At 36.1% G+C, this 72,089-nt stretch overlaps 5 protein-coding genes and 1 long non-coding RNA gene across 13 annotated transcripts; 3 read left to right on the top strand and 3 right to left on the bottom strand.

Moving 5' to 3' along the window:
- Positions 1-11,484: 11,484 nt before the first annotated feature.
- LOC131013557 (uncharacterized) lies at positions 11,485-14,551 on the bottom strand. Of its 2 annotated transcripts, XR_009097728.1 has the most exons (3): positions 13,799-14,551; positions 11,930-12,184; positions 11,485-11,824 (listed from the first exon to the last, which is right to left on the bottom strand). XR_009097728.1 is itself a non-coding variant. In XM_057941680.1 (2 exons), the coding sequence occupies exon 1, from the start codon at positions 14,372-14,374 to the stop codon at positions 13,802-13,804; it is 573 nt and encodes a 190-aa protein (XP_057797663.1). In that variant the 5' UTR covers positions 14,375-14,551; the 3' UTR covers positions 11,485-11,824; positions 13,799-13,801. The 2 variants fall into 2 exon arrangements, 1 of the variants encoding a protein (XP_057797663.1); XM_057941680.1 differs by lacking the exon at positions 11,930-12,184.
- A 475-nt stretch (positions 14,552-15,026) lies between these two features.
- Positions 15,027-17,170, top strand: LOC131013556 (GDSL esterase/lipase At5g45670-like). The gene is made up of 5 exons (XM_057941679.1): positions 15,027-15,400; positions 15,808-15,932; positions 16,024-16,269; positions 16,357-16,612; positions 16,683-17,170. The coding sequence occupies exons 1-5, from the start codon at positions 15,160-15,162 to the stop codon at positions 16,904-16,906; spliced, it is 1,092 nt and encodes a 363-aa protein (XP_057797662.1). The 5' UTR covers positions 15,027-15,159; the 3' UTR covers positions 16,907-17,170.
- A 12,502-nt stretch (positions 17,171-29,672) lies between these two features.
- LOC131008499 (uncharacterized) lies at positions 29,673-31,073 on the top strand. The gene is made up of 2 exons (XM_057935372.1): positions 29,673-30,099; positions 31,018-31,073. Exons 1-2 carry the CDS (start codon positions 29,673-29,675, stop codon positions 31,071-31,073), a joined length of 483 nt encoding a protein of 160 aa, XP_057791355.1.
- Positions 31,074-34,374: 3,301 nt separating this feature from the next.
- LOC131013554 (uncharacterized) lies at positions 34,375-35,301 on the bottom strand. The gene is made up of 2 exons (XR_009097727.1): positions 35,093-35,301; positions 34,375-35,017 (listed from the first exon to the last, which is right to left on the bottom strand). It is a non-coding gene; the product is annotated as an uncharacterized LOC131013554 (long non-coding RNA).
- A 6,742-nt stretch (positions 35,302-42,043) lies between these two features.
- LOC131013553 (GDSL esterase/lipase At1g29670-like) lies at positions 42,044-49,049 on the top strand. Of its 2 annotated transcripts, none has more exons than XM_057941677.1 (5): positions 42,044-42,361; positions 42,487-42,611; positions 44,667-44,912; positions 47,864-48,095; positions 48,690-49,049. In XM_057941677.1, exons 1-5 carry the CDS (start codon positions 42,133-42,135, stop codon positions 48,908-48,910), a joined length of 1,053 nt encoding a protein of 350 aa, XP_057797660.1. In that variant the 5' UTR covers positions 42,044-42,132; the 3' UTR covers positions 48,911-49,049. The 2 variants fall into 2 exon arrangements, with proteins under 2 accessions (XP_057797660.1, XP_057797661.1); XM_057941678.1 differs by having other exon boundaries at positions 42,050-42,361; positions 48,676-48,827.
- An 816-nt stretch (positions 49,050-49,865) lies between these two features.
- LOC131013552 (floral homeotic protein AGAMOUS) lies at positions 49,866-58,331 on the bottom strand. Of its 6 annotated transcripts, none has more exons than XM_057941676.1 (9): positions 58,169-58,331; positions 57,740-57,975; positions 54,213-54,294; positions 53,384-53,445; positions 53,206-53,305; positions 53,016-53,057; positions 52,666-52,710; positions 52,455-52,600; positions 49,866-50,060 (listed from the first exon to the last, which is right to left on the bottom strand). In XM_057941676.1, exons 2-9 carry the CDS (start codon positions 57,967-57,969, stop codon positions 50,057-50,059), a joined length of 711 nt encoding a protein of 236 aa, XP_057797659.1. In that variant the 5' UTR covers positions 57,970-57,975; positions 58,169-58,331; the 3' UTR covers positions 49,866-50,056. The 6 variants fall into 6 exon arrangements, with proteins under 6 accessions (XP_057797659.1, XP_057797654.1, XP_057797656.1 ...); XM_057941671.1 differs by having other exon boundaries at positions 52,428-52,600; positions 58,169-58,328; XM_057941673.1 differs by having other exon boundaries at positions 52,428-52,600; positions 52,666-52,707; positions 58,169-58,328.
- Positions 58,332-72,089: the final 13,758 nt, after the last annotated feature.

Raw genomic sequence — 72,089 nt, 5'->3', positions numbered from 1 at the left:
TTAATGGTGAAGTCATGTATAAAATAAAAAATAAGAAGATTAGGTCAAATTTTTTAGGGATACAGGGAGTACACGAATAAACAACACTATTTAGAGTATAGTAATTAAAAATAATAATAGAATCTTAAAAAAATGATATATGTGAATTTAAAGACCTTGTGTTGATGTTCATTCAAGACATTCAAAAAATGATATATGTGGATTGGCAGGTAATTAAGTAAAAGGAAATTAAAAATAAAATTAAAATTAAAATAGATGAAATATGATTTGGTCCACCTCTACAAAAATGAGACTAAGGTGGCCTCCTTCTATTCTCTAAATTCTACCAATGAGAGAGACACTTGTCTCTATTATATTGATTCAGAGATTTTGTTTAGATAAATATATAAAATTACCATATCTTTTATATAAAATATTTTAAAAGATTAAAAAAAATATCAAAATTTATATATTTTTTCATCTTTATAAATAGATCACCCTTACTATATTTCAACACACCTTCAAATTCTCTTCTTTTTTCTTCTCTATATATAACATCTATTTACTCACTTCGTCCCTCAAAAGTTTGCCCCAAGAGAAGTAGCACGGATTTTAATAAAAGCTGGTAAAAAAAGTTGTTTGATGGTGAGGTCATGTACAAAAATAGTATATAGAGTTATAATTATAAAATTATTGTAGGGTCATGTACAAAAATAAAATATACAGAGATTGGGGCAATTTTTTGGGGAACACCCCAAAAAGGAAGTTGGGACAATGTTTTTGGGGACGAAATGAGTAATAAATTAATAATTCTATTACGTGCTCAGATAATTTTACATAATTATCATTTTCCCGCCAATTCTAAAGCGAATATGATTATTAATTTTAAATTTGAATATAAAAATATTTTCTCCATAATAAGTATTTAACTTTCCAATAAAGTTAATATTATGAGTAATAATAGATGTAAAATTACAATGTATATTACTAATTAACATTAACTTATATATTGGTTTGAAAATGCTACACAACTAGAAATTGGCACATGTCCAAACACACATATATTCTCGCAACAGACAACGTAAGTATGCACGAGAATAATGTAACACAGAATTAACAGAAGCTATAAAGAATAATTTGCCAAGAATGATTACCTAATTCGATGATAAAACATCTACGTCTGCGGGCCACGCCTAGGAAAAATGATCCACTATCTGAAATTAAGATACAGATGAACTTACAATAAGACTCAATCATACTTAGCTACTATATCTTCTCAAAACTTCTCTAATGGTGGATAATTGGAAGCAAGACGACAACTAACTTCCTAGTTGTCAACACAATTTGTTCACCACCTAATCCATCACAAATAATTCACCGATTGCTTTGTGAAAGAAAACAAATCACGAACACACAAACACAATCACTTACAAGAACACAAAGAAACGATTTCACAAGAGCACATGTAAACACAATGTATGATCTGGCAACTCCACGTAAAATGCTCTATCAACTCAAAAGAATATCGAAACAACAATTGTTAATCGATCTTCTCTTCACTTTGTATAGATGTTGCTTTGCAGAAGTCCAGCTCGATAAGAACTCTTTCACGATAATAATAGTTAAATCCTCTGATGATTATCCTTTACAAATAAAGAGTCCAATGATCCGTTGATGATCATATTCGTAGGATTAGATAACCTGTTGAAATATATCCGCTGAGTAATTCCACTTGAATAAGGAGTCGTGTGCTTATCCATAAGTTTATCACTTCGGCATGAGATTTATCACCTCATGTACCAAATGCCACAATTACAGTCTACGTAATGAAAAACAACAAAGAGTATTCATACTCTAACAAACTTTTCCTTTCTCATTTATGTCGACAAAATAAAATATTGTTAAGCTCGTGAATAACCAGGAGTAAAAATTAAAAATAACTCCCTTAAAATATGCAACTCCCCCTTAGTATAATATGGTCTTCCCCTAAAAACCAACAACAACCGTAACAAGAGTAGCAGCGGAACAATAAAGTTGAGACCATCATAATCCAAAACAAGTACTAAGGAGTTCATAACTAACAGCAGCAGCTAAGTAACATAATCAACAAGCTAAACAAAAGAAGAACCGCTTGGATAAGCAAAAGATCTAATTAATCACACTTCTCCCTCTCTTTGTCAAAATAAATGACGAAGGGGTCAAATGGAGCAAGAAGCGGAATCCCCATCACCAACATTAACATTATCTTCGGCATCCTTACCAACATCAAGGTCGTCATCATCATCATTCACTGCATCAGCTATTGTACTAGCCTGGTCTGGATTAGTATGACGCAAGTCATATAGAAACACTTTAAGGGCAGCGCAATGCATGAGGACTGAACCTTGAGGACACATTCTTTAGGATTAATTTGGACCACCCACAAGCTTTTTAATAGAGGTCCAATATGCAATATCGTCAGTATCATCAAGTGTACCAAGCATCTAGGTAGTATCAGTAGGAACGAAATACATGATTTGCAAGAAATCCCCAATGGTGCGATTCAGTTGAAGAAAAACCATATATTGAGCCCATGAATAAAAGTGGGCTGAACACGTAGGAGCCCAATCAAATTTGCATTTTTACTAAAGCCAGATAAGGCAAAGATCACCTTGCCTTATTTACGAAAATATGATGTGATTGCTTATTGCTTACCAAATGAATTAGGGTTGCATCAGCTATGCATGGAAACAAATCCCATAAACCCTAGTTGAGCCTATTTGCATGGGCCAAGCCCATGAGCCCTGGTGACTGCTATATATATGCTTTGCCCGCAGACAATAAGAGGACTTTTGACACTCTCAACACTCAATAGTCCTAGATCTGAATTTTGACGTCCATGTCCTTTAGCTTAGCTTTATGTATTAGTTGTAGTTTATTTTATGAGTATTTTGGAAGGAAGAAACAAGCCCTACGAACACTTTTGATTTTGGTATGTTTTTATTTGCTCTGCCCAAAGTTGGTGTTGGGCAGATGATACTATTCGTTTATACCTTTAATCCGTCAATCAAGTATGTTATTTTCTTTCATTGTATTTGCCTTTATTTATTTTGTTATGTCTAGATTGAGTTAAGCATGAGCATGAAAACTTGTGATGTCTAATCTGGGCATAGTCACTGTGTGTGTGTGTGTTCCCAAAGCACTAGGTCAGAATCTAAATACAATCTGGGCAAACCTGAAGGTGTTAACCGGCCGGTAGCATTTTGGGCAAAACTAGGTTACAAGTAATAATCGAATTAAAGTGTTGAGTGTCTCTCACTCTGAATAGTACGACGGGTGTGGCTGAGTGGTGTATGCACTTTGAGCATACTTATAGCCAAGTGGGTCTATCTCTCTTAATGTTGTCTGGGCAAAACGTCTATTGAAGTGTCTTCATAGATGGTTGGTCAGATTAGATAGTGTGCATAGAGTGTCTCTTGCATTACTTTACACGTAAGGATAAATTGTTGTTGTTTCGGCGACATGAAGCTTCAATCTCAGTATCAAAATCTTCTAGAGGTAGACTCTGAGATCGTATGTTCATACACTACCTGACAAACACCAGAACTAAAATCATAACCAAAAGAAAAATAAAAGAACAAAAAAATTAAATACTCCCTCCGTCCCATTATTGAAGACACACTTTCCTTATTGGGTTGTCCCAATAATAAAGACACATTCTATTTTTGGAAAAAATTAAGGTATATTACATTTAATTAATCCTACCCTAATTACACTATAAAACTTGAAACCCTAAACTATCTAACCCATTATCTCCCAAACCCACCGCCCCATTTCTGGAACACACCCAAATCCGCCGCCCATCTCCTTCCCCTTCTCGGTGAAGTCGCCGCCGGCGAGCCAAGGCCACCGCCGAACACCGTCGCCCCTCCGTCCACTCCCTCACAACAAGAAGACTCCCCCAGAAATTCCGCCGACAACAGCGGCGCCCTTCCTAGGCCACCTAGATCTACTGAACCACCAAAAATTCCAGCGACAACAGCGGCGCCCTTCCCACGCCCTCCCTTACGCTGCCGACGAACACACCAACAGCTTGCGCCGCCGGCTCTCCTCTCTCTTCAACCAGATCCACCGCCGCGGCTCCGTCCTCTCTCTCTCCGATGGCAGCAGCCATCGCACAACCACCACCGCCCTGAGCCCTAGCCCTACATCCTGCCGGCTCAACCACCGACACCTTGCCCGATTCATCGCCTCGCGTCTCCTTGCCTGAAATCCAACCTCTTCCCCAAATTGAAGGTTTGGGTTTAGGTTTTTAAGAAGTTTTGGCTTCTGAAAATTCTTGAAATCTTGTTTGAAATTTAAAATTTTGATATTGAAGTATTTTCTCTTTCAATTTGGTTTCAGTCTTTCAATTTTGTATATGGTCACACTTACCATTAATTTCCATCTGCAAATTGACAGGACTCCATAATCATAAAACCTCCCAAGAAAGCACCAGCCTCATTACAAGCTCCACCATCGCCACTGTCTGCAGTCGGCGAATTAGAGAGAAGAAAAGAGAGCAAAGCGTTGAGAGAGAAATTGCATAATATAGTCAACATTAAACTCTTTGGTCCACACATTTAAAATCTACATTAAACTCTCTAATCTATCCCTCCTTAATCTCCGTGCCCAAATGAAGTGTGTCTTCATTATTGGGACGGAGGGAGTAACAAAAATAAAATCCAAATTAGTATCTAACAGTTCAGAAATAATATGAAAAGTAAAAAAAATCAATCCCCAACAACAGCGCCAAACTTTTTCGCTTATTTTTACACGCTGCAAGTGCACAGGTGCAATTGAGTATAACATCAAATAAGAACGTATTCCACGAGATTGATTCATAATTATTACTATGCTAATTTATTATCTTCTATTTGGATGACAGAAAATAAAGGTTGTTTTAAACAATTTAAAAATAAATGAAAGAAGAAATAATTCACACAAGCAGATAGAGAGAAAACTATGAAGAATAAATATCCCAGGGCTATGGAATCAGACAAATTTAATTCAATAATCAATGACAAGTTCTTCCTAAAACAATCTCAAAATTAGTTTATATCCACTCTCATGGCACACGAACCGTGAGATTACATGCAAGGCTATCGTCTCCGAATCGCTCTTAAAAGATTACTAGCCACACATAAAATAAATCATTCAACAATAAAACCCGTAAAGTTGTGATGAATATTCAATTCTTATTTTCAATCTTCAAGTCTTTTGTCTCTTCAAGTTCTCCAAGTAAAAAATAAGCAAAGGTCATTTCAACATGTTTCTAGGGAGTATTTATATGCCTTAGGTCTCAAAATATAGGCTAAAACCATCTAGGATCGAAAAATAGATGGAAAACTAAAAAAAGAGCAAAAAAGGAGCAAACATGCGGCTGAGTACGCGGCCGCGCACCATACCCACGTTCATCATCGAATTTCCCGTGGTCAGGGCCGCAGGGTGCTGACAGCTTTGCGTAGCATTTTTTTTTACCGTTTCCCCTCGTCTGAGGTTTGATTTTCTATCTGTTTACTCTCACGAAGTTTTATCGAGATGAACTTCAACTATCATGAGATCATTTTGCCAAAATAAGCTTCAATATTCCTGAAAATTCACTCAAACAACAAGAAAGTAACAAGTTCTTGTCAATAAACCAATATATGTTCAAATAAACTAATGAACACACAAAACCCTCACAACTAAATATCAAATATGACACACCAAAAAGTAAAAATGCATGTTTATTAAGAACTAAATCTTTTTGCTGCAATAAGAAAGAGGAAAAGGGATAGAGGGTCCCCGTGTTTAATTCCTCTTTGAAGGTTGAATTCGTCTGATGAACTTCCGTTGACTAGAGCTGACATAGAGGCAGATGAGAGACAACTTCTAATCTGTTTTCACCATTTTTAATTGAAGTTCATACCATGCATCATTCCACCCAAATATTCCTAGAAGACTGAATCATATGCTTTTTCAATATTCACTTTGAATATTAACCCTTCCAACTTTTCTCGTTTTAAAAGTCAATTAATTTATTAAGTATCAAAATGTTGTCCAAAGTTTGTTATTGCCCACAAACGCATTTTGATTTTCAGATTTAAGGGTGTTTGGCTAAGCTTTAAAGAGCTTATAAGCTCTTGGAGCTTATAAGATGTTTTTCAAGAGCTTATAAAATGTAGTTTTTTAAGAGTTTATAAGTTGTCAAAGTGTTTGGATGATTGAACTTATAAGTTAGAGAGAATTTTTAGTTAGTCAGAGAAAATATTTGTTAGAGAAAGAAAATCGAAGAAAACTGAAATTGGAATGATATATGAAAATAAAAAATCATAATTGAGTTATTTTTGTAAAATGAGTGTTGCTTATAAGATAATGAAAAAATAAGTTGAGGTAGATGAACTTATTTTTTGGATAGCTTATAAATTCTTAGAGCTTATTTTTACATTTAATAAATTCTTATAAGCATCTAAACAACTTATAAATTATTTTAAAGAACTTATAAGCTCAACCAAACGCCCTCGTACTCCAACTCACCACCCTTCCCAGTCGATTTGCCAAAATTTTCGTCAAGGTCTTGTAAATCCAACCAATTAGGAATATTATTTTACCAAGTCAATTGATTCATTAACTAAAATATTATTTTATTATGTACTATTAATATTGCCAGTGTCTGTTCATTCAGGAAAAAAGCCCAAAACTTAATAATTGGCCTGCGATTTATAATCTACCAATGGGAATTCGCAGAGTTTTCCACATGAATTACACTTTTTACGCTTTAATTCTTGATGACTTTGTCCAAACATTAATTTCAACCGTTTGCTAACTACCATTGTTAAATACGCAGCCACTCAATTTCAAGAATTCTGCACAGCCATAAATCGATTCAAATTACAAGACCTTTTGATTGTCGGACATTGCTAGTTGACCTTTTTTCTTTTCTTTTTTTCTTTTTTTTAGGAAGAAATAGCTAGTTGACTTGATTTACTTTAATTGCGAACTTTAGTTTGAACGCAGAAAATAAATACGCGCGTCCATTTGCGTCCATTAATTATACTAGTATCTATATTAATGACTAATTTTTCACGAATTTCTAAATTGTTACCGTTAATCTTTAAAATTTATTTTGTTCCATAATTCCAATATGCAGTTTTCTTTATGTTTTTTCCTATTCTTTTCATCTTTTCTTGCTTTCTTTGAATAAATAATGTAATTCGATTAATGGTAAAATATTCAATATGTATATTAGATTAAAAATTATAACAAAAGCTTTGATTTGTTAGGTGTCATGTGGAAAAAGAATTTAAGATTAAAAATTTATATATACAGGTTAAAAGTTTTATACAAAATCATTCTCTCTCTTCTACCTCTAATTCTTTTTCTTTCTTATTACCTCTTATTATGTAAGAAATTGAAATCTTTTTCTTTTTGATAAATTAATAGTATTAAATAAAAAAATTTAAAAGTCGCGCCACAAGGGACTCGAACCCAAGACCTTTGGCCTTAGGCATTAACCCCTTACCACCACTTTAGCCTTATTAGGCATTAACCCCTTTGTTTTATGTTGTTTGCTTTTATTTTTTTTTAATTTATAATATGTAATTTGAATTTATTATATGGATAAAAAAAATTCTCTAATATACGACAACATAATGTTTTTCACCATTTATTTGATATTTATATTCCAAATGTATGAGTATTATATATAAGTACACTAATAATATTGATTGTTAAAATGGCACAAAATTTTTCAAAATTAATACTCCCTCCGTCCATGAAAGAACTTCCTAGGAGGGAGTGACACGGGTTTTAAGAAAAAATATTGTTGAGTGTATTGAGAGTGGATAAAAGGTAGTTGAGTGTATTGAGAGTGGTGAAAATGTGTTATAATTAATATTGAGAGTTGTGAAAAGTGAAAAGTAAGATGATTATAAGTGGTGGGGTATAGTCCAAAAATAGGTAGGAACTGTCTCAAAAAGGAAAGTTAGGAAGTTCTTTCGTGGACGGAGGGAGTATATATTATGATGTTTCCTATTGTACATCTTTTATGATAGGTAGACGTAATGTCACATGCCTCAACTTTTATTATTCCCTCCGTCCCATTACAAATGTCCCACTTTTCATAATGGGATGTTTCATTAAAAATGTCTCATTCTTTTTTTGGCAATATATTCTCTTTTTATATTTAATATTTAAACAATTTCCATCAATCCACTTTATCTACTTTCTACACATTTTCTTAATATTCGTGTCAAAAAACGATGAGATATTTGTAATGGGACGGAGGGAGTATTTTTTAGCAAAAGAGAGACGACAAAATTATTCATAAGTACTTTTTTTCATTCATTGATATATTAAATAAAGGCAAGATGACAAACTACTGATAAACGGAAGAACGAAATTATGTACTCCCTCCGTCCACTAATTCAAGGCCTACTTGCCTTTTTAGTCCGTCCACCAACTCAAGGCCTATTTATTTTTAGTAACTTTTTATTCATTTTTTAATTGGTGGGTCCCAATAAACAATATACTTATTCTCCACTCAACTAATAAACAATACACTTTATGAGTCCCTTTCTCCACTCAACTAATAAAAATACACTTTTTCTTAAAACTCGTGTTTTGCCTCCTAGGCCTTGAATTAGCGGACAGAGGGAGTAATATTGAAGCTTATTTAGGTTGACAAACTTTGTAATGTAATCAAAATAATATTGATCAATATAAATATAACACATGCATGCATAAAAAATAATAATGATAATATGTGACGCCCGGGGACGAAGTGCGGAGTGATCGCCGGTGCAAAAAGAGGCACAGACAATGAGCGGTTTCGATTAAGACTTCCAAGCAGAGGGGCGCAGAGATGAACCGAAACACACCCGAGCGAGAGGGATTCTGAGAATATGCAGGTATGAGACTGCATATTCGAGGAGAGCTTAAATGATTTGATAGGTGCTACTCATATGAACAAGGTGCATCTTATTTTCTGGTGCCCACATGGAAGAAACTCCAAGGTTAAGCGTGTTTGGCTTGGAGCAATTCTAGGATAGATGACCCCCTAGGAAGTTTCTCAGGGAGCGTGTGAGTGAGGACAAAACACGCTAGAAAAGACTCGTGTTGGTCTGTGGAGACAACCGTCAAGTCTGGAGCCGGGCTGTTACATAATATAATGCTATAAAGCAATATATATTTTTATAATGCATTAAAGATACTATTTCTTGATTATTACAAATGAATAATTTAACTTCTTACTCCTGCAGTCCCAAAAAGTTTGCCCCAATCTACTTACTTTCTATTTTTGTACATGGTCACACCATCAACTAACAACCCTTTAAATACTATTTTAGCACATTACCCCACCATCAAGTAACAGTTTCCATCTCTTTATTAAAATATGTGTCATTTCTTTTGGGACAAATTTTTGAGGGACAGAGGAAATAATTAATATTTTATACAACTTGCAAGTAAACAATTACTAATAACATCAAGTAACAGTTTCCATCTTTTTTTTTTTTGATCATGAAAGAAAATTTCATTAAGCATGAAGCTGGTACCAGAAGTACCTAAAAGTTAATACAAGAAGAAAGAGAAAAAATCGGAGAGCACCAAGTCTCGAAACTACAGTCCACCACAAACAAATTGTAAGATTTAATCCAGCTCCAAAGTCTTCCTTTCGCTTCCAAAACCAGATTTTTCACCTCCCAAACCTTTCCATCAAATCTACTCTCATTCCTTTTCTTCCAGATAAGCCAAACAGTACACATCCATAAGGCCTTGAGAATTTTATTGCTTCTCTTACATCTTCCCAGATGGCTGAACATCAAGAAATGCTGCACCACTCCTTTTGGTCTTGCCGTGCTGATGCCAATGCATTTTTGAATAGCATACCAGTCCCAGATCAGTTCAGATTTCCCACATGTAAGGAAGAGATGGTCATTTGTCTCCTCTCAAAATACAGGAGTTGCACCAAGCTTCTTCGACCGAAAGATCAACGTGTCTCTTGAAAAGATTGCAACAAGTAACAGTTTCCATCTTATAGAACTTGCAAGTAAACAATTACTAATAATTAATTAATTATTATATATAATTTAATTTTAATTATTTTTTACTATTTTATGTAATTGTAACGACTCCCATGTTTCGTAGGGCGATAATGTTACTAGTTATATATGAAGGGTGATTCTATTCATAGCCCCCATTTTACTCCTTGCAGCCCCTTTTAAAAATATTAATAATAATTAAATAAAATTTTACTATTTTACCCTATATTGTATAACCCCCCAAATTAATGGAGTACATCCTCGACGACAGCGGGTGTGTGAAGGCGGCGCAGAAGCAAGCGGTGAGAAACGTGGCCATGGAGGCAGTGTCGGAGATTCTATGTGACACGCTCAGACCAATCACGAACCCGCCGCCGCTAATAGACGTGATCTTAACGGAGAGGAGCGGATTCATTGCTCCGTCGGCTTGGTAGGATGGCCGTAGGAGGAGATCGTTGAGGTGATTGGCTTTCCCGATGATGTCGGCGAGTCCGTCGTCGGGGGCTTCTGCTTCGACGAACTCTGCGCCCTAGTCGCTGCAATCGATGGACTGATCCTTCTTGATGTATCTGCCGGCGAGAACGTAGAATTGGGGTAGGATTTTACGAGAGATTCTTGTGATGCAGAAGCAGGGGTACTGTATATGAAAACTTGGAAATCAATCACCCACTCCACCAATTTCTATTGTTCAAACTTATTGTGATGATTTCCAAGTCTGATGAATTAGGACGTGATATTTTCTCCATATAAGAATAAGATTTATAATTGAATCTTTTACCTTTTTTCTATTTGAAACTGTTTGAATATTTCTAGATAATCTCAAAATCAATTCCAGTTTAATGTGTGAGCAGATGAAATCAGGTCAAATATAACGGGGGCTATAAAATTTAGAATTTTAATGTAATTTGGAGTTTTTATAATATAGGGTAAAATAGTAAATTTTTAATTAATTATTATTAATATTTTAAAAAAGATGGCTATAAGGAGTAAAATGGGGGTTATGAATAGAATCACCCATATATGAAATGGTACTACGTGTTACATCAAGCTTATTAATTCTTCTTTCGGAAATTATAATCGAACAGGCCCACATATACATAAACCTTTGTTGGGCTTTATAGTTTATGCATACAACACGTGTAATTTACTCGTTTTCCTTGTACTCCCTCCGTCCCCCCAGTCTTGACGCGTTTGACTTCGGCACGGGAATTAAGGAATTGTAGATTAGTGTGTTAAGTGTGTAGGTAATAAAGTAGAAAAGTGATTAGATAATTAGACTTGTTTTTTTAATTCCTTTTTAATTTCTTTTTCAAAATTATTTTTAATTAGCTGAATATAATTTAAATTAAATTTACGTTTTTATTTATTTACTGTTTTTTTTTTTTTTTTTTTTTACCATTTCGGCAAACATAATTAAAAAAAAGCAAAAAACAGTCAAAATGATGATTCATCCGACACAAGTGGATATGCATATCAAAAACTTCATTTCATTAAAGTGAAAGTCTGCCAACATACATAATTTCCGCTCCAAAGCTAAAAATTTTGAACTTCCCACCAAAAATTAAAATCCTATTCTATAAATAAGAATCGGACAGCAAGTACCCTTCAAAGTGGAGCTTCAACAATTTCAGTTTCAAACGAGGCAAAAATGGTGGTGATCAAGGATCTATCCACCCCAAAAAGAAATGAAATTGTGCAATATCTTCTTGAAGGAAGTGTGAATGGGAAGCCCCTTCGTGGAAAGAAGCATCAAGCCATCGAGAAATTCTCGATCTCCCGTTCAACTGTTTACCGGCTATGGGAAGCTGCAAAAAAAAACAAAGACAAAATGGTGGAGTGATTCATCTTCAAAGTGGAAAGCTAAATTTTAAAAAGAAAAAGGTGTTGATTCTTGACACTAATCTACTTACCAGTATACAGTTATCAAAGAGAGGCAGTATACGAACTTTAGCAAAGGGTTTAGGACAAAGCAAGAGTACAGTGGGCAGATGGGTGCGCACTGGAGCAATTCGAACTCACACATCAGCCATAAAACCCAACTTAACAGCCCCCAACAAGCTGTTAAGGTTGAGGTTTGCCCTTGGAGCTTTAGAGCTTGATAGAATCCTTGACGTATTCAGATTTCGCAATATGCACAACACCGTGCATATTGACGAAAAATGGTTCTACATCACACAAGGCAGCAAACGATTTTACATGGCTCCAGAAGAAGTAGACCCACACAGAACATGTAGGAGCAAGAATTTCATTAAAAAAATCATGTTCATCTGCGCCGTATCAAGACCACTAATTTCAGCAACTGGATTGGTGCTGTTTAATGGAAGAATTGGTATTTTTCCATTTATAGAGCACGTACCAGCAAAAAGAAAAAGCAGAAACAGAGAAGCGGGAACTTTAGAGACCAAACCCATCGATTCAATCACAAGAGAAGTCATGAGGAGATGTTTCATCGACAAGGTAGCTTCATGTTATTGATAACATGAATTTATTGTTTTTAGAGGTCTCAGAATGAGTATTCCTCATCATCATAGACTAAGTACCCCTCGTACCAAGTGTTGATCTGTTCTTAATCAGTTTTTAATGCATATTGAAGTGTGTATCTGTTCTAGATTCAGTTTTGTGCACTAAAGGCAGAGTGTATCTGTTCTTAATCAATTCTCTGCATTTATTACACATAAATGCATCACATAATGATTATATATGTTCACATAATTGCCTTAATTTCAGCTTGTGCCAGCCATCATGGATATATGGCCAGCGGGTGCAAGTAAAGACATATACATCCAACAATACAATGCTAGACCGCACATCAATGACAATGATGAAGAATTCAGGGCCGCTGCAACGAAAAATGGGTTCAATATCAGGATAGTACAGCAGCCACCAAATTCCCCTGACTGTAATGTTAATGATTTAGGGTGGTTTAGGGCCATTCAATCATTACAAGTGGAGACATCAGCTAACACAGTGGATGAACTTATTCATGCAGTTATCAACTCTTTCAACAAGCTTGAAGCTAACACATTGAATAATGTTTTTCTAAGTTTACAGGGATGCATGATTGAAATCATGAAGATAAGAGGGCAAAACTCCTATAAAATCCCACATATGGGAAAAGGAGCATTGATTAGAGCAGATCAACTACCCAAGAATTTGGAGGTACCTATGGAATTGGTGATTCAATGCCTTGATTACCTTAAAGAAGCTGGATGCAACGAAGAGATGGTTGAAATAATGGCCATTCTAGGTTTGTAAACAAGTTTTAGGGAGAAAATGATAGTCTTTTTGTAAAGTCCAGTGACTCACTTCAGTTTTTTGTGGAAAATGAGTCTTTTTTGTAAAGTGCAGTGACTCAGTTCAGTTTTAGGGATGAAATTAGTCTTTTTGTAAAGTCCACTGACTCATTTCAAATTTAGGGGTGAAATGAGTCTTTTTGTAAAGTACAGTGATCATATCAATTCACAAGCACAAGTTGTATGTAAATTAGATTATGCTTTCAATTATGCATTCATGTTTACCCAAACACAAGCAAACAATACCAACAGAGCAGATATGGAACAACTATCAGCCATAAAACCAATTTCCAAACAGAAGCAAAACCCAGCACAGTGGGTTATCAACAACAATCAGCAATACCAACAGAGCAGATACCAAAGAGAATATTATCATCATCAATCAGCAATACCAACACAAGCAATACGAACACCACAGCCACCAAAATAAAGGATATTAGAGGCAGATATTGAAAGATCTCACCAAAATTGACCATCAGAAATTACCCATCAATCAGCAATACCAACAGAATACAAACCCTCCTCCTTCATCTGCCGCTCAGCCTCTTCGACGGCCGCATCCCAGGTCTCACCTTCCTTCGGGAAAGGAAAGTAAGGATCCACCAAGTCTTCCTCATTTTCCATCGAAGACATATCATCGTCGGATTCCCAATCAAAATCGGCGCTCCAGCCATAAGATCCACCACGAATCCAGTAAGGATCGGTGGAAGATTTACTGAGAGATCCACCGGCAGATTTACAGAGATCTCTGCCATCGACGAGCCGTCCGCCGCCGGCGAGCCCTCCGCTCTCGTCGGTCATCGCGGTGGGGGGGCGGCGGAGACGGCCATATCTCGGGTGATTAGTGGAGATCGAAGAGGGATACGGCGAAAACATACAGATCGGAGTTTCTTCGGTCTTGGAGGTGGGGATCGGAGTTTCTTTCGACTTTGAGGTGGAGATCGGAGAGGGATTACGAGGTGGAGGTCGGAGATTCTTAAGGATTAAATCAACGGGAGGGCGATTTAAGGGCCGACGAGGATTCACCCAACCATTCTCATCCGAAGGCGGCATGGATTCCATGGGCGGCCGTCGTCGACGGTGGCGGCTGAAGTTAGTCGGAGGTTTGAGGCAATTGAAGGTGGTGATTTGCTGAGAGAGAGAGAGAGAGAGAGGCGGAATACTAGGGTTTGAGGCAAGGATCTCAAAATGAGGACAGAGGAGAAATGAGGCTTCCAACTATTGCCTTTTTTTTTACACGCGTTTATTAGAATAACTTAAGCACAATTAAGACCCCTAATTTTTTCCTAATTATTACCCAAAAAGGAAACGTGTCAAGACTCGTGGGACGGCCCAAAAAGAAAAACGTGTCAAGACTCGTGGGACGGAGGGAGTATATTGGTGCATAATACGTAGTTTTCTATCTAAGTATTTTCTTAACTACAATGTTTATAAAGTTATAGAGCTAAAAACATAGTACTAATAAAGTTAAGATGAGTAACGAGTTAATTTATAGGTTCATAATTATAACTAGTCTCAAATACAACAAAAAGCCAAAATACACCAAATATCTATAATAAATATTCACTGATTTAAAACTTGAATGGGATGGGCGGAAGTCGTAGCCTCGGCAGAAAATCAGATGCGCGTGCAATCAATGCACCGAATCGAACCAACTGCATTTCCAAATGCACAACAGCGTAAATCCAGCCACTCCTCACTTTCCAATCCTGCTTGCTCAAAATCTCTATATAAGTAGCTACTTTCTTCATGCCTTAAAACACTCACACCTTCTAAATCAACATTGTCTTTCATTTCTCATAATTTTTTGCACTTCCATTCTTACTACATTTTGGTACGCAAATTGAATGGAGTCCAGTGGAGTTAGGAGATGGGCAGCGGCGTGGGCCGTGGCGGCGATGGTGCTGGCCGTGGCAGCGGAGCCCCAAGTTCCATGCCTCTTTATATTTGGTGATTCATTGGTGGATAATGGCAACAACAACAACATTCAGTCATTGGCTAAGGCTAATTACTTGCCTTACGGAATCGATTTTCCCAACGGCCCAACCGGCCGGTTTTCCAATGGCAAAACCACGGTCGATGTTGTGGGTAAGCTCCTTCTATCTCTTTCTCTATGTCCAACTTTTTCTTTTTCTTTTTTTGATCTCGATGATATCCAAAGATATGTCACAATTTCCTTTTTCGTTCGTCCATAAAAAATATGTCACATTTATTTTTAGTTGTAGGGTCCACACAACTTTATTCACATTTAAAATGAGACTTTTACTCCACTACCAACTTTACTCACATTTTATTAAAACTCGTGCCGAAAGTAAAGTGACATATTTTTGGTGAACGGAGAGAGTATTAGTATATGATGCTTGTATTTAATTTATAGTAGCGTAATCATTAGAGATTAGTCATTTGACCCGACCTAACGTTTAACTCATACGTTAAAAACAGATTTTACATTTTATCTAAACTAATTAAGGATGACTTATTTTTTGTTACTACAGCTGAATTACTAGGCTTTGATGACTACATTCCGCCGTACGCCGCCGCCCGCGGCCAACAAATACTCCGGGGAGTGAACTACGCGTCGGCTGCAGCCGGGATTCGATCAGAAACTGGCCGGCAATTGGTACTCGTCTGCTTAATATTATAGAAAAACATCATTTAATTGTTTCTTTCAAACCATCTAACCATTAATTGTGATTAAATGTTGTGAATAGGGTGGAAGAATTGATTTCACTGGACAAGTCAACAACTACCGGAACACCGTGCAACAGGTGGTGAACATTCTGGGCGACCAAGCCTCCGCCGCGAATTATCTGAGCAAATGCATATATTCCGTCGGATTGGGCAGCAACGACTACCTAAACAACTACTTCATGCCCCTCTACTACTCCACCAGCCAGCGCTACTCGCCGCAGCAATACGCCGACGTTTTGATCCAACAGTATACCCAACAGTTGACGGTAGGGCCGCCATTTGCTGATTCTGCTCGAAATAGCCTAATTTGATTAATTTTGTAGTTTTTGATTGCTTACCTTTTTTTGACGTAGAACCTCTACAACTACGGGGCGAGGAAGTTCGTACTGATCGGGATCGGGCAGATCGGGTGCAGCCCGAACGCGCTGGCGCAGAACAGCGCCGACGGATCGACGTGCGTGAAGCGGATCAACGACGCCAACCAGATATTCAACACCAAGCTCAGGGGATTGGTCGACACGCTCAATCGGAACACACCCGCGGCCAAGTTCATCTACATCGACGCATACGGAATCTTCCAGGATCTCATCCAGAGCCCATCCAGTTTCGGTAATTCCTCAATATTATTTATAACTTGAAATAAGACCTAGCTCTGACATCAATTTATAAATTGGTGCAGGTTTCCGCGTGACAAACAGGGGGTGTTGCGGGGTTGGGAGGAACAACGGGCAGATCACATGCCTGCCGGGGCAGACTCCGTGCAGTAACAGAAACGAGTATGTGTTTTGGGATGCATTCCACCCTACGGAGGCAGCGAATACGATCGTCGGGAGACGTTCGTATAGTGCTCAGAAGGCATCTGATGCATATCCCTTCGATATTCGTCGCTTGGCGCAGCTATGAAAATGTGGAGGAAATGAAGATCAAAGATCTACTCATATTTTGATAATACGTGTGCTTTTTCTGTTTGTTTTTTTTTTTTTTGTCTTCTTCTTTGGGTTGTGTTTTTGAGTTGCGATTTCTTCTGCACTAGAGAGTGTTTTCGTGGTTGTGTTTTGGTATTTTCTTGAAACGATTGTGCTGATTATTATGTTATAGTTTTTGTGTAACTGTTTATTAAGATGGAATTAATGGGAAAAAAAATTAACCATCATCTAAATTAGTACTGCTTCTTTTCTTATTGTGTTTTAGATTTTTATTTGTGTTGGGCCTTTTGTTCAAACGTAATGGGTCGGATGGCCCGGTCGGATGGCTCCTATGTTCCACAACTTTTTTGTAGTCCCTTATTAAATTTAAGTAGTACACCCAATCGTGCTATGCACGGTGAGTATCCAAACTAAACGATATGTTTAAATAAATATAAATATTCAACATAATCAAAACATAAAAAAAATGCTAAATATATTTAATAAATAAATAATAATAATAAACATCAATTACTCAATAAAAATTCAAATTTGAAAACATAAATTTTCAATTTTATATAAAGTATAATGGTAATTATAGTTATTAAAGAATTAAAAATTATTTGATAAAATTAGCAGTACTTATTATTATTAATATTATTATTATTATTACTCCCTCCGTTCCACTATAAGTGGTTCAAAACTTTTCGGCATGAGAATTAAGGAGAAGGTGTAAATGTGTTAAAAGTGGTAGGATCCACACTTTTTTCAAGGGTTAACCTTTGTCATTTATGGAAATAGGCCATTTATAATGGGACGGCCCAAAATGGAATACATGTCACTTTTAGTGGGACGGAGGGAGTATTATACGTACAAATAAATAAATCATTCCATACACAAACATAAATGAAAAAATATTTTCGAAATTATATTTTTAATATATATAATTAATTATTCATCTAAAAAGTTATATTAAAATTAATACAAAAAATTTATTTTAAAAAAGCGACATATAATGAACCAATATATTTTCCTTCACCTTTGTTACATTCTAAATTATTAAAATTAAAAAACATGTAAAACAGAAAACATGATACCTACTTATTTCTCTTTAAATACACAAAAATAAAAATAAATACATGAGTATATTTAAATTTTAAAAATATTGTTTTAAAAAATTTAAAGTAACATAGCTTATTTATTCTATTTTTTAATTTTAAAAGGTTCTAAAAAAATCTATGAAATCATAGCAAAAAAAAAAAGATATAATTATATCTATGAAATCTTACTTAAACATGTTATGATGAGAATAAGGCTTGTATTAAAGGAAAAGTAAAAGAGTACAGAAACATCCAAGAAAGCGCAGAAGAGAGCAAACAAAAGACCGAGCCTCATTAAAACCTTCTAAGAATAAGAGACCTTAGAAGGAAAAAGAGTACTCGTGAAAGACACACATCCGGTTCAGGAGCGGGAAGAGACAACTTCAGGAGTTCCGGCCTAACCATCACCCCTAAGAAGCTCGGCTCAAGAAAACCGGAAGAAGAAGAACCAAGAAAGAAAACAGGAGACCAACAACAAAAGAAAACCAACAAAAAAAAACCCAACCCAACCAAAGCCCAAGGGAACCAACGAACCTGCTTATATAACCATGCGGATATGACTATGCGTCGACATATCCCTTGCAACCGCAATCCGAATCTCCTCAATCGCAAAAGGCCACCAGCCTTCCTGCCGATCATCATTGGCCATAATATCTGCCGGTTGATTACCCTCACGGTAAATATGCGAGACCATCAAAGAAAAATCCCGAAGCAGGCGAAGAGTATGCTGCCAAAACGCCCTAAATCTCCAAGGAACATTACTCGAGCGAGAGTACAAAAGGTGAACCACATACATAGAGTCAGCCTCAACCCACAGATGCCGCCAGCCTCGGGTATGAGCAATGTGAATAGCATAGATCACAGCCAACAACTCCGCCTCGAAAGCAAAGCCGTTGCCGCCTTTAAAATGAAAACAACCTCGGACATGAGACCACTTGTCTCGAAAAACCCCACCCGCAGCAATAACTCCAGGAGCTCCCGCCGCCGAGCCATCTGTATTAACTTTTATCCATTGACCAACGGGAGGCCACCAGTGAACCTCCACCATACAGGGGGGAGGAGCAGCACGGCTCGTTACCCCAACCGCACGAGTGATCGAATAGTCAGCCCAAGAATTAGAAATATTAACCAACTTCCGGAAAACCCCATCAATCTCCATAAAGTAAGCCTTGACAAAGGCCAAAACCGCACGTCTATCAAAGCACAAATCCTCAAAAATAAGCGCATTGCGTCCCGACCAGATACGCCACATCAGAGTGATAATTCCCGCCTTCCAAAAAGAACCAATTTGGGAACTCCAAGAGAGATTCCAAGCCAGAACCAAGAAGGAATGAATATCCATACACTCCAAGAGATTCTCTTTACTAAACCAACCTAAAAAATCAGTCCAAAGAGGTCGAACACACGAGCACTCCCAAAGCACATGCGAAATCGTCTCACTATCTTGGAGACACAAAGAACAAGCATTGGGCGCAATTAAACCTTGCCGGATCAGAACATCAATAGTAGGCAAGCGCCCATGGAGGACACGCCAACAGAGAATAGATCGCCTCATCGGAATAAAGTCCTCCCAGATCCATTTGCCCCAGCTAACAGCAGGAAAACGATGGCAAATATTAGAAAAAGCCAAAGAGGCCGAAACCTCACCCTTAACCGACCGTTTCCAATATCTCGTATCCCTCTGGCCGCCCATCGGAATACGCAGAATATCATCCACAATATCAGGAAAACGAGAAACAAAGGATGTCGTGAAATGCCAAACACCATCATAAAAATAATCACTAACCGAGAAGCTCAGAAAATCATGCATATATATCGGAATTTTAAGTTTATCCACAAGCTTGTACCCAAGCCAATCATCCCGCCAAAAGTAAGTATGCTCACCACGGTCAATACAAACATAAGAATCATCCACCAACTGATTGACTTCTTCTTTCATCTCAATCCAAACAGAAGAGTTCGACACCGAATCCTTTGCAACCCCAAAATTGTTTAGATATCTCGATCTCAGAATGGAATGCGCCCAAACAGTTCCCTGAATTAACTTCCAAGCAAGCTTCATCAAATAAGATTTGTTCATTAACGTAAAAGATCTAATGCCGAGGCCGCCTTCTTTCAAGGGGGAGCAAACTCTACCCCAACTAACAGCACAGCTGGGCCGTTTATCAATATTTCCCGACCAAACGAAATTACGACATTTCCTGTCAAGGGAGTGCAGTAACGATTTTGGCCATTTGTAAACCATCATGGAGTGAACAATCGAACTCTGAATAACCGACTTGACTAAACAAAGCCTCCCAGCCATAGAAAGATGACGACCTTTCCATCGAGCAAACTTCTGGACAATCCTATCATGAATTGCCTGAAAGAACGAAGCTCTCGGACGCCCAACGAAAATCGGAACTCCCAAATAATTGAAAGGAAGGTTCCCGGTAGTGAAACTGAGCTCGCGATGGATAGCACTTTTCCTGTCATTGAGAACTCCCGAACCAAAGTAAATGCAAGACTTCTCCAGACTACACTGTTGACCCGATAGAGAGTCATAGTAAGAAAAGATCTGATGAATTTTTCTAGCATTCCGAACCGTAGCTTTACAAAAGATCATAACGTCATCCGCATAGAACAAGTGAGTAGGGAATTGAAAAGTTCGACTATAGCGCATAGGTTCAAGATGCCCAGAATCAACGCAGCTACAAAAAAGCCGACTCAAGATATCCTCCGCAATTCCAAAGAGAATCGGAGAAAGGGGATCTCCCTGACGCACTCCGCGAGAACAAGCAAAATATCCCCGCAGCTGACCATTATAGAGAATAGAAAGCCTCGCCGAGCTGAAAATAATAGAAATCCAATAAATGAATTTCTCATGATAGTGATTAGCTCGCAAAACTTGCAAGATAAAATCCCATCGAATAGTATCAAATGCTTTTCGGATGTCTACTTTACAAGCCATATTACGTCCCCTGTCCGTGCGTTTCATACAGTTGAAACCTTCCGAGCTGAGCATGATGCAATCATGAATATTACGCCCGCTAATAAAGCCGAATTGATTGTCAGAAACATGAGACGCAGCCACCACGCCAAGACGAGAGGCAAGAATCTTCGAGATAATCTTGAATAAGAAATTCGAAAGGACAATCGGGCGAAGATCAGCAACGGTGTCGACTGAATCCTTCTTGGGAATCAAAATCATCGTACTGGAATTACACCCAGAAGGTAAATAAGAATGGCGAAAGAAATTCTGAACAGCTGCAATGACATTCACTTTAATCACATCCCAGCAACTTTGAAAGAATTTACCAGAGAAACCATCAGGGCCAGGAGCACTTGAAGCATCCATACTAAAAACCGCCGCCGCAATTTCACTCTCATCGGGTATACTCACCAACCGCGCATTCTGATCATCAGACACCCCCGACTCAAACAGCGCATCAATCTCTAACTGATCTCCAGAAGGTCTACCATCATCAGCGAAAAGAGACGTAAAGTGGTCAATAATATGATTCTCAATAATAGTGGCATCATAAGTCTCTCTACCATCAATCTTGAGTCGAGTGAAAGGCGCATTCCGTTTCTTGAACTTGGTCAAACGGTGAAAAAACTCAGTATTCCTGTCACCATCCCGTAGCCAGTTCGCACGGCTTTTTTGCTGAAGCAAACAGTTCTTATGTGTCAACGATACATTTAGCTTTGCCTGAAGACTAACCTCCTCATCAAAGAGATCGTTCGTGTATCCAGAAACTGAAATCTTCTCCTGAGTAGTCTCAAGCTGTTTCATGAGAGAAGAAATGGAGGAATCCACATTGCCAAAAACCTCTTTATTCCAAACCCAATCTCCTTACGAAGCCTTTTCAATTTCAACATAACACATAAAATCGGGCAGCGTGTGCTGACAGTCTTCCTCCAAGACGTCGCCACCATCTCCTGAAAGGTCGGATGCAAGGTCCACATATTAAGAAAACGGAAAGGCCTACGACCAGTAGAGTTTGTCAATTTGCATTGCAACACCAAAGGGGAGTGATCCGAAGTGAGGCGAGGCAGGACAGCAGTAACCAACGACGACCATAGATCAGCAAAACCCTGCGAAAACAAAACACGATCTAAAACAGATTCCACATGGTGTGGTAAAAACCTACGTCCCGACCAAGTGAAATGAAGCCCCTCCGTAGGGGATTCAATAAAGCCAGAGTCATCAATAAAATCACAAAACTCCTCACAAGAACCTCTATGTGGCGAAGCTAAACTCAGACGCTCATGAGCACCTTTCACCGCATTAAAATCGCCCATGAAAATCATTTTTCCAGAAACGAAACGAAGAAGATCATGCCAGAGATCACGACGGTCATTTTGGTCATTCGAACCATGAATAAAAGCAATACGAAAATCATAACTATGCCACAGGCAGTCCACCACAACCACCTGATCAGAAGAGAACAAAACATTAGTAACAACAGAAGAGTGAACAAAAACCCAAATATTCGAACAGCGAGGAGACCGGCAGTTTTGATGCACCGGGACAAGATTCAACGAATGCCAGTAACTCTGTCTAACTTTCCGAAACGCCCGTTTCGGTTCAAGAATGCCCAACACCACCGGGCTAAAAGAATTACAATGCTCCTTCAGCAGACGTTTGGATTCATCCGTCAAACCACGGACATTCCATGCAATAATATTCATCAGAATTGATTTATGTTAGCGGAGGAAGCTCCGCTTCTTTCAACCTCTTCCGCCCAGCTCTCTTTGGCGACGCTCTCCATGACTAGAGCACTGTCTTTATTACTTTTATCAATCACAAAAGTACGCGACGTATCCCCCGTGTTACGAAGTCTACTTTTAATGCTTGTGTCCGCTGGCCTGTTGGCTGTGTTCTCCGCTGCCCTAGCAGCTTGCTCCTGTTTAGATGGTCTTCCTCGTCGCTTAGCAGGAGCAACTGTTTCTGGCATGGGCGCTTTAGCTATCGCCAAAATCTGCTCAAGTCTTTGAGCTTTCAAAGCATTATTAACAGCAATATCATCCGTTGTGGAAACGTACTTCCCACTGCTGTCACAGTTCACTTCTTCATCCTCATCCGAAACCTCCTCCGAGATATGGCCATCATGGATCGCAGAAATGTTGACTGGCTGATCAAACATCGAGTTTTTACAAGGTTTTAGACACGCGGCCAACCTATCAGGGCCGTAGTGTTCAGCAGAATTGGAATCATCCAAAGATTTACCCCTAGAAAGAGGTACCCGCCGCTGCTGCTCCTGTTCTTCAAGCAACTCAGCGCATTCGTTATCCAACAGGGCAAAACTGTTGTTCGACGCCGAAACCGGCAAGCTTAACTGTTTCTGGTGATCATTTTTCTGAAGTGAGTAACATCCCGGGTCCGAACGAGCTGGGGAAACCTGTATGCCTTCGCGTATCGAGCCCACCTCAACCGGCCTATCTCCCTTGGCTGTCTCCTGCTCATGTTCTCTCTCGTCTCTTGCATCACCAGAGATAGGTTGCCACTGTTTCCCATTTTTAACCAAAGGCTGTTGACTTCTATCTTGAACATCCTCTTCCACAACCTTCTTAACGGAAATTTTCCGACACTTTTCGGTGGGATGTCCTGTAAGTTTACATTTTGAGCAATAGAAAGGTAAATTCTCATACGTGAATTCAACATAGAACGAAAAAGTATCGTTATCAATTAAGAGGGTAGTAGGAAAGGATTTGGACATATCTAACTCAATAAGAAGGCGCGCGAACTGCCCAAAATCACGACGAGCCGAGGCTCCGTCAATTTTAATAGGATGACCAATGTACCGCCCAATCCCGGCTAGAATCTCAGGATGCCAATACTCAATTGGCAAATAATGTATCCTCACCCATACATTCGCCATGGAAGAATGCTCTTTAAATGGATCAAAGTGTTTGGACCATTCTCGAAGACGTACATGACCACAAGATAATTCCCAGACCGGCTTGGCTTTAGCACGAGTTTTGTCTTCAGGAGTCCGGAAAGCCATCGTATAATACCATTTCCCAAGAGGAATAAGTTGCCACTCAGATTCTAATTTCCAAATTTTGTGAAGTTCTGCCTTGAGAAGCAATGCAGGTTGAGGTTTGTCTCCTTTACGAAGGAAAAGACGACCAATAATAGCATGAGAGAATTCCTTACTGACTTCTTGCGCATATAGGTGTTGTGGAACTTTTAAGGAGAACTGCTCTCCCTCCTTTGTGGGACGTAATGAGTGAAACCGATGAGCAGCTAGGTCGGGACGTCTCGGTGGCCTGTTCATCGTGATATCAGCATACGATTTGGAGTTGGGCATGTAATCAGCCCCCACATCCGAATCATTAGGGTTTGAGATAGCTGTGGCGTTGGGTATAGCAACTTCTCGTTCCTCCACAAAAGCAGAATCTGCTCCGTTACCGCCAGCCGAGCTCGCACCAGTCTTTGTGTAGTCATTCATCGGGGAATTATTGCAGGCAAAATTGTTCGAAACTATTGGGAGATTCAGACCTCCCGGAGAAGTCATGTGGAATCAAAAAACTCCTGCAGCAGGTGCCCGAAAAAGCAAACAGACAGCAGCTAAACAAGGGAGCAAAAATTCGGTCTTTGCTGCTTTTTGTCAAACAGCTGGTGTGCTGTTTTTGGAACCTGGTTTGTGGAGGTTGGAGACGCGACGCAGACACCAGCCACCAGATCGTTACACCAGAAACGCTGTCGGATCCGGCCACCAGATTTTGGCCACCAGAAACGCAGCCACCGCCTGTGGGTTGACTGCTGCAGAGGAGACGCCGGTCGCCGGGCTTGGTGACAGAGCCGGCGCCGCGCAGACACACAGGGTCTGAAGAGTTGACGCCGGTCGCTGGGACGGTGGGGAGAGGCGGCGCCACGCAGAAGAGCACCTGTGACTCTTAACAATCGCTCTCTCTCTCTAAAGTCTACGATCTGTCCACCTCGCCACTACGGCGCCGCGCAGACACAGAGGGACGCCGGTCGCCGGGAGCCGGCGCCGCGCAGACGCAGATCACCTGCGATTCACTCTCCGTCAATCACTCTTTTTCTCTCTCTCTAAACTCTCGTCATCTCGCCTCTTAAACATGTTATGCGCAAGAAAGAATAAGATAAAATCGAAAAACAAAAGAAAAGTAAAGAAAATAAAATAAAATCTAAATGATAAAAATAAATAAAGTATATAACGAAAATAAAATAGAATTAATCAAATGAAATAAGATCATTTAAGAAAAATAAGTAGAGTGATGAGAGAGAAAAAATATAGTTTAAAACTTTAAATTTCAATATCTTTATTATCTTAAATATATTTTATACCTATTATATATCAAATTAAAGGTAAATTAAAGGTAATCTCGTGATCTTTAATTTGATATACATATTGAGTATTTTATCATTACTCAAATTGCATGATTTTCAAAAAGAGAGAAAAAAAAGAAAGAAAGAAGAAGTTTAGTTTGAAAAAACAAAAACTACTCTTCACGAAAATATGTAGTAGAAATAAGATTAAATGTAGTTAATAACTGAAATTTTAAAAATAATTGTAAATTTAAATTATGGCGGGAAAAAGTAGCCGTTGAACTCCTCTTTTATATTATATATAGATGGGTGTTTGGCTAAGCTTATTTTAAAAAGCTTGTAAGCTCTAATATTTTATAAGATGTTTGAAGAGTTTATAAAATGTGTTTTTTCTTAAGAGTTTATAAGTTGTTCAAGTGTTCGGATAATTGATTTTATAAGTTAGAGATATATTTTTTTTGCTACATAAATAAAATATTTTTTTAAGGCAGAAAATCGAAAGAAATGAACTTGAAATGGTATATGATGAAAATAAATTATAGATGAAAAATATTTGTAAAATGATTGTTTTGTTGCATGTAAGATTAAAAAAAATAAATTGGGATAGAGGAAGTTATTTTTGGGAAGCTTATTTTTTAGAGCATATGAGCTGTTTAGGAGCTTCTTTTGCCAAACACTTTGAAAGAGCTTAGAAGCTCTTAAACAGCTTATAAGTTGTTTTGAAGAGCTTATAAGCACAGACAAACACCCTCTTAGAGAAGATTTTTAAAATATCTATTTTATTATACTCCCTCCGTCCATAAAAACATGAATAGTATGGGATGACATGAGTCCTAAAAAATCTTGTAAAGTGTAGTGTGAGTGAAGAAAGAGTCTCACATTGATTGTGATGTTTAGTGGAAGAATTATTACTATAAATGGGGTATGCATATTTTTATGGGAATGACGAAAAGATAAAATTATGCATGTTTAATGTTTTTATGGGACGAAAGGAGTAGTAAAAATAAAATTTGTCCACTAAAACAAAAACAAAAAATAATTATATTTATCATTTATTTTTTACACAAAAAACTTAAAAATTATTTACTAATTTTTCAATTGTGAATTCGAGATTTTTAGCTATAATTCACAACCAATAATATTTCTAGCTGTGAAATCGAGTTTTAAAACTCGAATTCACGACTAACACTAATTTTAATTGTGAATTCAAGGTTTAAAACTCGAATTCACAACCAACACTAGCTATTCAGTTGTGACTTCAAGTTTTAAATTTAAGTTTTAAAACTTGAATTCACAACTAGCAATAGCGTTAATTGTGAATTCAAGTTTTAAAACTCAAATTCACAACTAGCAATAGCGTTAATTGTGAATTCAAGTTTTAAAACTCAAATTCACAACTAGCAAAAGTATTGGTTGTGAATTCAAGAATATTAACAATATAAACTCACCTACAAAATAATTGACGACATACAATTTCAAATATATGATTAAATCCACAATAATTTCTCTACAAATTTTATTTCGCTCAACGATATATTTGATTAATTCCACAATAATTTATTACTCCCTCCGTCCCAATATTGTTGGCCACATTTTATTTTTGATTTGTCCCACTATTGTTGGTCACTTTCTAAAAATGGCAAAGTTTACTTTAATTAAGTCCAATTAATTAATTTAATTAAAGTTTCTAACTAAACCTAAATCCTCTTAAATAAACACACACACAAACACACACACACACACTCAGCCCCCCTCCCCCTACCACCACTGCCCCTCCCCAGTACGACCGCGTCACCGGCGTCGAGCTCCTCCGCGGCAGCGCCATCCCTCATTTCGCGGCGGCACCATCCCTCATTCCGCGGCGGCACCATCCTTCAAGGCATCTCCTAGAGGTTCGAAGCGATTTGGGGGTTCGAAGCTTCTCTCCCTCTCAATGTCTGTCAATGTTTCTCTCTCTCTCTCTAGGCGATTTGGGGGTTCGAAGCTCGCTGCCCATTTGGGCTCGCCTATGCGCCGATTTGGGGGCTAGGGCTCCCCTGTGCGCAGATTTGGGCTCGCCTGTGCGCCAATTTGGGGGCTAAGCTAGGGCTCACCTATGCGTTGATTTGGGTGCTAGGGCTAGGGCTCGCTTGTGCGCCGATTTGGGTGAGGGGCGAGGGGCAAACGCCGGCGCCGGCGCCGGCACCGACACCGACGCCGGCATCAGTAGCAGCTTCGATTTGGTTTTTGATTTCCGGCGACTGTAGCTTTGATTTGGTTTTTGATTTTTTGGTTTCTTGGTGACAGACGAACTCGCATAGCAAGAAAATTTGGGGCGATTGTCGCCGGCGCTGGCGCCACCGCCGGCGTCGACGTCGGCCGGAAAATGGAGAAGAAGACAGATTTAGGTTCAAGAAAGACTTAATTAACTCTTTAATTTTGATGGACCACATTTAATTAACACATAATAATTCCCCTTCTTAATCTCCGTGCAGAAAAGAATGTGGCCAACAATATTGGGACGGAGGGAGTAACAAATTCATTTCATTAATCATTGAAAGTCCGGGCTGGCCTACTATGAGGGGATTATTTCATTTTGTTCGTCAGATTTTCTGTAAGGTTCAATTTATCTACAACTAAAAATTGACTTGAAAGCCTACATGGTTGATCAAGCGGTAATGGGTTAATGCCTAAAGTCAAAGGTCTTGCGTTCAAATCTTCTATGACGTGACCTTTAAATTTATTTATTTAATATTGCTAATTTATAAGAAAACAATCGACTTGAAAATATCGGTGGGGCTGCCATTGAAAGCCTGCTGCCATTATTGCTCTCCAACAAAACAACTGAGAACCTCTCCCTATTGCTAGGCCTCCAGGCTCCACTTATTGCACGACATGCGCTCTCCTCCTCATTTTTCTACCGCTTCTTCATTTCGTTAATCATTGAAAGTTTGGGCTGGTCTACTACGAGGGGATTATTTCATTTTGTTCGTCAGATTTTCTGTAAGGTTCAATTATCTACAACTAAAAATCGACTTGAAAGCCTACATGGTTGATCAAACGGTAAGGGGTTAATGCCTAAAGTCAAAGGTCTTGTGTTCGAATTCCCTATGGTGCGACCTTTAAATTTATTTATTTAATATTGCTACTTTATAAAAAAAAAAAAAAAAACAATTGACTTGAAAATGTCATTGGGGCTGCCATTGAAAACCTGCTGCCATTATTGCTCTCCAACAAAACAACTGAGAACCTCTCACTATTGCTATGCCTCCAGGCTCCACTTATTGCACGACATGCGCTCGCCTCCTCATTTTCCTACCGCTTCTTCACCGACGACGACGTCTTGCTGCTTTGTCGACTCTTCTAGGAATTCAGCGGCATCATAAAGTGTGTGTGATCGCTAGCTCTTCTCTTCGTGTAGTTGCTCGCGCAGAGTTGATCTGAAACCCATCATTCCCTGTGAGAATTCCTCCGCCTCGTTCCCCTCTTCAATCTACTGAAACAAAATCAAAAAATCGAATGCCCTAATTGTAGTTCATGGTAGTTTCAGATTTAGGGGAGCAGTTCACGTCAGTTTCAGAAATTGATATCACCGTTAGTTCCAGATTAATCGCCGAAGATAGGCACCGTCATCAACAACGACCGATTGTTGCCATCATCTGTTACCTCTTTCACTCTCTCGGTAAAGAAGAAGAAGAATCACTGCACCAGACATGGGAGAAGAGAAATTGGAGGAAAATTTTTGGCGTTCATCCCAACGGCAGCGGCGAAGCTATAGATGGTAAAGAAGAGAGATGGGGGAGGTAGAGAGAGAGAGAGAGAGAGAGAAGAAAGAAAGAAAGAAAATAAATTGTATTAAAAAAATGAACATTATACTAAAAAAATGAAATTAAATATTTAAAAATAATCATGAATTCTAATTGGACCTGAAATAATAAAAATAATACTCCCGCACGGCCCAAAGTATTTGAAATAGTGTATAATAAACTCTAATTATTATTTATGTATTTGTATAGTGTATAATTTCTTTGTAGTGCCTTTTTCTACATTAGTTATGCCATTTAATTTTTAGAAGAAGTTTTTGTTGGCTAACATTAATTCCCGCACGGCCCAAAGTCTTCCAAAAGTAGGCTTAGGGTGGGAACCAATGGCATCTATTTTCTACATAACAAGTTGAGGTTCCAATTTCTCACCAATACAAACATGAGTCAAAGTATCTTGATCCTTAACGAGTCTGTAGACTTCTTAAAAAGAGAACGGTCATGTAGCATATTATTCAAGTTGATTTTTTTAAAAAATTATATGATTTGATTTTACGGGAATTCATTAACGAGATGATGGAAGGAATGAGATTATGCTGAAAATGGAGATCTTGGGTCAAGGCTTGTTTATCCTCTGCTATTATGTCTAATCTTGTTAATGGTAGTCGTTTAGGTGAGTCCCCCTTCCAAAGAGGTAACAGACAGGGTGGCCCTTTATCTCCTTTCCTCTTTCTCATTGATTTTCAAGGGTTTAATTGTCTTATGAATAAGGCGATCTCTCTTAATCTCTTCGAGAGAGTCGCCATTGGACATGACAAAGTGCTGGTTAACCATTTGCAATTTGCAGATGACACAGTGATAATTAGCGAAGCCTCAATTACTAATGTTATGCTAATCAAAGGCATCCTTAGGCTTTTTGAAATCTCTTATAGCCTCCGAGTGAATTTCTCTAAGAGTTATATCCATGGTAATATTGGTAACCCAAAGCTTGCAGGTCTAGCTGAAATTATTGGGTGTAAAATTGGAAGCTACTACAACAAAAATGCTGATAGAAATCGGTTAAAAACCGGTATCTATCTACTAAATTGACCGGTTTCGTAGGTACCGGTGTTATAGGTGTCTTAAAAAACGTTAATAGAAACCGGTTAAAAACCGATTTCGTAAGTACTTATGACACCGGTTTCTATTAGCGCGACTTCTTAGCGGTGTCTTTTGCGGTAATAGACACCGCTATAAGTGGACGCTGATAGACACCGGTTATAAACCGGTTTCGTAGATAGATTATAAACCGGTTTATAATCGGTTTCTATTAGCACAATAATTAATAGTTTTTATGATCACTTATAGAAACCAGTTTATAACCGGTTTCGTAGCTAAATTAAAGGAAAAAAAATATTATTTAAATACATTTTGTAGGCCCTATACAAACAGTTTTTTAAATAAAATTATATATAACTAATAACAACAAATATCGAATTACACAATCAATTATCACCAATGTACGTTACAATCATCTCCAATGTCTCGCACCAAATTTCAACTATCAATGTAACAAAAGAAAGACTAATATCAAGTTTCTAGGAAGAAATAATCTAATATCAACTTTCAAAATCAAATGTTCTTGAAGCCTCAATTTTTCAATAACTAAATATGGTCTTCTTTCCTCTTTGCATCCAAGTTAGCTTTGATCATATTACCTGCAAAACTCAATTCAATAACATTCTCATACATACTTTTGCTTTGAAGATAACAATATCACATTTTATCTCAACAACACCACCCACCATTCAAGTCCACAAATACCAATATATCAAGTTTATTTATTTTCTACTCAATACTCAATCCAATACAATCTCATATATACTTTTGCTTTCAAGATAATAACATCATCTTTGAACTCTCAACAACACACACCATTCATCTTTAGTTGACATCTGATATGTTCTTCTTTTCCACATGATCTAAGTTGACTGATCATTGAATTCAGTTAATATCACTGAAATTGTTGATGTTCATCTAATAGATTATCTCTTCTGTGCCTAAGATAGATCTTCAGTTATTGAAGTTCCCCCTCAACTGTTGCGGTTGATATGACATCAGTTGGATTTTCTGTAATCTTTTCTCTTTAGATTCCTGGTCTTATCCTTCAAGAAAGAAGCGCTTTGGATACCCAGTCATTGATTGGGTCCTTGATTGTTATCTGAAGTTTCCTCAGGATCTTGAATCTGTTTCACCATTCGTTGAGGTGAATTTTCTCTGTTGTTGACTGGTCTTCCAACTGAAGATGAGGCTTCTTCAGTCGGTACAAATGTTTCTCTTGGCTCAGCTTCTGTCTTCGTATATATCTCATTCTCTTCAAAGTTAGGCCATGCATAAACAGTAGTTCTTATGTTGTCAGCATTGTGTCCCCCTTGACATAACGGAGTAGCATCTGACTGATAACCTCTTGATTGAACTAGTTGAGTCATAGACTGATGTTGTCTATTCTGCGACTGATGAGATCCAGATACATTATCTTTGGATGTTTCTGGTAAGTTACTATCGGAATTATCAATTGTATCCTCGACCAGAACTCATTTTCCCTTATCTTCTTCAGTTGATTTTCCTTCATCACTTTCCTCTGGTGATGGAGACAGGAAAGCGTTCATTAGAGTGTCGTTTTCTATCCAGAACTCAACCCACTGTCATTTCTTCATTTTTGCTCTTGACAATAAGGTTTCATCAAGATCTCTTTTTGATTGAATCAGATCAGCTTCAGTTTCTCTTAAAAATCCTTGTATGAGTTGATTTTTCTTTATCTGAAGTGTCTACATCAAATCCTCCAATCTGGTATTCTCTTGAATCAATTCTTCCAGTCCATCTTCATCAGCGACAAGTGTAGAAATTTCATTTGCCCTAGATGCAATCATGGCAATGGCCATTTCCAACCTTTGTTTTTCTATGAGGATATTTTCAAAAGTAATCCTTAGATCCTCGTAGGCGCACATTATTTCACGATCGGACTCAATTAAGGATAACTAAGCCGGGAAAAGGTGACTAAATGAGGGAGGTTAGAAGCGGGAATAGAAAGGGAGTGAAAAATTAATGGGGATCAAATTCAAATCATTGCTAAAGAAGAGGGAATTCATAAGATAACTGATGTTTAGTCACAAAGACTTAAGTAAACCACTAAGTTCGGATGAAGATTTGATTCAAAAGGCATATTACTTAAGAGTACGCAGCGGAAATAACAATCTGATTACATGTGTGAAGACATGTATCCAAGAGTTTATTCATTCAATTTACGACAAAAGCTCCGCTCCCCACTTCATCTCCATCAGCCACTGCTCAACCTGCACATTTAGAAATATATGCAGGGCTGAGTACAAAAGTATTCAGTGGGCACGTATGCCTAAGTATAAATATAAACATGCTTCGTAAAATTATAAATTGTCATGCCATCATAACCAGTACAGCAACGGAGATTTTCGCTAAAAAAGCCCAAACTTACTAAATTCATTTGTAATTCTTAAAGTTTGACTGTAGTCTAAGTTCTCTCATAATCTATTATATCTGGAACTGCTTGTCGGAAAGGTGGCCACCTCTCAACGAACACCTGACCGGCCAACCCGCTCGATGATTCACGATCACACATGTACACTAGCCCTGGCAGGATAGTTATCAACTGCTCAGGACCCGAATTCGATTACATAACTGGCAAAGCCACATCAGATAGATATCACACTACAATTGAAATATTTATGGCAAGACAACAGTTGAAATAATTTTCAGTTCAAAGATTTTGTAACGAAATAACTTGTTCAAATGTAACATTAAACTCATTTGATATATATGAAAATAAACCCACCTGATAGCAAAGCTTTGCTACAGTTCGGTGACTCTTTGAAGCTCTTAGTCTTGTGCTTAACCTTTAATCCGAGAATATAAGGTAAGACTTTAGCTCGAGAAAAATTCTCAAATAAATGAGAATGCATAAATTAACTATGCATGATTCATATTCCGTTAATAATAATCCAACTATAGAATTAAGGCTTGTTATGAGATCGGATAAATATCTGTAATTAGAGCATCCACAACAGATCTCTCAAAAGTAATCTTAACTTTAATTTTGAACTAAAATAATAAAAGTGAGATAAAATTATCATCCAACAGATCACCTATATTAAGTTGGGCCCACAAAAAAAAATTTGCACCCCCTCAAATTTAATCCTAAATTTACACCCCTCTTAAATCTAATCCTAAATTTATCAAATTAGATAATGAAAAATAGGAGAGCTGCTGCGTGCAAGTGTAAAATAGGGGTTAAAAATAATTTAGGGAAGACTTTAGGAGTATTTTTAGGAGTAAAATTTTGAGAGATCTGCTGTGGATGCTCTTAGTCCATTCATTTTATGGTATTCTAACCCGCTATGTAATTAAATAGATCTCCTCTATTTAATCAATTAAAAGGAAGTAGCTAGATCCAATTAATAGCTGAATAATCTCCTAAATTAATCCATAATTAGAAATAACTAAGTCTAATTAATCGATCGATGGTTCAAACAACAAAAGATCATAAGAGAAGAGGTTTAGATGATCTTCTTTTGGTCCACCTAAGAAAACTCGGTAAACTAGCGCGAGCTATACGAAGCGAACACCCACTTCGGAGCGCCAACATAGGATCTCAGGATTTACCAAGAAGGTAGGAAGAAATCTACGTTGCTATGGCCGCTTCTTCCAGACCACCTGTGTCATGTTCTAAAGAAAAGAGGGATTGCTGTCAAAAAGCCACCTTTATGGCATGATTCAAAGGTTTGTCATCAATGCTTGTTACACGCTTAACAAATGCAAGTTGAAGACAGCAAGTATATCGTCTCAAACCTGTAGATACCAGTTTGTATTTAATTGGACTTAATAAAATATATGAAAGAAGATAATAATACTCCCTCCGTCCCACGAATCTCGACACGTTTTCCTTTTTGGGTCGTCCCACGAATCTTGACACGTTTCCTTTTTTGGCAATAATTATTACCTTCTCTCTCCTACTTTATCACCTTTATTATATTCTCTCTCCTACTTTATCACTTTTATTACCTTCTCTCTCCTACTTTATCAATTTTATACTTTATTAATTACACACTTAAAACACTAATCTACAACTCCTTAATTCCCGTATCGAACTCAAACATGTCAAGACTCGCGGGACGGAGGGAGTATCATCCTAAGTAAATAAAAAGGCCCAACATAAAACAGCCCAAGGAGAGGCCCAAATTACAAAAATAAGAAAAAGCCCATTCCCTTCTTCCTCTTGAACGGTTCTCTTCTCAATCTCTCTCTCGCGATTTCTCTCTTCCTTTGAGAGAGCTGCTGCTGCTGCCGTTTCTGAGGCCCGTCGTCGGCCCTTCTGAAATTCGGCAAGGCCGCATCTTGCCTCCAGAATCCGGCAAATCTCTGCGCCGTTCCCCATCATTTCTACCCTCGCTGAAAATTAAGGTAGGCACTTCTTTTAAAATCGAGCCCTAGTTCCTCTATCAAAGCTGCCACAACCTGCAGTCCGGCGAAGCCGACGCCTTCATCGGCTCTGCTCTCTCTCCCTTCTTCGCACAGCAAAGGCAAGGCTGTGCCCTTACATCTCCATTAAAGAATCACCGCCGCGGCTGGTGGAGAAACTGGCGAACTGGGGCGTTGCTGCCGCTGTTTCTGAGGTCCGGCGAGGCCATCGTCGTCCCCTTCTCTCCCAGGAAGCGAAGCCGCCACACCTATTTTCTCCTTAGTGAAAGTTGTCGCTGCGACTGTTGCTCTGGAATCAGCGAAGGTCGCCGCGTCGTCGCGTTGGCTCAGCGAGTTGCGGTCGTCGTCGGGGTTCTTCTCTGACCTCGTCCGGCGAGCAGCAAAACTCTGTCCCCGCTGGCCCTCTTCGGTTCAGCGGAATTGAGCTGAGCTTAGTAAATACCGTGCAAATTGTTATGTGTTGGTGGCTGCTGTTGTTGATCTCAGTAGGAGAAGAACTGAAATAAAGATGATTCCTTTAACAAATGCAGGTGAACTATGGAAGAATGGAGGAGTTCAAGCTAAAAACTTACCTCTTCGGAGTCAAGGCTGGAGTTGAAGGAAACTTCCTCCCTTTCTCAATGGCGTGTTAAGCGTATAAGGGAAGAAAGAGAAATCTTCTCCTTGAAATATAAGAGTGAAGTCGTTGGCTGAAGAATAGAGTAGTCCTAGGGTGGCTGAATGACCTACTAGGTGTACCTTTGGCATGGCTGGTTACTATACTATAGCTACAGAGGGTGGAGAGTGAGCTGCTGTAGATGAGGGAGATGAAGGCTGCTATTGCAGCTATTCTGCACTCTGCACTCACACAGCACACGTTCACTTTCTTTTCTTTTGCTTTCTTGAAGTAGTAGGTAGGAATTAGGGACGTAGGAAATAGAAAGTTGTAAAGTTGTGATCTGATGAATAAATTATCTCAGTCCTATATCATCGCGTATCTGTAAATCTAATTCGAGTTTTGCTAATAACGACGTTCCGTTATAAAACCTCTACGAATTAAATATATAATTTAATTCGTTCTATAAGAGCATCTGCATCGCTTACATGATAGCGGCCTACTCGTGTAAGGCTGCTATCGTGTAAGCCAATGCATCTTTCACTTACACGAGGGCTACATGTTCTATCGTGTAGCCCGATCGACCGTCGAAAATAGGAGCGTGTTTTACACGCGCCTTTAAAAAAAAAAAACAATTCGAATATTGAATTTAATTGCTTCGATTTGCGCGATTTTTTGACCGTTTCTTTTCTTTTTTTCTCTTATTTTTCTTCTTCCTCATTTTTTTCCTTCACCTTCTTCATCTTCCTCAGTTCTTCCTTTCTTCCTCTCTCTACACCTAATTTATGTAATTTTAATTATGTTTTTAATTTTTTTTATGTAATTTTTAGGTTTTTTATTTTAATGGAATTTTAATTATTAGTAAAATGTGTTATTTAAATTTGAGCAATTAAATTTACATGAAAAGCATAAAAATCAAAACTAAAAAAATCATGTAGGCTATCATGTAACCCCAATGCAGCCTCTTTACACCATGTGGTCCCCCCTCATAAAGTAGGTTCATGTAAGCTATCATGTAACACCAATGCGGATGCTCTAAGTCGGAATTAAATCACGACTTTAAGAAGATACTAAAAATAATATTTTATCCTATGTAAAATAATACTCCCTCTGTCCCACTCCAATAGGCTCACTTTTTTTGGGCACGGAGATTAAGAAAACTTACTTTTTAGTAGGAAAGTGGTAATAAAGTGGTATAGTTCACACCAATTAAGTACAACTTTTTTACAAAAAAAAATGAGCCTATTGGAGTGGGACATCCCAAAAAAAAAATGAGCTTATTGGAATGGGACGTAAGGAGTAATATGACTTTGCTAAGTCAGTTATTAATCTTGTAAATAAATTATTGACTGCTTCAATAATTCAATCGTGATCATATCACGCAATGACATCAAAGCTAGGTTTATAGGCTGAATGAACTGAATATTAATCACTGGATTAATATAGCTGAAGGATGCGATAATTAAATATCGTATTTACTAATCTTAATTATAAAATAAAAGAGCGGGCTACTACACATTACTTGTTCCAACTCACTCACTTCATGTAGCACTTGTTCAAAGGTAGAGGCTTCTGTGTTTTCAACACTATTGACCATGAGGACTTGACTCTCATAATCTGAGCTTGATGAACTTCTGGTTGAGGATTCTGAAGACTAGGGTCTTCAGCATTTTCGTTAACTATCGCCTTCCCTTTCTCGAGTTGCTTGTCTTCATCCTCATCGGAGAATATTGGGAGTGTTGATGCACTGCAAGGGTCAGTAGCCATAATAGAAGAAGAATAAAAACAGATAAGGAAACACTTAGCACGTAGAGGAAGAAAAATTTTAAAACCCTCTTGAAAATGATCTAATTCAGTAGAACTAGGGTCAAAGCAATTTGTTCTTACGAACAACCTGCTCTGATACCAATTGTTGGATCCCGGAGGGTCACTGAACAGGTGTATGGGGGGAGGGGAAATACACATGTTGGCTATTTTTCAAAAACAACTTTTACAAACAACTGAAGAGTATCGACTGATACTGAAAAGGTTGACTGAAATGAGCAGTTAAAGAAACTTCAGTTGTAAAGTGGTTGTAGACTGATACTGGAGTAACTTCAGTAAAGTTGATTTTAGTTAAGCTCAGATCTTTAACTGATATCCAAGTAAGGCTTCAGTTTTGATTTTGTAAACAGGGGAGTGTTATGAATCTTGTTGATTATCCGAAGATTTATCAGTTAGACCAATAACATTAACAACGGAAAATTAAACTTAAATCAAATAGCCTTTAGAAAGTTTGTCACTTAATAAAGTCCTAAGTTTCTCTTTTCAATAAGTCAAATTCAATTTGAAACAAATACAACACAATTAAGAAGAATAACTGAAAGCAAATAAAGAACACAAGAATTTTTACGTGGTTCTGAACAAGTTCCTATGTCCACGGCCAGGTGATCAAACTGACAAACACTCTGGGACTGTGCTTACGGATGCACAGAAACCTTAGACTGAAAATACGATTTTTAGTACCAACACACTGAGTTGGATTTCTCGCTCTTTCTTAGCATGCTAAGACACAAATGCCTTTTCCAGCGGGTGGCCAAGAACTCTGGAGTCAGAACACTGGTCTGAACTACTCTCTTCTCAAACTCTCTTTTCGCTCGGTTGAAAAGGGTTTGAAAATACCAACTAGATTACAGAGAACAAGCTCTCTGTAATCGGAAACTTAGGCTTTGGACGAAACAAGGATTTGCCTAAGATACTAAGAGAATGTATGAAATCAGTAAACTGATTTTGGCTTTGAGAATTCTCTTCTTCGATTCAAACTTTAAAGGCAGTGAAAGGTTGAGTTGCAAATTTGGCAGAGGTTCAGCATGTGCGTTTGAATCGGTGAAGATTGTGGTGTTCCTCGAGCTCTATTTATAGGCGAAGTCTTGAATAGATCCGTTGGCTGAGATGGTCTTCAAGAATTCGTCCGTTGTGAGAGAGATTTGAATTTGGTTGAAGCTACAATCTTCAAGGTTCCTAATTTGGTGAAGAACGACGTCTCAGGTACAACAGGTAGGGCGCCTCTGAAAAGCTTGCACAAAAAATGAATGCTCTGCAGAGAAATGACGATCTTCAATATCTCTGAATTTAATGCAGCTTGTACTTGTGTGTACGTGGCTTCCTTTTAACTTAAGAGTTTCAGTCCGAGGAAAAATGTCAACTGATACTTGACTTGAGTATCGGTTCGCTAAATCCACGTGGCCAGCATTAATACATCAGTCATAACCGATACTTCAGTAAGACTCTTGTTCAGTCAATTCATCAGTATATGACTTTGTCTTTTTACAGCAATCTTTAGTTGGGATCTTCAGTCCTCAGGTCTTCAGTCTTCAGAACTGCAGTCGAACTAGAAAACATGAACTCTAACACTTGAGTTCGAAAGGTTTTAGTCTATTACAAGAAGATCTAATAATTTTGATATCATCAAAATTAGAGATATGATATTTCATTAAGTTCCCAACATTCAGATTAGATTTTTTTAATTCAAAAATATATAAATTGATTTTCATAAAAAACAATGTACATTTTAAAAAAAAAAATTATTTACTAACATGGTACTATTTAGATCTCTAATTGACTCTAACATGAATACATTACCAAAAAAAATTTATGAAAACATTAGAAAGTTGCTTATATAATTATTTTTTCAATGTATATTTTTTTAAAATTTTTATGCAAAATTCAAATAGAGTAAATTTTTGAAGTAGCCAAAATGACGCATAAAACACAATTTATGGTCACACATTGAAAAAACACAAATTTTGGCAATTTTTAGTGATTTGGATGTTTTTGCCCTTAATGAGGCGGACTGGGTAGGATCAGGCACGCGGGTCGCGTGCCGGGTCGGGTTAGGCACTTATGGCACTAATAGTGCCATAAGTGCCATCGAAAATCCAAAATAAAACCAAGTAAAATAGTCATTTTGGCACTTATGGCACTATTAGTGCCATAAGTGCCAACGAAATTCAAAATAAAACTAAGTAAAATGGTCATCAGCACAAATACAGAAACAACAACATCATTTAAACCCTAAATGGATAATCTAAACCCTAAATGGAACATCTAAACCCCAAATAAATAATCTAAACCCTAAATGGAATATCTAAACCCTAGGGGGAAGTGTGCACTTATGGCACTTATAGCACTATTAGTGTCATAAGTGTCATACGTGTAGCACAGATCAGATCAGATCAAATCTGTCGATGGCTGAAATTGAAGGAGGCGGAGATCAGATCTGCCGATGGAGGAGGCGGCGCAACGATCAGATCAGATCCACCGCCGCCGCCTCATCAGATCAGCCGACACCAGGTGCTCCTTCGGCGGCGGCGTAGTCAGCCTCCGACTCCGCCGTGGTGGCGGACGATCTCACCACTCCGACGCAGCGAAAGCGGCGCTGGCAGATTAAACTCCGGTTCGTGAGAGCATTCGACGGCAGGCTCAGAACTCCGCGACGACAATTGAAGGACGGAGGATAGTGGAGCAGCTCGGCGGTTTCACTTCGGAGGCCATTTGAGTTCAGCGCGGCGGAAGAGGCAGCCATTGGACTGCGATGGAAAAGGGGCAAATTAGGCATACCGCCTAATTAATGGCTAAAATTTGATGTTTTAAGATTTGAGGCTAAATTTTGATTTTGTACGCCCAGTAGGGCCATTCGGCCCTATTATTTCATTCAAATAACCTATATAATTAAGACAGAGGAAGTATAGTCAACCACACAAAAAAAAGAGACCACATTATTCTCATGCCCCCAAAATGACACAATTAGCTCCAAAGTAAGAGAAAATTTTCCGGTCCCTAGCTCAAAAGTGTAATTAAATTAGTACAAATATTTAGTACTCCCTCCGTCCACGAAAAAGTGCCCCATTTGGGTGCTGGCACGGGTTTTAAGAAAGCTGAAAAAGGTGGTGTAAAGGTGGTGTAAAAGACTAAAAGGGTAGTGTTAATGTATTGTGGTTACTTTTACTAATCTTGCACTAACTATTTGGCATTATTTTATTAGGTGAAAATTCAGAAAATAAATATATAAATAAAATGGAAAATAAATAAACTGGAAATAAATAAATAAATAAATAAGTAAATAAACTGGAAATAAATAAACTGGAAAATAAATAAACTGAAAATTCAAAAATAAATAAATAAATAAACTTGAAATTCAGAAAATAAATAAATAAATAAATAAACTGAAAATTCAGAAAATAAATATATAAAAAAATGGAAAATAAATAAACTGGAAATAAATAAATAAACTGAAAATTCAGAAAATAAATAAATAAATAAACTGAAAATTGAGAAAATAAATAAATAAACTGGAAATAAATAAATAAATAAATAAGTAAATAAACTGGAAAATAAATAAACTGAAAATTCAAAAATAAATAAATAACTAAACTTGAAATTCAGAAAATAAATAAATAAAATGGAAATAAATAAATAAATAAATAAACTGGAAATAAATTAACTGAAAATTCAGAAAAATAAATAAACTGGAAAATAAATAAACTGAAAATTCGAAAATAGATAAATAAATAAATAAATACACTGAAAATTCAAAAATAAATAAACTTGAAATTCAGAAAATAAATAAATAAATAAACTGAAAATTCAGAAAATAAATAAATAAATAAACTGGAAAATAAATAAACTGGAAATAATTAAATAAATAAGTAAATAAACTGGAAATAAATAAACTGAAAAATAAATAAACTGAAAATTCAAAAATAAATAAATAAATAAACTTGAAATTCAGAAAATAAATAAATAAATAAATAAACTGAAAATTCAGAAAATAAATATATAAAAAAATGGAAAATAAATAAACTGGAAATAAATAAATAAACTGAAAATTCAGAAAATAAATAAATAAATAAACTGAAAATTGAGAAAATAAATAAATAAACTGGAAATAAATAAATAAATAAGTAAATAAACTGGAAAATAAATAAACTGAAAATTCAAAAATAAATAAATAACTAAACTTGAAATTCAGAAAATAAATAAATAAAATGGAAATAAATAAATAAATAAATAAACTGGAAATAAATTAACTGAAAATTCAGAAAAATAAATAAATAAATAAACTGGAAAATAAATAAACTGAAAATTCGAAAATAAATAAATAAACTGAAAATTCAAAAATAAATAAACTTGAAATTCAGAAAATAAATAAATAAATAAACTGAAAATTCAGAAAATAAATAAATAAATAAACTGGAAAATAAATAAACTGGAAATAAATAAGTAAATAAACTGGAAATAAATAAACTGGAAAATAAATAAACTGAAAATTCAAAAATAAATAAATAAATAAACTTGAAATTCAGAAAATAAATAAATAAATAAACTGAAAATTCAGAAAATAAATATATAAATAAAATGGAAAATAAATAAATAAATAAACTGAAAATTCAGAAAATAAATAAATAAACTGGAAATAAATAAATAAATAAACTGGAAATAAATAAATTAAAAATTCAAAAATAAATAAATAAATAAACTTGAAATTCAGAAAATAAATAAATAAATAAACTGAAAATTAAGAAAATAAATAAATAAACTGAAAATTAAGAAAATAAATAAATAAATGGGATTAATTGTGTGGGTTAATTGCATAGATTAAATAAATGTGTGGATTTATTAATGACATAAGTTGTAAATAAATTGAAAAGTAAAGGGTATGAATGTACAAAAAGGTAAACAGGGCACTTTTTCGTGGACAAAAAAAAAGGGGTAAGTAGGGCACTTTTTCGTGGACAGAGGGAGTACTACTGATATCTTAATTACTACCCTCAAAGCTATAATCTTTCTCTAGCACAATCTATACATAGCTCTCAAAAAAAAAAAAGAAAAAAAAAAGGATTACGTAGCTCTCTCTCTCTCTCTCTCATATTCACCTATATATGTGTTGGTGTTATAGTGCATGTGTGTAGAGCAAGATATTTTGGAATAATTTGAAATAAGGGATCTTTGTTTTTGTGTTTTCTTCTTCCACAAAAAATGGCAGCAAAATTATTTATTTTTTATATGTTATATTTCTGTATACCTTCCGTTTATGGAATGAAACAAGCTCCTTGTGTTTTCTTTTTTGGGGATTCTCTGTTCGACAATGGAAACAACAATTTTCTTCTGACATTTGCCAATGTCAATTATCCACCCTATGGGATTGATTATCCGGCCGGTCCCACCGGCAGATTCTCCAACGGCAAAAATTTACCCGATTTTCTCGGTTCGTCTCTAATCATCTACACTATTATCCCATTTTTATTTTTTGTACAAAAATTCAAAACCGTTGTTTAACAAGTATTTATATACTTAAATTCTTTCGTTTTAAATGATCGTTGATTTCTGCAGCTGAATTTTTGGGTTTTGACAATCCTATTCCTCCATTTGCAACTGCAACGGGTGCCAATATTCTCAATGGTGTAAATTATGCATCGGGAGGAGCAGGAATCCTCGACCAATCGGGAGCAGCACTGGTAATGAATTATATTTGAGCTTTGTTTGCTCCATTAATTTACATGAATAAATTTTCTATTTTGCATGCATGATAAACAAACAAGGGATACCTCCAATCGATATTTCAACGTGAGATGAGATTTGATATTTGTTTGACTAAAATATCTTTTACGTATGGTATAAGATATTAATATATATTTGCTTAAATAAATTAAAATATCTGCAACATTAATATATTTCAATACACTTTTGATTGGATACATTAAAATATTCTACTCCCTCCGTTCCATTATAAGTGGCATGTATTTCATTTTAGGACGTTCCATTATAAGTGACCTATTTCCATAAATGGAACATTTTAACATTTAAAAAAGTATAGGCCCTACCACTTTTAATCAATTTACATATTCTCCTTAATTTTCGTGCCGAAAAGTTTTGAGTCACTTAGTGGGACGGAGGGAGCATTAAATTGATTTCTAAAATAATCTTTTATATCAAAAGTGGGAGGGAGAAAATAAGGATAGTTTAGTCAAATAATAAATTAATATATATCTCCGGTCTCATTTCAATAGGTCACAAGGTTCGGACACGAATATTAAAAAGCTAACAATATAAAAATTAACTTGTTTTAGAGTGTATTTGTCAAAAAAATTGGAAAAGTAAATATATTCTTTTTCAAATGAATAGATATTTAATTATTTGTGGGACACAATGATATTAATTGTAAGTAATGAGTTATGCAAAAATAATTTTTAAATATTAATTTTATATTTTAAGAAATGACCCATTAAAATTATAAGTTCAAATAAGATAACATGACCTATTAAAATAAGATAATAGTATAGGCTTATAGCTCAGTCGTTATTACGGTGGAATACAGAATCCCATTTTCGTTCCGATAGGCCATATATTTTTCTGGCCTAATAAGAGATTGGGTAGGGCCTGCCAAAACAATAAATTCGGCTCCAAAACGCCTAGATTGGTCAGGATGGGCTATAGGCTAGCCCGGGCGATAGATTGGTAGCTCTAGTCGTCAATCTATATTAAAATGGTAGTAATTTTTAATTTAAAATTAGTTCTAAAATTGAGAAATAGTTTTATGATTATAATAAAATTGAAGGTTTATTTATAAATTTAAACGCCTAGTTTTGTTTTTCTTTATCTTTTTATTTTTTTCATTTTATTTTTTTAATTATAAAATTTGGTTAATTATAAAATATTTGATGTGCATATCAAATTAAATACTCCCTCTATCCCACGAATCTTGACACATTTTCAAATAAAGTAATAATTATTATCTTTTCGCTCCATACTTTATCACTTTTATTACATTCTCTCTCCTATTTTATCACTTTTATTACCTTCTATATCCTAGTTTATCACTTTTATACTTTATTAACTACACACTTAATTAAAACACTATTCTACAACTCCTTAATTTCCTTGTCGAAATCAAACGTGTCAAGATTCGTGGGACGGAGGGAGTACTACACAACAAGAGCGTTAGTTTGATATATTTTATGTAAATATTATATTTAAAATATAAAATTTATATTTATTTAAACATTAAACCTTTAAAAATTCTCTCTCCTTACAATTCTTTTTATTTCATTTTCCTTATTTTAACTTATTTTAATTTTTTTTTACACTTTTTCATAATGTCAATTTTTATTATTGCGAACTCTTCTTTATTTTTTTATTTTTCATATTCATCACAAATATATTCAGTTAAAATTGCATTTTACTATTACAATTGTAATTTTTTATATGATAATTAAATGGGTATTAATCTTATCTATAAAAGTACAAAAATGTTTCTCATGCAGTTTATGGGTGCGAATGCTATTTCAAAAAAAAAAAAAAAAAGGATCAAGGAACCTTTGATTCTTGACTATACTTTTTTTCATCTAACAATGTTTCGTCATTACAAAAAAATTATTTATTATATATGGTACATATAGAGGACATGTTTCATGTAACTGCCTATTATATTATTAATTTATAATAATAAGTACTGAAATTATATGTGATCGCTTTCAAAAAAAAAAAAAAAAAATTATATGTGATCTGTATAGGGTAATGTAATGAGCTTGAACAAGCAGCTGATTAATCATGGAAACACGGCTTTCAAAATGGGGCTTTTACTTGGAAACGCAACTCGCGCTACAGATCATCTCAACAAGTGCTTATATCTCTCCAATATGGGAAATAACGATTATCTCAGCAATTATTTGATGCCCAAATTTTACGCATCTAGTACTTTGTTTACTCCACAACAGTTTGCAGAAATTTTGATAAACCAATATCGTCGACAACTTGAGGTTAGTATTAAATTATAATTTCCCCCAGTAGAGTTCTAAAATTTTACTATTTTGTAATGTTTTATAGTAAGCTTAGAAACCTTTTTGAAGCATATGTATATTAGTCTAGAATTTTACTATTTGTGTCGCGCGGTGGAGATGCTCTAATATGCAACTGTTAGAGGGATAGTGATGCACATTTTTTCTTAAATGGTTATAATTTCTAATTTTTACATCTAAATATTTGATATTAAGTACTCCGTATTATATTTAAGGGTTAAGTTGCAAATACGCCCCTAACGTTTATACGAAAAGCGCAAATAGGCCCCTAATGTTATGTTTTATTCAACTGAATCTCTAACGCTTATAAATTGGGGCAAATAAGTCACTAACATTCACAACTAGGGGCAAATAAGTCACTCCGTTTAATGACTGTGAAAGCTAGCGACTTATTTGGTTTTTAGTGAAAACGTTAGGTGTGTTTTTGCTATTTAACCATTTTTTTCTTTTTTCTAAATTCTTAATTTATGCATTTTAATTCCATAATACATACATACATATATATATATATATATATCTGAATTCTTAATTTATATCTTTTTAATTCCATATTATATTTTTAATAATCTTATGAATAAATTATTGCATTAAACGTAATTTGTCTATTTATTGAAGATGATTTATGTATAAGTTATTATATTGTAATATCATATATATGTATTTCTGGGTCAGTTCTATAGGACTCGAGCTATTCGTTTATAGGCTATTGGAATTGAAATTTTATTGAAATGAAATTTTTTCTCCAATCTTCTCAGATTGTCGATCTATTCAAATCAGCCCACGAATTTCAAACTGAATTTATGAATTTCAACAAACATAAGAAATAAAGATTCACTACAAGAAAACTGGTCGAACACCGACGGAAATCACCGACGGACTATTTTCCGTCGGTAGATACCGACGGATCCCCGACGGACCGTCATCCGGCAACATCGCCGGAGCCGACATCTATTTCCGATGAAAATACCGACGGAATCACTACCGACGGATAATATCCGTCGGTAAATTCGGTATTTTCGATTTTAATAATTATTTTTATTTTTTACCGACGGAATACCGACGGAATCCCTACCGACGGATTAAACTCCGTCGGAAATTTGGATAATTTCAAATTTCTTAATTATTTTTATTTTTACCGACGGATTACCGACGGAATATTCCGTCGGTAATTTCAATAAATATTATTATTTGTATTTTTATTGTTTTTTTTGTTTTTTTATTTATTTTTTTTATTTTAAATTATTTTTAAAATTAGTACCGACGGATAAAGTCCGTCGGTAAATTATTTTTTTATTATTTGATTTTTTTTATTTTTTATTTTTTATTATTATTTATTATTTAATTTTTTTAAAAATTATTTTAAATTAATTTTCTATATTATTATTATTTTTAAATTAATGAAAATATTTTAAAATTGATAGTTATTTTTAGCAATAATATTTTCTCTTTTTAATAAACGATAATATTAATTTTTTTTATTATCTTAAATTCGATCATATATTTACCGTCATTTTTTCGCCGGCACCACAAGTCTTAGATATCATCTCGACATATTCTAAGGTTATGAATAAATGATATTGTATATTGAAATAGAGTTTAAATGAATTAATAGGTGCTAGTTATATCAATAATACGCGTGTTCTCTATTGGCGACCACTCGAAAGAAACTTCAAGGTTAAGCGTGCTTGACTCAGAGCACTAGTAAGATGGGTGACCCACTGGGAAGTTGGCCAAATCATATGCAATTAAGTTCAAAATACATTAGAAATACGAAATACTTGTAGAATACGAAGATAGGTTGATAAAAAAAAAAAATTAAAATTAAAATTAAAATTAAAATTAAAATTTAAAAATTAAAAATAATTTACCGACGGAAAATTTCGTCGGTAATCCGTCGGTAAACGCGCCACCTACCACGGCCAACGCCGGCGCCGGAGACTTACCGACGGCGACGTCCGTCGGTAATCCGTCGGTATCCACCGACGGACAGAAAAAATCCGTCGGTAAATCATTTACCGACGAGCGTTTTCACGACGGGTGAAATCCGTCGGTAATCCGTCGGTATCTCCATTTACCGACGGAATTTTGATTCTTACCGACGGAATATTCCGTCGGTGTTCGGCCAGATTCTGGTTGTGATTAGCAACTTTGTAAAAATCTTATCACATTTGTATAAAGCCCCTTTCTACATGGCCCAAAAACAAAGAGTGATACAAAAATATGCTGACGATTTTTATTTTCACCTATCAACATAATACAAGAGTACTTTTTAAGAGGAGCTCTTCCAACCTTAAGATTGTAGGTAATTACACCTATCACTTTAGACCTAGGACCAGTTCCCTCTATGCTTTTATAAGGATGGACATTCTTAATTACAGCTTATAAATATGAGCATTTTTATTTATTAACGTTTATATATTTATCTATTAAAATAAGGCTATGCGCTTCTACTTCTTTTTTCTTTTCTTCCTTTTTTTGAATTGGGTCACTCAATTTCATTTATAAAATCTTAGCCCTTATATTTTGTTTATCCTAAAATTATATATCCTTGTTGTTGTGGTTGTATCTTGTATGTGAAGAACCAAATTTCAATATAATTAAGATATAGATTTTAAAACTTTACAAAGAAAGACCCAATTCGAAAACTAAAAATAAAAATAAAATTTGAAGCACATGGACCTAAATATATATGCACTATTTATCTCATTTTTATTCCACTAGCCCGCCCTTCAAAAACTTTTATAGAAATAATAGTGACAATTAAAATAATATTTTCTTACATAAAAATAGATAAGGCCCGTTTGGTTGAATTTTGAAGAACCATATAAAATTATGCATATAAATTAAGATAAATTATTTTTATGTTAAATATCCTCAAATTTGTTCTAACAAATTATTCACTTGTGTGGTAGATCTTGTACAAGTATGGAGCAAGGAAAGTAGTAGTTTTTGGGTTGGGTTCAATTGCTTACATACCTCAATTTCGGTCTACTAATGAATCCGTGGACTCCATCAACAGGATCACACAACAATTTTATAATAAGCTCGCGCCACTCGTCCACGACCTCAATACCGATCTACATGCCGCACAATTTATCTTTATAAATGTTACCAACTTTCAACTAGGGGATCCTTCTACTACAGGTATGCATTTTAGTTTTTCATATTTTCACTCTTCTTTTAACCTGTAAATTTATCATGGAAAAATAAAGGATAAACAAAATTTCACCATTTAAATCCTTCCTTTATTTTCTAATATTTCGTACTTGACGCTTACTCATTCTACATTTACACTACAAAGGAGGGATAATATTATCCCTCCAAAAATGGTGTGATAATATTATCCCTCCTTTGTAGTGTAAATGAGGAATGCGTGAGGATCATCAAGTAGGAAATGTAGGAAAATAAATGAAGGATTTGAAGGGTGAAATTTTGTTTCTCCTTCTTTTTCTCATGATAAATTTACAACCAAAGAGAACGCATACTATAAGTAATTACTCTTATTCTTGAGTTACAAGAATTAAATAGTTTTCCATTATATCCATGAAATCAAATAGTTATGAGAATATAAATGGTTATACGTACAATACGAGATAATCCTTCACATATTTATTTAATTAATCATTGCAATTAAAGATCTTATTTTGAAGTTGATTCCATAGATGTTAAATAACTTAATCATGCATGCATATGAAAATACTCCATGATTAATTTACTGAATTAGATCAACAAGTGCAGGTATAAAAGTGAGGGATGTGCCATGTTGTGTGGTATCAAAACTAACAGGGCTATGTGATCATGGAAAAACACCTTGCACCAACAGAAATGAGTATTATTTTTGGGATAATTATCATCCCACAGAAACTGTATATCATGCCGTCGCTACACGATCCTACGCTGCAGCGTCGCCGGACGATGCTTACCCCACCGACATTCGTAATCTCGTTAGACCACATTAATTTCTTTTTTTTTAAAATATTTTCAGACTATATTTCATGTTTTCTTGTCAAATTTCTGCAATGTTAAGAATAATACACATGCCAATTTATTTTATAAATATTCTCAGATGATTATAATTTTCAATCAGTTTACTGTTAATTTTCTTCACACCAAGAAGATGCACTATTTATTTTTTGCAAATAATAGTAGGGAATATATTTCATATATACCTTATAATGTGCCTAATAAAAAGAACTCATACAATTCATCTCATAAGTATCTTTACACAATTATATCATATACAGTATCACTAATTTTATTAGGAAATGGATGAAGTAAAATATGAGATGAATATATTATTGTTCATTTTGCAACAACATGGTTGCTATATAAATACAATAAATTTATGCAGCCACATTGTGGCCACCCACACACTAATATAATAAGGATAATCTTGATTTATTTAATTTATTTTTTTAAATAAAAATAGGATTTAGTTATTTTATTATATTCTCTACATTGTACTTATTTTTTTAATTTTTTTTTGCATTTTTTATTTTTTATTTATTTTTTAATAAAAATAAAAAGTTACCAAAAAATTGCAAAAAAATAACTATAATGTAGAGAATATGATAAAATAACTAAATCTTATTTTTATTTTAAAAAATAAGTTAAATAAATTAAATTATTTTCTATTTAAGTAAATTGTGGGTAGCCACAATGTGGCTGTTTAGCATTACTCATATAAATAAGGTTAACTAAGCATGCTCATTTTTCTCATAAATATCTCACATTTTCGATGACAACAGATGATACCCGATAAGTTAACTTCGTTTTTAGATCCAAGAACAAATCACTTTTACACTTAAATCGTATTAGCAACCAAAATATTGTTGTTAGGCAATCAATTTTTTAAGAACTACTAATTAATTAGTTAAGCATGTCATGCCAAACTTTTTTGTTTTAGGTCACAAATTATCAATACATATATATATATATTAACTAAATTGGAGCCTCAATCTTACAAGAATACAACATTAACAGAAACATTAATTAACCAACAATATAAGTATAACAAAGAGTTTTTGGATCGAACACGAAGCTGACCCTTCTTCTCTAAGGGAACTTGCTCATAAACGCAACAATACAACGGCCTCCACATCATGTCAGCTGTTAAGACGACACAAAATAAGTATGACAAATTATTTTTGGAGCTTATAAGATGCAAATCGTATCTTAGAATAGATTTTTTTGAAATAATTATCTAAAAAGATAAAAAAAGGCATTTTAATAATATCGATTTTATAACTAATGAATGTTAATAAAATCAAATGAGCATGCCAAGTGTCTCACAATTTTGGAGAGTTTAAATTTTTTGCGGCCACTATCTTAGACTGATTTGTAAAAACAGATCAATTCTTTTATGACTTGCAAAATTAGGTCAATTTTCTGCATTTTGCAGCAACATTCGATTCCAATTTAGCATCCATAAATAGGCCACATTTTAAGCTATATTTTGGCCCAAATGCGGCTAAAATAGCACGACTAGACTCAAATGGGGATCACGAAAGTAAAATTTTAAAAATAATTAGCTTATTTTTGCAAGTTCAAAAAAAATTGCCCTACTTTTGCAAGTCGTCCTAAAATAGTGACCTAAAAAAAATTGAACTCCAATTTTGTATGTGCTACTATGTTCGATTATTATACTCCCTCTGTCCACAATCAACTTCCTAAATTTCCTTTTTGGGACTTCGACCATAAGAACTTTTCTTTTTATTTTTGAAATATACTATATCACTAATAATATCTCATTTAACTTTATTTTTTCACATTTTCACCAATTCAAGTAACAAATTAAAATAACACAATACTGATAGACTTAACAACCTCGTCTTAAAATCCGTGTTACTTCCTCCTAAGAAATTTTATTATGGACGGAGGGAGTGTCTATCACTCTCTCCGTCCCGCTTCACTTGGCATAACAACCTGGTCTGTTTCATTTTTGAATAATAAATTCGCTATAATAAATATGGGCCCACATATTTTATACTCCCTCCGTCCCAAACGAAATGTCTTATTTTTTTTCGGCACTGAAATTAAGAAATGTGTATAAAGTAGATAAAATGGGTTGGTGGAAATTATTTAAATACTCCCTCCGTCCACGAAATGAGTACCCATTTGTGGACGACACGGGTTTTAAGAAATGTATGGAGTATAGTGTGAATAGTTTAAGGGTCCCACTTTTTGAGTGTATTAATTAAAGAGATGTGTGGGGTACACTTGCCAAAAAGGGAAATGGGTACTCATTTCGTGGACGGACGAAAAAGGAAATATGGGTACTCATTTCGTGGACGGAGGGAGTATTAAGTATAGAGAGAGAGAGAGTGTATTGCCAAAAAAGGAAACAGGACATTTCGTTTGGGACAGCCCAAAAAGGAAAACATGACATTTCGTTTGGAACGGAGGGAGTACTATCGTGCTGAAAAGAGTTAGGCCGAATGAGGTGAGATGAAGGGAGTATTTTAATATTTTAAAAAAGAATTATCATAATATTATATCAAAACTATCAACATATTATTAGCTAATAAAAGTGAAATTATTAACATATTATTAATCACATATGTTAATAATTAAAATACCCTAATTAAATTTAAAATAATTATATACCATACATCCCTAATTATATTATTAGCTATCGTACAATAGTGTACCATAGCATAAAATGGAATTAAATTCAAAATTAACATTTATTTTATTAGCTTTTAAAAGTGAAATTAAATGATAAAAATAATTATATACCCTAATTAAATGGAATAAATCCTACTAGTTAATAATCACAAAATTAAACTAAAGCATATAAAATTCAAAATTTGAGAAAAACTATATGAAAGAAAAAAAAGGGTTAAGTATCCGACTGCCCTCTATTGATGGCGTCCCTATCACGTTTAGCCCTTTAAAGTCAGGGGGGAGAGCTGCCCACTACTTCAACGTGGCTTTTTGGCACCAATTTCCACCCTCGCCTTTCGACAGCTGCCCACTACCTCAACGTGGCTTTTTGGCACCAATTTCCACCCTCGCCTTTCGACGTGGGCAGCTCTCCCCCCTGACTTTAGGGGGCTAAACGCGAGGGGGACCCCTATCGATAAGGGGGAAATTGGTGCCAAAAAGTCAAGTTGAGGTAGTGTGTAGCTCTCCCCCTGACTTTAGGGGGCTAAAAGTCATAGGGATGCCATCGATAAGGGACAATTTGATACTTAACCCGAAAAAAAAAAAAATTGAAAAGAGATATAAAATGGAACGTCAAATGCGGTACACTAGATTTTAATCCCGATAATATAGTCATGTCGATCCCAAAATATCATGCCTATATTAGGCTCTTTTCTGAATAGCAGAATGATTGTGCTTACTTTTCTACTAATAAAGATTGTCTATGATCAAATTAATCAAGTCAAGTCACAGTTAATGAAGCCCAGAGAAGAGTTTTTAAATGGAATTTTAGTGAAATAAAATATGAAATTGAAACACAAGGATTCTTACACTAATTGCAGAGATGGCTGGTCTTGCCTATGGTAATCATCGGACGGTTGGAGTGCGTTGACTTGAAGATAGTCGCGAGCATCGAACGGCTGAGATTGAATGAGATCGTGATACTGATCAGAACTCCCAGGCATCAAGTTCATGTGCTGCTGCCCTCTCTCACTTTCAGCTATCTAATAAACAACTCACACTCATTAATTATTCAAACTCAGAGAGAGAGAGACAGAGAGAGAGACACCTTGGCTCGAAGGAACTGATTGTTTTGATGTAAGTCAATCTCCTGCTGGCAATATGATTTACATGAGGAGAGAAACATAAATCAGACTGCTGCCACTATCTACTCTAATCACTCACAATTATAATTAAAATTAAATATTAAATAAAATTATCTAACCAGTTACCGATTATACTAGTTGAATTGGGAATCACTTCAAAAAAAAAGAATAAATTAGACTGTACTGACTGATCTTATCTGGAATTCTGAATCCATTAAGAACCATTATTTTCAAATTTAAAAATGGGGTTTATATATATAGAAGCAGAACTTAATAAATGGAAAATAATAAATAAAAATAACACACAACTTACCCTCTTTTGCATGTACTCAATTTCAGCAAACAGCAGCTCATTCTGCAGTAAGGCAGAAATAGAATGTAATTTAAAGTATGTTTCACTGGTCATACCCAACTTATAAAGAAGTTAAAACAATTCCAAATTAAATAAGCATTAATTCTTCCTATATCGATAAAACTTGGATCAAATTGATTCTTCTATATACCTTCTTGGTTCTGATTTTGCCAATTGCTCTCTCAACTCTGGTCTCCAAATTCTTGAGGTCCCTCAAATTCAAAGGACCTAAACACTCACCGACCATATTCCTATCCCAAATAAATATTAAAATAGTATTATTATTGTGGAGGTTTCACAAAAACAATAATAAAATTGAGAAATATTACCTATTGCTATTCTGCAAATTACTGATTTGTGCACGAAGTTTTGAAGACTCTTGCTGGTAATACTGAAACAAGCATAGTTGAATAGAGTTAGCTAGAAGTGAAATATATATATATGGATCGGAGCATATTAGATTGACTGATTGATTCATGAATAGTTATTGCTATGATAATCATGAATATATATGTTAAAAAAATTATCATCATTTTGAAGAATTTTGGATACATTCAATCATTATACCACCGTCTTACAAAATAAAATAAGCAAAATAGTAGTATCATAGATATAATCAAAATATGAAAAGACACAAAAAAAAAAGCACACTTTTGTAATGATTCATAAATAGATAAATTTAGTACTCTCTCCTTTCACAATATCGTAATCACTTTTGCCATTTGATCGGTTCACGATATCATTTTCACTTTCATTTATAACAATATAGTTCACAAACTCCACTCACAATAATAGTGAGATCTAAACTCCACTCACAACAATACCAACTATTATCTAAAACTCGTACCGTCCACAAAGTGAAAATGATATCGTGGATGGATAGAGTATATCATATGACACTATTATTCTTAAATTAAATATATAATAATAAATTAATTTTTATAAAATAATATTGTTCTATTATAATAGGTATAGACTAACATCAGAAAAGCGAGTCACCAAAACATAAATAAGTCAAACACTGTAATAGGAAAAGTAAAAAACAAAAATGATATCTCTAATGCTACCAATTAAATTTCAAATTATTTCAGAAATGGACTTCGAAAAATCATAATCGTGAACAAATTGACCAAAATAAATAAATAAATCGATTTGTACCTGAGTATTAGCTTCAGAAATAGAGCCACTACTTGAGGAATCTGAGGATGCTTTCTTGTACCTCTCAATTGTTGCTTTAACGCTGCATTGATTTATAATATATATATAGTTTCAATTTCAATCCTCTCATTAGTTATTCAAACATTGTTCATATACATACTTATAATTACTTCGATACGTGTCGGACATTGCTCTCTTAATTACTAAACAACATGTCGACTAATAATGTGACAGTAATTAACGTATTCACACTATTCAACTACTCGCAATTCACCTATTTATTTCACTAGACATGATTGTGAAATACAGTCAAATTAATAAAAACAATCATCAAACCATATGTACAACAAATGAGAATTTAAGGCTATGCTTAATATAGATCGTAATTAAAAGCCAATATGTCAGCACACTAGCTAGAATTAACAAATACTTTCTCCATTCTATTTATCTCGACACAATTTTCTTTTTAACTTGCCCCATTGATAATGACACTTTCCAAAAATAATATGCAGTCCCTACTTTTTCTACACACATCAAATAAGTGGTCCCTACACATTTTACATTTTTAACACTTATTTTTAATTTCCGTGCACAAAGCAAATGTGTCAAGATAAATGGGATGAAGAGAGTAATACATTTTGCCACTGTATCAGCATACATAAATATATCTAATCTAGCTCTTCTCTCCGAAATTCTGAATAAGTGTCTTTTTTGAAAATAAAATTTGTATTCTAACAAGTACTTCCTCCGTCCCACGAATCTTGACACATATTCTTTTTGGGCTGTCCCACGAGTCTTGACACATTTTCAAATAAGGTAATAATTAGTCCAAAAATAAGGGGTCTTAATTACATTCTCTCTCCTATTTTATCACTTTATTACATTCTCTCCTCTACTTTATCACTTTTATACTTTATTAAATTACATACTTAAAACATTAATCTACAACTTTTTAATTCTCGTGCCGAAACCAAACGTGTCAAAATTCGTGGGACGGAGGGAGTATAATTCAGTACAAAAAATAATATCAAACCTACCCATTTTATCCTCTTCGTCAATGCAAATTCTTTAATAATTAGGATTTTCATGGAAAAATTAAAACGTAAAATAGTAATTTTATTAATTTTTTCGATATATTCGATTTTATGAAATTAAGGATACCGCTTCTTACATGAAAAGGTGATTGGAAAAGTTGTTATCTAAATTTGATGTTGTCCACTCAAGATGTCTAATTGACATGATCTAATATAGTAGTAAAATTAAATTCAACTGTAAAAAAAGAACCCCCTCAATTTTCTCAGTCTGCTGCTACCTTAATATCCTCGAGGCAGTGATTGGCTGTCCCTGCCAAGTTGGCAAAATCCCGCAACATGATTGGCCCAAATTTCTAGGTTACAAACTAGACAGTAATTCCTCCCTATTTTACCACGGTTAATACTATTAACTAGTAATTCCTCCCTTTTCCACCACGGTTAATACTCAAACCTCACCCTTTTCAACCGTCATTTTTGTAAAATACAAAAACCTCTGAATCTCAGAACTCCCTCATTGGTTGGGCAACGCCCGTACTTGCCTCTGCTCTGAAGCCTGACTGACTCTCTCTCTCTCTCTCTCTCTCTCTCTCTCCCCCATATATATAAGCATACATATATACAAGTTAAATTCAAGAAACTTAAATATTTAAGAGATCATATGCATAATGTATCTATATTTATGTATAATAATGTGATGATAATGAAATAGCTGATAACTGACATGCCTCTCTCTCTCTCTCTCTCTCTTTCTATATATATATATATATATATATCTATAATATATGCAATTAGAAGAATACATGTGTGGAGGGTATATGTATTTTATGTTTATAATGGATAATGTATAATAGATAAAATAATTTGAATTTTGAAGAAAGCTTAAGTATTTAGGAGATAGAATGTAAAAAAATAAAAAATGAATAGATGGTTTCCGGAAATGGAAACTCGTGAGATGCTGGGCTCTGAAAGAAGCTATAATGAGATGGCAAAAATCAAGAAAAAAATGGAGGGAGTTTTCATTGGTTTTCGACTCGCTCTCTGCACTGATACTTTCCTGTTTTAGCTTCAAGAACTTTAATGCTTTGTGAAAGCATCAAGATGACTTGACACACACAAATGGGATTCTGAAAATTTTCCAATAAACCCCGAAATTTCTGAGTTCTGTGTATGTGTGTGTTGTGTGTGTGTGAGAGAGAGACAGATAGGAGACGTATGTTAAGATGTAATGATGGATTTTTTCTTGTCCAAAGTCACGAATTTTGCAGTCATTAACAAGAAAATAATCGTGATCAAATATTTTTGAAACTGAGTGCAAAGAAAAGAAAAGCGAAATACAAAAAGAAAAAAAAAAGCCCTTTTTTTCAATGACAGAGAAAGAATTAATTTAAAGAAAAAAAGTTGAATCTTGATTGGTGGGCTTTGTTGATTTTTTTTTTTTTTTGGGAATTAACATAATATTCAGATCTAAAATATGTTAGAAAAGAGCTATAATTTTTTGGGGATCTGAGATAGGTCAGCCCTAACCCTAATTAGGGCAGCTTTCGGTGTAGTTGAATTGCAGAGGTGGACATAATCTATTAATCTCAACGAATTTGGAGCTCACAGAGTTTTTCAGATAATATATCATTTAAAACTAATTTGAAATAGAATTAACTTCCAATAAACATCAAATCAGCGAAGAAAGAAAACCTAAAATTAAGGTATGCAAATTAGGGCTATTGACACCTTTCTTGCATAACCCTTGATGATGCTAATATTTCTCTCCGTATTAAGGAAGTGTCAAAAAAGATGGATGAAGGGACTAATCAAGAGAGAGAGAGAGAGAGAGAGAGAGAGAGAGAGAGAGCTGGTTCGTTTTCAAAAAAAAAAAGAGAGCTGGTTTCATTTCAAGAATTTTACAATCAGTCCCGATAAGAGATCTTTTATGTACATTAACGAGAGAGAGAGAGAGAGAGAGAGAGAACAGTGAAAAGAGGAAGACGAGAATGTGATCTCAAAGATTTTGTAACCATTTTCTTGCTTAGAAATTAAAACAAGTATGCAGCTGCTGTTTTTCCCCACCATAGACACAAAAGAGAGATCTTTGCACATACCAAAACATGGACTAATTGGGATCATCACAAAAAGAGGAAACCGCATAAAGCACAGTGAAAGTTGATAAACACAAAATTGGGAAAATCAGAAAGCCAGCCAAAATCATAATCTATCTCAAGCAAAAATCTTCACTGTAAAAGGCCTCATGTCCTTCATCTCACAATCCTTTCCTAATTTTCTCACACACTGTCTCAAAACAGACAATCAACCCTCAATTTCCTTTCAAACCTCAACTATTTAGTACCCCTTTTAGATGTACAAAACCAACACAACTCAAACCAAACCTTCTTGCCCTAGATCCTATATTATTCAGTTACTTCAAAAATTCCTAACATTTTTGTTTTTCAAGACCCCTTTTTTCGTATTACATATATATATATATATAAATTCAATTTGTACCTGTTATTGGCATACTCATAGAGTCTGCCTCTGCTTGAGAAAACAATTAGTGCAACCTCAGCATCACAAAGCACAGATAATTCATAGGCCTTCTTGAGCAAACCATTGCGCCTCTTGCAGAAGGTAACCTGCCGATTTGTTGTGTTTTCGATCCGCTTGATCTCGATCTTTCCCCTCCCAATCTTCCTCTCAGATGACATCTCCCTTGATTGATCACTTTGGAGCTCCATTTCCAGCTGCAAGATTCAAAAAAATCAGCGTATTCATACATAGTACATGTAGTTAATTCCTTCTTTATTTCACCCTTCTGTGCACCTTGTTTAAGGCCAAGATATATCAAGAATTCCATTTCATACAAAAGGGCAGCTTAAAGATTCAACTTTTACCAAGCCCATGGAAAAAAAAAACTACAAGAATGGAAATTTGTACCTTAGTGGGGTGGGGTGTGTGTTTGGGGGCGGGGGGGTATTGAGAAAAAAAGCTTGATTTTTTCTGTGTTTTGAGCTTTTGTCTCACAAACCTGCAAGAGAGATGCAGAAAATGGTTGTTTCCACTAGCAGTTGTGGGTATTTATAAAACAAGAAAATGACATTTATTTTGATAATTAGTACTGTTATAACCGGGTACACGATCAAGATATTACAAAATATTTATTTTGAGAAAATACGACTCAAAATAATTGAAAATTACAAAGTAAATAATTTGAGAAATTACAACTCAAATAATTTGATACAACTGAAATACACTGTATAAATAAATTATACGTATAAACAAAGTCGAGTCGAGATGAATCTCTTCCCGCAAGAAGATTATCGCCTCGGTAGTGCTCTTCGGTTTGGCGTATCTTCCCTAAAGGTAAAACGACTACGTCTCGGCGGATGTAGCACCACAATCCGGCGAGCTCCGGCGAACTGAATAGGATCAAGAACTGAGCACAAGTGTTATGCAGAGAGTGTGTGTGTCGAAATGGTAGAATGCAGTATTTGTTGGTGTATCTGTATGTGGTTTCTGCATGCTCTCCACAAGCCTATTTATAGACATGTGGTAAGTATGAATTCAATACATTGAATTCCACTCCGACGGCTGGAAGGTTGAAGATGTGGCCGGTGGCAGCAGCCTTTGAAGAAACTAAGCTGCAAAAATGAAGTTGCCATGCAGAAGTCGTACTGTTGTGCTTCTGCTGCTGCTGTGACTTGTTCTGCTGCTGTGGGCTGGGTTGATGTGGGCTGGGCCAGGAAACAATTAGTTGGGCCAAGAAAAATCTGTTGGGCCAAAAAATAAAAAGCCCAGTGGAGTTGGTCCAAAAAATAGTTTGGGCCCCAAACACCACCCCAAAGCACCAATTGCCAAGATCCAAGATCCAAGTCCTTGGCCGCGGCCCGCCCGTCCGGCGGCGGCGACGACGTCGTCCGTCCGATCGTCGTCGTCGTCGTCGGCGGCGCGCGAGGCTAGTACTTAGATCAAGCCCACTAGCAAGCCCACAAGTCAATTTATCAACTCCATGTGCTTTGCTATTCTTATACATGAAAAACATCTCTATGTTTTCCAATGTGGGATAACATAGCATAAATGTTATTTTCCCTCTTCAACATCCAAACTTTGACATACAATATCTCACTCATCGGAAATCGGTTTTGAGACTTCAAGTATATCACGTTGATCTACTCGAGATGTAGATTAACATCCAATCATTATTTTAATTAAATAATAAATATTTAATTAAATAATAATTTCCAGATATGGCATTAAAACCATATTTCCAACAAGTACAACTTGATGACATTTTGTAGATGGGCTACCATGAGAAAAATTTATAGTTTGGGCGCTTTAATATAATTTATGAGAGTGTATGTATGTATCTCGACGACCAAGTATTGTATATATATATATATATGTGTGCATACGTGACGTGTATTCATGAAATACGACTTGCGACAAGAGATCAAGTGGGAGAAGTTGTAAAACTCTCATCTTATACGAAATTAGAAATTGTAATGGGACTTGTATATGTGGATCCTTCAATTTCATGGACCACATTATAGGAACAAATTTACATTTCTTAATTAGTTATTACAAGTGAATTTATCTGTAATTAGTCGAATTGTTAATTACATTTGGTAAGTTTTGCTTTTTTTCGCATATGATCTTAGAATTAATGTTTTATTAAAAGGCTAACTTGGGTGTACGGATGGTTTGATTGATAAATACTTCTTGCTATATATATATATATATATATATATATATATATATATATATATATATATATATGGATCAAATAGGAAGAATCCTTACAATAATAAATGAGATTAAATCTGAAACGTCATATATATTAAAATCTTACAATTGAGATTATCAACAAGCTAATAAAACGCACGAACAACATTTGATAATGTATTCGAATTCTAAAGGGGGCGAAATTTTACCACATTAATTGAATATGACTGTTTGTACTGTTGATTTGTTCGTAGATTTCTACATGTGTATGTCACACGCAACTTAACTGCCTCGTGATGAAATTTGACATACTATTTTAGGTCCAGATATATCATGCGAATGTATAGATCATAGTAACTACGAATGTCTGAAAAAGATAAAGCTTTTAGATCATTAATTTAATTCTTTTTTTTTACCGACAAATTTATGATCTTTATAATTTTTGAATTTGTTTCCATAGATCCATCTATGATTTTTTTTAGTAAATCCATGAACAACTTGAATTTTACTAGCTAGTGCCCTTATCTCAACATTGAGAGTTTGCCGCTACATCTCAAATCAACAATCATTATCATTGTGTGTGTGATTAGTATATATCCAAGGCCAAAGGTCTTGGGACCATGGCGCAGTTTTTAATTAATTGTTAATTTTAAAAAAAAAGACAAATCATCATATTCTTTTAATTAAAAACTGCGCCAAAAAAAAAGAGACAAATCATCATCTTCTTTTAATTAATTAGGAAGTACCCTTAGTTTTATATTATCTATCCCCTATAGGCTATAGCAAGGGAAGATCTAGCTAATGCGAAGAACCGACTGACGAAGAGATCTCAACCTGAAGGATTAGTTGATGGTTTAACTAATCAGTTTCGTGCTAGCTATGCCTCCAACATGTAAATTTCGCTAAGTATGAAACATGTTGATCAAAACATTAGTCTACTCAAGCTGACTGAAGGATCCATAGTGGACACGTGCCCAGACTCACTTATGCCACAACGGCCCTAAAGTCAAAAGTGTAAAGCGAAGTCTAACTTTAAAGCGTATCAAGTCATTCCAGAGATTAAATGCTACAGATTTCACATTAAATGTGGGTCCCGCTTTTTCAAAAGAAAGTACAAGGATGTTTGGAGAGTTTCAACTTTACAGAGTACAGATGTGCAGATTCGGCTATCAACACTATTCCTTGTTCAAATGGGAAGTTTTCAATGGACAAAAGATCAAAAGTGAAGAAAGCTCTCTCAAATCGGTTACAAAGTCAATTATGCAAATTGTAAAGATGAAGTGTAAGACAAGCGAAACATGATAGAAACTGAAGTATATCTTATGCGGCATCTGGAGACGTATATGGGAGATACATCTGCAAGCTAAAATGAAACTTCTCAACCACGCGAGATTGAAAAGGAACAAAGTAGTGCGCGAGATTGAAAGGAAGCATCAGGCATTTTTTTGAGAACTTATCAGTGACCCAACGTTCAAGGCAAACCTGGTATTGATTGACTAAAACACAATAGTACATGTGTTTTATAGACATTAATAAGGTTTATCCTCAAGTAGAGGTTGAGGATTTATGGAAGAACTATTATCTTTCTTTGAATAGTCTTGAATAAGTAAAATATTTATTATATGTTGGCGATTATTGAATTCTTTTGCTTAATTTGTTGTTTTGGATGTAAAGTATATTTTTAAGTTTTCAAACAAAAAAAATATCTCTACAAATGATATATTGTGATGGATTATAACGAATAACATTAACTAAATGAACTTAATTAGATAACAATATATGAATACGTGGATAGTTGAACATTAACTAATGTCAACATTTTAATGAATAAACTCGTATTAATAAAAAATACGTACAACAAACGATAATTGCGCCCCACAACGTCAATGATATTATACTATTTAAAGATATATACATTGAGGTAATTTTGTTTAGGCAATTTTATAAATACATTATTGGGTTAAAGAAGCAAAAAAATAGATTAGTTATTATATTGTACATATTAATTCAAAACCAATGTGCATTAGAGTATTACAATTAGTTTATTTAATTGAATGTTATATTGAAATAATTTAATGGGAATAAACGTGGAATAGAGTCAAGAGTTAGAAATATTTTTAACAAGGCAGTTTCTAGACTTCTGTCAGCCCCTAATGTTTTACAAATGGATGGTTTAATTGAATATATCAATATTGTAATGAATAAAATTGATAAATTGATGAATAAAATGCACTGACCACATAATGCAATTCATGGCCCAACGTCCAGGTTGGACAATTCTAAAATCAGCTTAGTAATTTAAAATGTACAAAATACTAAACATGACAATTTCTAAGGTTGGAGCCATTTTTAAGAGGACAGTTTCTTGAGTCATGACGACCCTTAGTCTTGCATCTTCGGTAGTTCCTCATTAGCTTTTGTGCAAGAATCATAACCTTTTTTTCACTAAAGATGATCAATAATGGTTTCCATTTTCCCCCTGGTGACTCGCAATCCCAACCTATTGGTTGGAAGGAAAACGTCTTACCAACTGAGTTGCGCGCGCTTCATTGTTTGCAAGAATCATAACCTTGATAGAATTTCCAACGACCGCCAACACCACTACCTTTAATATTGGCAATAGTAAGCGGTAGAACGAAAATTGATTTTGGTGGAGTGCATCCATAGAATTCCTTAAACAAATATTCCAAGTATTTGTCAAAGACTGTGTATTACCGAGCTTTTCATACTTTTGACTAACTACTTCGAGCTTTTCATTGCCTCTGACGTGTACAATATAATTAGTTGCAACCTTAAAGAAAGTGTTAGGTCCGGAGGGTCTCGAATAGGTGTATGGGGGGGGGAATACACCTATGGGCTATTTTTCTCCTCTACAACAGAGGGATCTCAAGATAGAGATCAAAATGAAACTTTACAAGCAAACTGTGACACCTGTTAACTGAAAAGAGTTTTGACCAAACATGGTTGACGACTGATACTGAAAACTCTTCAGTAAGGAGTAATCAGTTAAGTTACTGGAACTTAACCGATGCACGTAAGGGCTTCAGTCGAGTTTGCTAAAACAGAGATGATAACACTCTTCCTGACTATCAGAGGATAGATCAGTCAGACTGATATCATACGCAGCGGAAATAACTTTGTTTCGTAATAGCCTCGGTTGAGCACGTTGTTAGTCTTATGTTTCTCTTTGCAGTTATTCAGTATTCAGTTAATCAAATGAAACAACACAAGTAAGAATGTAAAACTGAAAGCTGTAAATAACACAGAGATTTTTACGTGGTTCGGAAAACACTTCCTACATCCACGGTCGGTTGATCAGACCAACAATCCACTCTGCAAGTGCTTAACTGGTGCACTGCAAACCGAACCGTGTGCTTGCCGGGTGCACACAATCGTACCACTGAAGATTCCACTCTCCAATACCCACACTTCACTCGTGTCGGATTTCTCACTCCTAGCACAACCCGTGCTAAGATCTCTCAGAGTCAGAGTACCTTCCTGAACTCCGAAACACTCAAACACTCTACTCTTTCTCTCGAAATGAGGTTTGAAAACTTGCCAACTATACTTCAAAGAACACGTTCTTTGGAGCAAGTTTGACCTAGGCTTTTGGGTAAATAGAGGTTTGCCTAAGGTCTAAGAGAATGTGTGTAATCAGTAGTGACTGATTTTTGGCTTTGGAATTCTCTTCTTCGATTCAAGCTTTGGGGAGGTTAAGCTTTTGGCTGAGAAACTATTTTGGCAGAGTTTCAGCTTATGTCGTTGAATCGGTGAAGATTGAAGTGATCCTCGAGCGCTATTTATAGGAGAGGTCTTGAATAGATCCGTTGGCGGAGAACGTCTTCAAGATTTCTTCCGTTGGAGAGCATTTCGAATTTGGGCTGAGGCTTCAATCTTCGAGGTTCCTTGTTTGGTGGGAACGGCTATCTTGAAGAGCAGGAGATGTGACGTCTCTGATAAAGTAGCCACCAAATAGGAATGACCTCTGCATAGAGGGATGATCCTGAGATCTCTGCATTTAATGTGGCTGTCCTTTTTGGATTACGTGGCTTCCTTTGAACGTTGGAAGTTCAGTCCGAGGGAGAATGTTTAACTGATACTTGACTTTAGTATCAGTCCGCTGAGTCCACGCGGCACGCATTAAGTAATCAGTTCCTAACTGATTCTTCAACTGATAATACAGTTGGTATCTTTAGTCTTCAGTCTTCAATCCTTCGTCCTTCAGTCTTCAGTCTTCAATCTTCAGAACTGCAAGCTAAACTAGAAACGAACTCTAATACTTGAGTTCAAACCGTTCTAGTCTATTACAATTAAGACCTATGGATTTTGGTATCATCAAAATAAGGATTAAGATATTCCACAAGGTTCCCAACAGAAAGGATAACTACCGGACAAGGACTTCTGAGAAACCCCATCTTGTTTTTCGAGGTCAGAATCCAATACAGATAATACTGAACTTGCACCATCTACTGCATATATGTATTTCTTTGGAATCTTGTTATATTCATGTTTCGCAGAACAAGGAATATATGTTTGCATAAAACCCCCTTTTTATGAACTTAAAGTTGCATGACAAATAATCTTCATGATGTACATTGCACACCGTGAATACGCCATCTAAATTATCACCAATGACATAAATATTGTCTTCCCCATCAGAGTACATCTTGGACATTACACATCCCAAAATAAACGTCTCAATCTCCCTTTAAACCTCCTTGAATATAGTACTAGTGTAAATACTTGATGCATGTCGCTCTACACTAAGCTTCGTAAGCTTCCTAGGTGCACCAGTCTCATCTTCATTGGTTAACTTCTAGTATATATGTCGTTGAGCATCCAATGCACTGCAGAAATTCATGTATAACAATACAAGGTCAACATTCTTATTGAAAAAATGATTGAAATAACTATTCTCACTCTCAGACAGTGACGTAGTGGAGAATAGGCCACTCATACTAACGTCTCTAATATATGCAAGAATCCAAAATGAGCAGTCCTCAAATATGTCACAAAACCACCTATTTTCACCCAGCTCATACTCATCGATCAAATTCCTCCAGTTCTCTTCAAACACGTCAGGTTCTTCAAAATCAGACCACACTATTTTACTAAAGTTAGTCTTGAAATCGGAATCATCCAGCAATTTTACTGGTAACTTCTCGGCAACCTTCATAGTAATGTCTCACATACAAAATTGGTGACATGTGTCGGGCCAGCTGGCAGCTACAACCTTCTTCAATCGAGGTCCCTGATTAGTTATGAAGACACGCGGTGCATAACCCGTGCATTCGACAAATTTATCCAAAACCCACGAATAAGATTCCATGTCGAACTATTTTCTGTAAACAAACATAAGAGAATAAAACAATTTTATACATTCATAAACGGATATATTACGGAGACGAAATAATAACATGATATGAAGATTCCATGAAGTTAAAAAATCATAAAATTAATCCTAATAAGCTCATGTAAAATGAACGTTTGTCGAATTTGATTTGTGAAGTGTCGAATAAACCTAATTAACATGAGCTTTATACCGCACTCGTAATGAGAAAAGCTAAACTGAAATCAACTAGTTTCTAAAAAAATTATAAAAGAGTTTTGAATGAATAACTCGTAAAATATGAAAATTATATGTCATGTAGTATAAAAATAATGAAATGTCGTGAATGAATAACACGTGCAATATGAATCAAATGTCATTTTGTATGAAGTAGGACACCATGAACAATATTTATTCAATATGCATTAATTCATATTTCAAAGAAAATTAGTTTAATGAAATTACGATATATACGTAAAAATAGATATGCACCATATCTTTCATAACTAAAAAGATTAGGATGATCATATATATGGAAAAAAGATTATGCATCTAAGTCATATTACAAATTTAACCTTTATTTAATTAACAAGGCCGAAATCATGGAGATTTGTGCGTTGTCGAATCTTCTTAAATCAATGTACCCGATTTCATTTCAATTCTCAATGGAACCTCTCTATGTGCGTGTGTGTATAAAGAATCATGTAGTACCCAAGCTTTAGGTAGTATGTAGTATCAATTCTAGACCATATTTTTTGTCCATGTGGCGCACCAAGAATTATATGCACTATTTAGAAAGAAAATTATTTTATTTTTTTAAATATGCAAATTTTATTTAATACATGTAGTTGAACATAAAAATGCATATATATATATATATATATATAATAGAAAAACGCATAATTTGCACAAAAAATTGCATTCCATTATGCGACCGATTAGGTACCTCTCTTTCACTCTTTGTTGACCCCTCATCCCCCCTCCTTCTAAATAATGCATATAATTGAACACAAATATACATATATATAAAAAAATGCATAATATTTAGTCATTCTCACTTGATATATAAAATATATTAATTGTACTTGAATATATATCATGTCAACATTGTTGGAAATATGGAAATAAATATATATGTGGGAGAATTGTTGGGAACCTTGTGGAATATCCTAACCCTTGTTTTGATGATACCAAAATTCATAGGACTTAAATGTAATAGACTAGAATCGTTTTTGAACTCAAGTGTTAGAGTTCGTTTCTAGTTTAGTTGCGGTGTCAAAGACTGAAGACTGAAGACTGAAGAACGAAGACTGAAGACTGAAGACTGCAGTTACCAACTGAAGTATCAGTTGAAGAATCAGTTGAAGACTGATTATTTAATGCGCGTCATGGACTGATACTAAAGTCAAGTATCAGTTGAACATTCCTCCTAGGACTGATCTTCCAACGTTCAGAGGAAGCCACGTACGCTCAAGTACAGCCGCATTAAATGCAGAGATATCTCAATATCTTATCTCTGCAGAGGTCATTCCTATCTGGTGGTTACTTTTCAGAGATGTCACATCTCCTGTCCATCAAAGAGAGCCGTTTCCACACAGACAAGGAACCTCGAAGATTGAAGCCTCAGCCCAAATTCGAATTGCTCTCCAACGGAAGAAATCTTGAGGACGATTTACGCCAACGGATCTATTCAAGAGTTCTCCTACAAATAGCGCTCGAGGATCACTTCAATCTTCACCGATTCAACGACATAAGCTGAAGCTCTGCCGAAATAGCTACTCAGCCTAAAGCTTAAACCGCCCAAAGCTTGAATCGAAGAAGAGAATTCCAAAGCCAAAATCAGTCACTGCTGATTACATACATTCTCTTAGACCCTAGGCATATATTCTGTGTACCCAGAAGCCAAAGGTCAAACTTGCTTCAAAGAACTCGTTCTTTGTAAGTATAGTTGGCACTCGTTTAAACCTCTCCCCCATAAGAGTGTTTGAGTGACTCGGAGTTTCAGAAGGTGTTCTGAACTCTGATAGGGAAGTCTGAGCACGAGGTGTGCTTAGCAAGGAAATCCTGCGCGAGCTGTGTAGGTGCTGAAATCCTGCGCGAGGTGTGTAGGTAGGGAAACCCTACGCGAGGTGTGTAGGTGCTGAAGAGAGAGTTTATCTTCAGTTCACGGTTTGCAGTGCACCAGGGAAGCACTTGCGGAGTGGATTGTTGGTCTGATCAACCAGCCGTGGATGTAGGAAAGAGTTTTTCCGAACCACGTAAAAGTCTCTGTGTTATTTACAGCTTTCAGTTTTACATTCATAACTGTGTTATTTCAATTGATAAAACTGAATGCTGACTAACTGAAAAGAGAAACCTTAATCCAACTATCTGCTCCACCGAGGCTATTCGAAACTAAGTTTAATTTCCGCTGCGTATGATATCAATCTGACTCACTATCCTCTGATAGTAAGGAAGAGAGATATCATCTTCATCTTTGCAAACACGACTGAAGCCCTTACGTGGATCAGTTAAGTTCAAGTGACTTAACTGATAACTCTTTACTGAAGAGCTTTCAGTATCAGTCGTCAACCCTGTTGGTCAACACTTATTTCGGTTAAACAGGTGTCTTGTTTGCGTGTAAAGTTTCGCTTCTATCTCTGACTGAGATCCCTCTGATTGAGGTTTGTAGATAGTCATAAAAATAGCCTATAGGTGTATTCCCCCCCCATACACCTATTCGAGACCCCCCGGACCTAACAATTGGTATCAGAGCAGGTTGTTCGCAAGAACTATCTGTCTCTGACTAGTTCTACTTGAACTAGATCCTTATTAAAGGTCTCGAAAAAGTTTTACTCTTTCTTATTGTTTTGTGCTTGCTACTTGCTTTATCTGCTGTTACCTGTTCTCTCTTTTTTGATGGAGACTAACCACAGCAGATTATCTTCTCTACCTATGTTTTGTATTGAAAAATACGACATATGGAAGTTTCGGCTTGAAAGCTTCCTCATTGCCCAACATTGTAGAATGTGGGAAGTCATCACCAGCGGTCCAATCATTATCACCGAAACTGTAAAAAGGGTTCCTACTGACATCCGTCAGGAACCTTACGATGAGGACCAGCCCAAGTCAAAGGCAGACTTCACCACAGGAGAAAGGAAGCAAGATGAGCTAGACAACCTCGCCAAAAGCATCATCTCCGGCACCGTTCCTGACAAGTATGTCATGAAGATCATCAAGTGCAGGACAGCAAAGGAGATGTGGGATATTCTAGAAAGAATGTGCGTAGGTTCTGAGGAGATCAAGGAGAATAAGCTTTCCATAGCTTGTCAGAAATTCGACTCCTTCCTCATGCTCAAGAATGAATCTGTCGAGGAAATGGAACAAAGATTCAATCTCATATTGAATGAAGTTCAATCCATTTCCAAAGACAAATACACTCAACGAGAAATCAACTTGAAGATTCTTCGAGCACTGCCACGAGGAGAATGGCAGATCTACTCAGTCGCTCATCAGCATAAGCCAGGATTCAGTCAGCTCCCGACAAACAAGCTTTTCTCCGATCTCATGGCAAATGAGTTCGATCTTCTGAGAAATCTTGGTAACAAGAAGGCTGGAGGATCAGACGAAGATGGTCCATCAACCTCAAGAGGAGTTGCACTGAAGGCCTCAACCAGAGAAGGCAAGAAGCAGATCAAGGAGCCAACGGAACTCAACCCTGAGGACTTCTTCAGTCAATATGCCTTGTTGACTGACAGATTCAACAAGATGGAGTCCAAGTTCCGGAAGTACAGAAGGTTCCACAAGCAGTACTACAAGGGAAAAGAAAGAGAAAGGGACTCCAGACATTCCACAGATCGAAGCGGAGAAAGGAAGTCAGCCGCTTACGACATCAAAGAATTGGAATGTTATGGATGTAGAAAGAAAGGACACTTTAAGCATGAATGTCCTGATCTGACTCCAGCTGAGCGCAGGGAACTGAAAGCAAAGAAAGATCGCAGATCTTTGAAGAAGAAAGCGATGGTTGCTGATGATGCTGACTCTTCCAACGACACATCAGAATCATCCGACTTCGACAGTTCCAGCTCAGATGATGAGAGCCGAGCCCTGATGGCCAACGAATCAGAAAGTGTAGCTGACAACAGCTACGACAATGGAATGAATGGCCCAGAGGTAAAATCTCTCACGAAAACTCCATATACTGATAACTTCCTGATGCTTTCAGGAGACCACTCAGAATCTGGAGATAGCTCATCCGTTGAAACTGACGAGTTTGATCAGCTCCTGACTGATCACTGTCAGCTGAGGAAAATGTTCGAAGATCTCCTCAAGCAGAATCAGAAAAAGGACAAGGAGATCGATGATGAACGAGCTAAACATCAGACAATCATCTACTTTTCGGATGAAACATGTCTTGATCAGCTAATCATGGAGAACAGCCGACTGGAAGAAGAGCTCAGAATCTCCAACTCAGAATGTGAAAGAGCTTCTCATGAAATCAAAAGGCTTAATCACAAGCTGGAAGAAACAGTCAAGAACTGCATGATGCAGTCTCCCATGATGAGCAACTTTCCATCGAAAGGACTGGTCAACAGCATCGGAGGAAAGGTTGCAGCTGCCAAAGGAAAGGATATCATGATCATCTCTAAGAATGATCCTTCTGAAATCACAACCTCAGAAGAATCAAGAGATCATGATATGGATGAAGTTCACAAGCGCAGACTGATGGCCAGATCAAATGTTCCACCTCCACGAAGCTACAGACGAGCTAAGGAGGCTCCCAACCAGATCATCATATTGAAAAGGCTGGAAAGCAGATTTCAGTCAAAGATCCGGGAAGGAACATCAGGAGCCAAGAAGAATCTTTCTCATCAACCCAGGAGGAAGAAAGGCCACATCAGTCAGAAACTGACATCCTCCGTTCAGTTTCAGAAAGAACAACATCCATGGAGATCAAGCAATGCTGAGTCCAGTCGAGCCATGCCACTTCCTCGACGACAAGCCACTGGACGTCAGAAAAATCTCCATAAGTCTGCAAAGACTAAAGTATCTCACGGAAGATACTTCGGCGAGCAAAGAAGACCTCAATCACTCACCAGACAGAACTGCTACAAGAGTGAGGCCTTCAATAGGATTTCTCAACGGAAGAATGCTCATATGCCACCTGAAGCGCCAACGACACCGATCAGACATCCAACAATGCGCAAGAAATCAGCCAGACCAATTCTGAAGCAGATTTGGGTTCCAAAGGGAACTCGAACTAACATTGAAGGACCCAAAGCTTGATTGGGTGCCTGAAGAAACTCTTTCTTGCAGGTCAATGTCAGGAAACATAAAAAGAAGGAAGAGGCCAAAGCTTCAATCAGAACGTGGTATCTGGACAGTGGCTGCTCGAAGCATATGACGGGCTACAAAGAATATCTATCCCAGTATGTTGAGAAAGCTGGATCCAAAGTTGCATTCGGAGACAACTCGATTGGAGAAACAAAAGGCTATGGTGTGCTCAACATGGGTAACGCCAGTATCAGTAATGTTAGCTTTGTTTCTGGTCTTAAACATAATCTGTTGTCTGTGAGTCAATTTTGTGACAGTGGTTTCACAGTGAAAATCAAAAAGGATGAATTCACTGTTAGAAACAATCAGAAGAAGGTGGTTCTGAAGGGATTCAGACAAGGAAGTCTCTACGTCGTTTCTTGGGAAGACAGCCCACCAGAAACGTGCCTCATCAGTAAAAGCAGCTCAGAGCTCAATTGGCTATGGCACAAGAGACTCAACCATCTCAACTTCAAGACGATCAACAAACTTGCTAAACATCAACTGGTAGAAGGACTCCCTTCTATTGTATTCCAGAAGAAGCAAGAATGTGAAGCATGCCTCAGAGGAAAGCAGACGCGGACATCATTCAAGTCAAAGACAGGACACTCCTCTGAAAGGATTCTGCATCTACTTCACATGGATCTGTTTGGCCCGATCACTCCAAGAAGCTACAACGGTAGGAAGTACACCTTGGTAGTTGTGGATGATTATTCACGATATACCTGGGTTATCTTTCTTTTCAAAAAGAAGGAGACACTGGAGTAACTGCCAAAGCTGTTGAAGAGACTGAGCGTTGAAAAGGAAGTCAACATCATCAGCATCAGATCAGATCGTGGGACTGAGTTTCTCAATACTGTCATTCGTGAGTATTGTGATGAACAAGGAATCAGTCATCAAACTTCTGCAGCAAGAACTCCACAGCAGAATGGAGTCGCAGAGAGAAGAAACCGGTCTCTAAAGGAAGCAGCAAGGACGATGCTAGCCGAGTTAAAACTCCCCTTGAAGTTTTGGGCCGAAGCAGTCAACAACGCATGCTACACGCAGAATCGCTCATTCCTCAGTCAGAGACATGGAAGAACTCCATACGAGTTATGGAAGAACAGAAAGCCATCGATTGCCCACTTTCATGCTTTCGGTTCTAAGTGTTTCATACACAACAACAATAAGAAGAGGTTGAACACCTTCGATTGCAAGGCTGATCCAGGAGTCTTCCTTGGATACTCCGAAACAGAACGTTCAAGCAAAGCCTATCGAGTGTTCAATACTCAAACTCTAAGTGTAGAAGAAACACCTCATGTGATCTTTGATGAGTCTACAGATGGTTTCAGGGAACAAGATGCTGAAAAGAATGTTCAGATCACTGAAGGTTCCAAAGCTGAAATCCATACTGACGAGCCCTCTACTGTCTTGGTATGGGGACCTGGCAAGGATGAAGATACTGAGATGCTTCAGTATTAGAAGATCAACCAACGGTCTGAAGTTCAAACTGGAGCCAATACAGATGGCAATAGT

Source organism: Salvia miltiorrhiza, chromosome 2 (genome assembly GCF_028751815.1).
Source record: "Salvia miltiorrhiza cultivar Shanhuang (shh) chromosome 2, IMPLAD_Smil_shh, whole genome shotgun sequence".
NCBI lineage: Eukaryota > Viridiplantae > Streptophyta > Magnoliopsida > Lamiales > Lamiaceae > Salvia > Salvia miltiorrhiza.
Note: the sequence above shows the minus strand (reverse complement) of the source record. Positions and strands in the feature narration are given on the sequence as shown.

What these genes read in the sequence shown, in the direction of transcription:
- LOC131013557 (XM_057941680.1), bottom strand. Translation starts at nt 14,374, where the DNA reads ATGGAATCCATGCCGCCTTCGGATGAGAATGGTTGGGTGAATCCTCGT.
- LOC131013552 (XM_057941671.1), bottom strand. Translation starts at nt 57,969, where the DNA reads ATGGAGCTCCAAAGTGATCAATCAAGGGAGATGTCATCTGAGAGGAAG. An exon ending in GCAAAATCAGAACCAAGAAG is followed by an intron (nt 53,058 to 53,205) that starts GTATATAGAAGA and finishes GCCTTACTGCAG; the next exon opens with AATGAGCTGCTGTTTGCTGA. An exon ending in ATCAGTTCCTTCGAGCCAAG is followed by an intron (nt 52,601 to 52,665) that starts GTGTCTCTCTCT and finishes GTTGTTTATTAG; the next exon opens with ATAGCTGAAAGTGAGAGAGG.
- LOC131013556 (XM_057941679.1), top strand. Translation starts at nt 15,160, where the DNA reads ATGGAGTCCAGTGGAGTTAGGAGATGGGCAGCGGCGTGGGCCGTGGCG. An exon ending in AACCACGGTCGATGTTGTGG is followed by an intron (nt 15,401 to 15,807) that starts GTAAGCTCCTTC and finishes TTGTTACTACAG; the next exon opens with CTGAATTACTAGGCTTTGAT. An exon ending in CCAGAGCCCATCCAGTTTCG is followed by an intron (nt 16,613 to 16,682) that starts GTAATTCCTCAA and finishes AAATTGGTGCAG; the next exon opens with GTTTCCGCGTGACAAACAGG.
- LOC131013553 (XM_057941677.1), top strand. Translation starts at nt 42,133, where the DNA reads ATGGCAGCAAAATTATTTATTTTTTATATGTTATATTTCTGTATACCT. An exon ending in ACCAATCGGGAGCAGCACTG is followed by an intron (nt 42,612 to 44,666) that starts GTAATGAATTAT and finishes TGATCTGTATAG; the next exon opens with GGTAATGTAATGAGCTTGAA. An exon ending in AGGGGATCCTTCTACTACAG is followed by an intron (nt 48,096 to 48,689) that starts GTATGCATTTTA and finishes CAACAAGTGCAG; the next exon opens with GTATAAAAGTGAGGGATGTG.
- LOC131008499 (XM_057935372.1), top strand. Translation starts at nt 29,673, where the DNA reads ATGTCTAATCTTGTTAATGGTAGTCGTTTAGGTGAGTCCCCCTTCCAA. An exon ending in TAGAAATCGGTTAAAAACCG is followed by an intron (nt 30,100 to 31,017) that starts GTATCTATCTAC and finishes CATTGAATTCAG; the next exon opens with TTAATATCACTGAAATTGTT.